The sequence below is a fragment of the Mytilus edulis genome, chromosome 13 (genome assembly GCF_963676685.1).
Source record: "Mytilus edulis chromosome 13, xbMytEdul2.2, whole genome shotgun sequence".
Classification (NCBI taxonomy): domain Eukaryota; kingdom Metazoa; phylum Mollusca; class Bivalvia; order Mytilida; family Mytilidae; genus Mytilus; species Mytilus edulis.
In genome coordinates, this window is record NC_092356.1 from 62,054,629 (window position 1) to 62,116,601 (window position 61,973).

Below are 61,973 nucleotides of genomic sequence, written 5' to 3' on the forward strand. Positions count from 1 at the left end.
GCAAAGTGATTTGGGGACAGTTGAATTATTTGATAATAAAACTTTGCTGACCAGGCGAGCTGTTTCCCATAGATATGTGTTTGAGTTTTTGTTAATAAATACTTTATTTGCGTTTGAGGGCACAAGTAAGAAAATAAATAACTTTGAATTCACAGTAAAACTAGAAATCGCATTTTTAATAACCCCTTACATTGCAATATAAGAAAGAGCAAGTTTTAGAAAATTCTTCACTACTTTATAGTTTGTGGCAACCTATATTCACAGAGTTGTTTTGATTATGTTTATGCATTAATTCGTTCATGTACTAGCCTATATTTTGGACACACAATTACATACATAAATAGATGATGACATGGAAATAAATTATCTGTCGTGCATAATGTACCTTTATGTCTAATTTATTTTGACATTTAAATAACTGATTGGACAATGCTATTAGGTGTAAAATCCACCGTTTGCCTGTCTGGTTTCCTGTTCAAAATTCAGATGGACCTCTTTCTTACAACGTTGCGTTTTTTCATTATTTTGACAATATCAAAAAAACAATTGACAAATTCATGTTGAGCCAATGGTCAGGCAACGATTTGTGATCTGGTCCTCAAAAATTACTATCGTGTTAAAAATTGGTTCCACCTTCTTCCGCTTAACTTAAATGAACGCTTACAAAGACCTAAAATTGAGATGTTTAAACCTAAAGTTTTCAATTGAGTTAGATCGCTGGTGAAATATTCATGTAGAGAACAGAATTCGTCATCAGTGCTAGATCTAGAAAACAACACATATGTAAATGGGCGTTTTTCAATAAAAGCGTTCCTTTCAGACCTAAAAAAAAAGATGGAAAATCAACTAGTCTAAAATTTATTTTCAAGAGTTATTTTGAATACCTCTATTATAGACTTGTTTGTAAACAAAAAGTGCAATCTTAAATACTCTTTAAAATTATATTATTTTCATAATTTGTGTACTGTTTCGTAGGGGACTTTTGTCCCTTACGAAACTGCTTCTAAACACACATATTTTTGCAATTTTAAATGTTTCCTATAGACATTCCAGTTTGTTTACTTTATATACTAGAAAATCTCATTTTTTTTCTGAATTGGAGAACCATTTTTTATCGATAAAGATTAGACAGTACTTCACATATGAAGGTACAACTCATGTTACGTAGTGGACATTTTGATGCGTTTCGTAGTTGACAAAACCGTTTCGTAGTGGACAAAAAGTTTCGTAGTTGACATCAACCCTATTCTATGTTAATAAAAACATAATAAAAATTACATGAAACTAACCTTTGTTATTTGCTTTGCACGAATATAATTGAAAAAAGAGTTAAAAAAAAGACTGCATGGTAGTGGTAGTGTCCACTACGAAACGTTTTTCTCCCCAAACTTGTTTCGTATATAGGGGACCGTTTCGTAGTGGACGTATTCACATGTTTTATTTTTTTCTCACAACCCCAATATTGCAATAGTAACAAGACTGACTGTATTCGTCAAAGCGTTATTAAGCTGTACACTGATATTTTTTTCATTATTTTAAAACCAGTTACTGAAGGAGATTTTACCCGTTTCGTAGTGGACATTTACAAAAATACGGTATCACTCTGGTCCATTTGATGTGCTCAATTTTTCTTACCAACAGTTTAATCGCCGTTATAAAAGCATCACTTGTTTTGTAAGACCCTAATGTTTATATCTCTTGCAAACAAAAAATTACATTGATTTTATTAAACTGTTTATAAGCAAGTTTTAATGACTTCGTATGCAGGTGCTGCTGAAATGTTGCTACTTAGAAATGGAAAGTTCACAATTGAAAAGCTGAAATCATCTCTTTTGTCGTAAAGTTTTGTTTTCAACCGACCCTCATTGTCAATTTCTAGATGTAAGTCAAGATATGAGGCCGACTTAACTGTATCTGTAGTAACTATCCTTTATCTCTAGCTCGATTGGATAGATGCGTTCAACATAGTCACCAAAATTTGAATTGTTTAGTGAAAAAACATCATCCAGATAGCGAAAAGTAGAGTTAAAGGACATTGCTAACTTCTTATCTTTCTTCCTAAGAAGTTCATGCATGAAGTCAGCCTCATAATAATAAAGAAACAAGTCGACAAGTAGAGGGGCACAGTTTGTTCCCATTGGAATGCCGACAGTCTGTTGAAAAACACGTCCTCCGAACGTAACAAACATGTTGTCAATCAAGAAATCAAGCATCTTGATAATATCAGTTTCAGAGAATTTTTTGTTCGAATCAGAGTTATCCTTTACAAAGTAGGATTTATCCCTCCCTAAGACAAGATACTTGTATCTACGTTGGCCATTCTTTTTTACGAAGCAAAGCAATACCAACTCTTTCAATTTGTTTTTAGTTTAGAATGTGGAATACTAGTGTAAAGAGTAGAAAAGTCAAATGTTTTAATACTGTTACAAGATGAAAGAGAGTTAGATTGTATGTACTCTAAAAGATCTTTGGAATTTTTAAGTATCCACATCTGATTCACGCCCCCTCTAGAATAGGCAGTTTCACAATAACTTTGAAGCCCGTCTTTGATTGCTGATAAAATAGATGTTAATAATTTAAAAAGAGGTTTCGTGGAGCACTTGGAAGACCCAGCAATATACCGTTGTTTTTAAGGACACTTATGTAGTTTAGGTATCCAATACAATGATGGCAAATCCAGTTCTTCATCTTTGGTTGAAATTCCAAAGGAATCAACTTTGTTGTAGAAATTTACCTGTGACGTCACTTTTGTGGCGTTTAATTACTGTTTAGTGTGCTGTCCTACCGGGTATGTTGTTTTACGTGTTCGTTTTTATTCAGGGGTTAGCTGATTATATGGTAATTTTTCTAAATTTCCTGTTTACAAAATTATGAATTTTCCGAAACACTAAGGATTGTCTTATTCTAAGCACAATTACCGTAGTCGTATTTGGCACAACTTTTTTTGGAATTTTGGGTCCTAAATTCTCCTTAAATCTGTACTTGTTTAGCTTTATAACTATTTTGATCTGAGCGTCACTGATGAGTCTTATGTAGACGAAACGCGCGTCTGGCGTTTTTAAGCATAAGCCGGGTACCTTTGATAACTATAAGCATATCGAAATGTACTATTGTAATCTATTTTTGTATTCATCTGTCAGGTATGTTTTTGCATTTATTTGTACTGTAATTCCTGTTTTGTAATGGCCTCATTTTAGAGTTATATTTAACATTGCCATATTTGGATAGCCACATAGCTAGGTTCAACCTACTATTTGTTCTTAACATGTCCTGTTAAGAAAAATGACAGTTGTTATCTTATAGTTCGTTTCTGTGTGTGTTGCATTGTTGTTGTTTTTTTGTTCACAGTGATTCTGTATTTTCGTTGTTTTCTTCTTATAGTTGATGTGTTTCCCTCGGTTTTAGTTTGTAACCCGGATTGTTTTCTGTCTCAATCGATTTATGACTTTTGAACAGCGGTATACTACTGTTTCCTTTATTTCTGCAGATTATTTCCTTATGTATTAAGAAAAAGTTTACAAACATGTAGTTGAAATTTCATTACTGAAACAGATTACACTAACGATTTTTTTACAATACGTATGAAAACGTTAGTTTAACATTAAAGATTGAATACTTTCGACTAGCTTTACGATTTAAAAATTGAAAATGTTGCTGTCTTTACTAGTATATCAAATCGATTTCATTCTAAGGCCCACGGTATAAAGAATAAGACCGTCAAAACACTTCAGGAACGTCTCTTTTCATTCTGTGCCATGACAAGTGCCAGTATTTTTCTACTTTTGAGTCTGAATATCCCTGTGGCATCTTGTACCTCTTTCTTTCTTTCTCTTAGCAACGATGACGAACTTTTATGGTTATCAAAGACGAGAACATTTTCCTTAGATTTCCCTTTTATTGTATTTTTTAATGAAATGATAACTTAATTTACGGCATCTAATTTGAAATTGTTATTGTTACTCAAATCATGTTAAATGCACATGACACTTCCAAACAGGCAATCCAGTGTCAGATGTTTTAAACAGGTTGTTAACAGCCACTGAGTTACCTACAAATAACATGCATCTGCTATGTTGTCCCGTTATACAAAACGTAACCAGTTTTTCTGGGTAGACCACAGAACAGCACAGGATAAGACAACGCTATATTCAAGTATCACCTCTTCATTTTATAATGAAACATACAAAATGTTAATAAATCATAATCATAGAATATACAAGAGCAATGTAATACATCCTGTACACTATTTAAATTAACAATACTAGTTTTAAAACATTTTGTCAATGAAGTGTCTTTGCAGACTTTGACAATTTGAAAGTACATATTCATCTGTGAATAATGATATATATGTATCGTCATTGAAAAATAATTGCATAAAATCAAAATTACATAGAGATGCTCGATAATTAAAAAAATACACACAGCAACACAAATCTTCATAGAGGACAATTTAACCGAATGTTTCGCGTTGAAATAAACCATGACTTCTACATCGAAGACCGTACAGTGTTTTCAAAACACGATTATCTTTAAATGATGAGTTCACTGTACCTTTTATAAGTCAATAACAATGTTCCTCTTTGTAATCAATGTACTTACCAATTTAATGTAGTGCAAAACATCATTGCCTTATAGATGTCAATAATTCTTATCTAGAGTTATCTACCCTGCCACACTGAAGAAGAAGAAGAAGAAGAAGAAGAAGAAGAAGAAGAAGAAGAAGAAGAAGAAGAAGAAGAAGAAGAAGAAGAAGAAGAAGAAGAAGAAGAAGAAGAAGAAGAAGAAGAAGAAGAAGAAGAAGAAGAAAGAGGAGAATAAGGATAATTTTGATTTTCAATTGATTGCTAGATGGACAATCATTCACATGACAATGGCGTGTTAATAAGTAACAGACGAGTGATCTAATACTAGCTTAAGTAAATATTGAACAGCTCAAGCTTTTATGATACATAACGCAAACGTCTCTTCCAAATTTGTTTTCGACGGAGGACGATATATTGGTCCCCTTTCAAACATTTGTAAGTGCAATTAAAAAAAACACAGATTTATTTGAATTGGAAGTCCACGATCTAGATTTTCATGTATAATAACAGAGCTCATGATTTTGTTTGACTATATCAAATCGTTATACATTCCATTGTTATATATTGATAATTCATGTTTGAAATAATAACAATGTTAAAAAGTTGCTCCTTTTTTGCTGTTGGAAATGACATTTAAAAATTACAAACGATTCCTGATTGTTTATCTTGCTATCAAAGTATATATTTTTGACAAAAACTGATATATGAAAATAAGACGAAATAAATTCTTTTTAGAAAAAAATATATGAAGATATTACTTTCTTAGTAATTAAGCATCTAAAAAAAAATAGTGCATTTAAAAATATCATTTCATTCCTAAATGAGATTTCACTGAATTTTTGTCTTATTTATGTAGACCCTACATTTTCATTTATTCGTATTTAACGATACTGTAACAGTCACACAACAACAAATCTAAATCAATATCTATAGTCACCTTATTGCAATCTTACTTTGCATGTTAGTTACCAAAAGGAATGTCTTTACACGACTTACCAGTTTATATAACAAAAAAGATTTAGATGTTAGTTTTTTTTATAAACAAATCTACCTCTCTGATCATAGTTTCCATTCAAATTCTTACCTTTCATTTACATTATTTCCATTTAACAAAGTTTGCTGATAATGTTCTGACAGCCTGATACCATCAGGATCGCAGCAAAAAATCATATTCGCCTTATTTACCTTAAGGGAATACAAGTGTCCACCTCCGACTATGATTTTGTTCTTGAGACTGCCAGTCATAATGAGGAAATACACTTTCACTTTGCCACCCAATACTATCATGTCCTTTACAATTGGGACTCCATAGCACTTCCCAGGAACTTCAATTACACTACTTGGTTCCATACTGGTTATTTTAACACATGAACAGAGCATATATCAGGCAATGCAACAACTGCTTCGCTTGTTTCTAGTATCATGGCTATTCTACACGGACTATTCAGTCTTGAATGTGATCTCCAGTATGACCACATCGACAATGGTCGACTCATGCATTCAGAATAACATAACTGTAACAGTAGCCTATTTTCATTCGTTACAACAGTGCTGGATATTCTCCAGTCAGGGCACGGTACTTTAAGTTTTGTTTTAAGGCTGGTGGCTGGGTTTGTGTTTGTTTATAGATTTTGTATGCAATAGAAGATGGTCTAGTTTTTTTTAATTCCACTGATCCAAGAGAAATTAGAGCTGACATTATTTCTGATGCCTTAAAATTAATAAAACCACACTCATAAGACGAGATTGAATTTTGAAAGTCACCCTCTTGGTTCGAAACATTCACTGTAAGTGTATTCAACACTATCAATATATTCTTCAGCTTTACGGATTACTTTATTCCACGTACAGCAACATCAATCGGTAGAGTTATGCCACATGTGCAATGCGTACCCACGGAGCATGTACGACAGCATAAAGTGTCATGAATAAAAGTTAAACTCTAAAACCATATCGGAATGATCACTGCATTTTTATGTTGATGCTGAAGGCCTTATCAACCTGAAATTTTATATTGATCAAATGCCGCGAAGCAAAAGCCTTTGTAGCTTTGTAGGAGGTAACGCAATCTGTGCATATGGATCACAATCAGTGCAAACTTTTACGGCTGAGGAAAAATTGTCCATTCTAGCATATGGTCCACACCTTTGACAAAAAGCCATATTTTCTCTGAAAAATAGAATTGTTTTAATTTCATCTAATGTAGAAAAATCAGTAAATAAGCAAACAATCGAGAGATCCGTCTTTTATTCTCTATATTGTGTTTTGTGTAATATTGTTTTTTTCTGTTGTTTTTCCCCCTTATTAAGCCATCATTTGGCCATAGCGTTGTTAGTTTATTTTCGACTTTTTAGACCTGTGCTTAGAAACCATGACGTTAGGAACCATATGTCGTCTGAGACATCATGTCATGTCATGTCCGCTTGATCTCAGTCAAACACCTGATTACTTAGCGCTAAACTATAGCGTTCGTCAGTGGAATAATTCCTTACCTCGTCGGCTTTAACCAGGTTGTAACATATCGCATAATGTATTGTGACAAATATATGGTATTCCTAATAGATTACCAGTCGTACTGTGTACCGGAAAGGATGATAATTTACTTTCCGTGCCGTCATCACGAATTTGAATTTTATTTTTTAGGCTAAATGTATGTCATTTTTACGATATACTTTCTCAGACAGATAACATGTGTTCATCATTTACCAAAGTAAACATAAAATCCCTGTTGTTAAAAAATTATGAGAACATGAGTAATAAAGGTTGTTTCATTTATATCCCGTTTTCCAAATTTTTGTTTTTTTAATCAGAAATATATATTGAAGGTATAACCATGGAAATATTATATTGACTTACTTTAGGTACCAGTCTTGTTTTACAACTTCAGTTTCCGGTATGGAGGGAAAAATAGTCCATGTTTTTCTGATTTTTTTTCTGGACTCATTTTTTTGTTTGATTATAGGTTTATGCTGCATTGAAACATATAATATATAGATTTAAAACAAATATTGCATATTTTTGAGGATATCAATCCAGGGAAGTAGAAGGATATCATGTTTACTAGAAGTGGTACGGCCTAGTAAAAACAGCAAACAGAAAGTAAAAAAAAAATGTTTTGACACGCAGGGTTACGTGACTTTTTATTCTTCGTGGCATTATCCACTTTTTTTTTTTTTTTTATTAAATCCCAATTTCAAATTAGTAGATACATGATATGAACATGACATTTTTTTTCTTTGTATCATTTTTATTTTTTTATTTTCAATGATCAGCTGTTTTGCATGTAAGCCTATGGAGCAGCCAATTACAAGACGGCAACCTTTAATGGTATACCTTACATAACTTTAGTACTTCATGATCCTTCATAACTTGCTATTTGTATCGGTCCGTTTCCTTTCAAACAATATAGTTATGAAAAATTATTGAGTATGTGTTGTCAATAAAATCTCACCAATGATACGTTATTCTAAATTTATTCACCTTACACAGAACTACGCTTATAAAGTCATGCCTGCATAAATAAATGATGCCGATTAACGTAAGGATGTTGTTTTCCCCGGACAAAACTGTTCAATAATTTCATACCCTGTAGATCATGACTACCAGGTCAGGGGACGACATAACTCTAGTACTTCATGATCCTTCATCACTTTCTATTTGTATCGGTCCGTTTCCTTTCAAACAATATAGTTATGAAAAATTATTGAGTATGTGTTGTCAATAAAATCTCACCAATGATACGTTATTGTAAATTTATTCACCTTACACAGAACTACGCTTATAAAGTCATGCCTGCATAAATAAATGATGCCGATTAACGTAAGGATGTTGTTTTCCCCGGACAAAACTGTTCAATAATTTCATACCCTGTAGATCATGACTACCAGGTCAGGGGACGACATAACTTTAGTACTTCATGATCCTTCATCACTTTCTATTTGTATCGGTCCGTTTCCTTTCAAACAATATAGTTATGAAAAATTATTGAGTATGTGTTGTCAATAAAATCTCACCAATGATACGTCATTCTAAATTTATTCACCTTACAGAGAACTACTTTTATAAAGTCATGCCTGCATAAATAAATGATGCCGATTAACGTAAGAATGTTGTTTTCCCCTGACAAAACTTTTCAATAATTTCATACCCTGTAGATCATGACTACCAGGTCAGGGGACGACAACTGGTTGCCAACGCTTAAATACATTTCCGTATCTAATGTAAAATACATATATACAATAAAAATATAAAATTACAAATGATCAAACGATTAGATATGTGAAGAAAGTGCTTTAACTTTATCAAATAATGCCAAAACGTATGGAAATAGTTATCTATAGTTCAGTGATTGTATCTATTAAAATAAAATTGTATTTTGATGACAAGTTCATTTACTGGAGTTGTAAATGCATAAATCCTGCAAAAATTGATAAAATTGGGAATGGAAATTAGGAATGTGTAAAAGCGACAACAACCCTGACCATAAAGCAGACAACACGATGATATAGGAATATATATTTTAAAAGATAAAAACTCGAAACAAGCAAAGTATTCATTATCAATAACATATTTCTTGTTTATTATGGGGCAAAAAAAGAAATAGTAATGAGCAAACCCGTTTTTATTATGTTAAAAAATAATACAATAGTTACTAATCATATTTTATGAGTTATCATGTGAGTTTATAGGTCAGTTTTCCAAGCCAGTGGTCCCGCGGAAATCGTGTGTAAGCATGCATTTTCTCATGGTAGATAAATACAATCGAAGTGTATGTGATTTGCACTGTGGACCCAGCCATAGACGTGCTATATGTCTTGGGATCATTCAGGCAGTAAACATGCCCCTCCATAAGTTCATGAAATGGAAAACTGTTTTATGATATACACCATCAAAAGAGTTCATTGAAACACAATGTAAAATAAAGAGATTTATAGATTACTTTTAACTTAAGTATACTCTAATTTTCTAGACAATCTAGTTCTTAATAACTTTTTACCAGGATTCAAGTTTGGGTTGGAGCCACTTGTTCAATTGAAAATTGTTTAACAGGCTACATATCAGAGTAAATAGTTAAAACTTTTTACACAATTTTATGCCCCATATATTATGACTACCAGGTCAGAGTGTGGCCACTGGTTGGTACCGCTAATATACAAATATGTATCAAATGTGAAAGACGTATTCTACAAGAAATGTGTCAATGACCAGATATGTACAGAAAGTGGTCTATCTTTAGAAACTTATGCGAAAACTTAAAGGAATTTACGAATGATTAAAATGACAAAAAAACTGAACTCTGAGGAAAATTCAAAAGGGAAAGTTTGCGTATAACATATTCTGTAGGTCTTTAAATACATCTGTAAATATTTACAATATATGTCATATATATATCATGTATCAATTATAATGTTAGTTTCATTTTGATTCAAAGGGTCAAATTTGTTTTACATATTAATTCATGCTGTTGTGTTTTATCTTAGTGTTTTCCAAAGGCTGTAAGTGATGTCTGTATTGGAATTTAATATTAACATTTGTTAGTAATAAATGAAGCAGAATACTATCTTTCAAACCGCCATACTTTTCTATATATCGAATTAAAAATCAATAGATATATCTCATGGTATAACTGGTTATCGTAAAACGATAGGCGAAATATTCCAAAGGGACAACCATTCTCATTAATCGAAAAAGAAAATGACAATGTTTGACAAACAAATACGAAAAACGATTCGAAGACAAAAACCAGGATACAGGCAATTATTTGTAGTTGTCAAACAAATTTTCTACTCAGTTGAACTAAGTGGGGAAATATAGACTGTGTGGTAAATGAAGCAAATGAATTGAGACAGTGATTCCCAAATGAACATTTATTAGATTTAGAGGAAAGTGTAAAACATATACTAAATGAAAGTATAAAACATTTTGTATCTATAAAAAAAGAAGTGGTATGATTGTCAACGAGACAACTCTTCACATGACACCAAATGACACAGAAATTAACAACAATAGGTAACCGTATATGGTCTCCATAAATGAGCAAAGCCCGGTCGGATAGTCAGTTTTAAAGTCCCCGAAATGACAAATGTAAAACAATTTAATAGAGGCAACAGTAGTATACCGCTGTTCCAAAGTCATAAATCGATTGAGAGAAAACAAAGGAGAAAACTAACGGCTTAATTTATTTACAATAATATAAACGAAAGACAAGTAAGAAACACAGCAACATACGACAACAACAAATTTCATGCTTCTGACTTGGGAAAGGAATCAACATATAGAGTGTGACAGAGTTAAACAAGTTAACGGGATTACATCACCCTTAACTTGGGACAGTGGTGTAACAGTACACAATAAGAACGAACTTAGTTATTGCTAGGCCATATACTTAGTTTGTAAATTTTGAATAGCTTTGTACTCGTTTCGGCTTTCAAACTTTTGTATCTGGGCGTCACACGTAGGTCTTGTGTGGACAAAATACACTTCTGGCGTATTAAAATTTTGAACTTGTTGCCTTTTGTTGGCTGTTGTTCGTGTGATTCTTTGTCAATTGTGTTCTCCAATTTATTTATATTGTAGTCCTGTGTTGTCATTTTGATGTTATATTTCACATGGCCATAAAAGTGCTAGGTTTGGCATGCCACAAAACCAGGTTCAACCCACCATTTTTTCCCTTTAAAAATGCCCTGTACCAAGTCAGGAATATGGCCATTGTTATATTATAGTTCGTTCCTGTGTGTATTACATTATAACATTGTGTCGTTTGTTTTCTCTTATTTTTAAGTGTAAATTCACATTGCGATAAGACGTGTCACGGTACTTGTCTATCCCAAATTCATGTATTTGGTTTTGATGTTATATATATATATTATTCTCGTGGGATTTTGTCTATGTGTGTTACATTTTAGTGTTATGTCGTTGTTCTCCTCTTATATTTAATGCGTTTCCCTCGGTTTTAGTTCGTTACCCCGATTTTGTTTTTTGTCCATGGATTTATGAGTTTTGAACAGCGGTATACTACTGTTGCCTTTATTTATGCTTATGAGTTAAGTTGCTGTAAAAATTTAATCCAAGTTTTCATATTATAATTCTCCATCTAGTCAATATCATAGCTACAGTTTAACTAGGAGACTGTTAAATCGCATGTAGAGCATCATTTGAATATACTATCTAAGTCTGTTATATTATTTTTAATATGAAGAAAAGGCGAACGTAGTTTAGTGAGAGACACATCTTCTTTAATGTGGGTTAGAAAAAAAACTTGTTTACAATCAATAAGTTAGAGTAAGAAAGATAATTGGATATATTGTTGGTCAAGAAACTATTATGAATCTCAACAGAAGACGATTGAACTATATTAGGATGGGCAACCAGACAAAGCTAACAGAATATCTCAAAAGGTTTTTCTTTATAACATTAATTGGTTTTTTATATACATCAATCATATGATGCACCTAAATAATAAACAAAACAAATATGGGCGTCTTCAGAATGTTTTTAATTTAATTCAATAAGAGAGAAGGCACCAACGGTTATGGATATAATATTTCTACCATTTAAAAATTATATAGCCATTGATTAATTTTTGTAGCATTAATCTTTTTAAATTTACATATCAATACATTTAATCAGCTGATTATTTTCCTTGGTAGTCAGTCGAGATTTAAAGGGTAACAAGCACAATTAACTGGGTAAAGGAATCTTTTTTTTCAGATGACAATGAAATCTACTATTCAGTTGGACCAAATGTGGGAAATACATTTTATCTACTAAATTTCGATAATGCAGTGACACAGTTATTATCAGGAATTTTCTGATAAATATAGTATGAAATTCAAAACAGTGTAGCTGTGGCCATTGATTGACACATTAAAATCATTCATTGACTGGGACAATTTAGGTGAACGTTTGTATGTAACGACCAATGCTCACTATGTACTTTTTAAAGACACTTAAACTATGGGGTCACCAAAGGTTCTCAACACCTAAATAAAGTAATTCGAAAAATTAATCAGAAATAACACGATATTTTGATTTATATCAATTATATAAATCAAAACACAAAGGTTATTCCTGATTAATTTTTCGAATTATTTTATAATTAAAGGCGTTAAGAAACCTTTGTTGACCCCACAGTTTAAATGTCTATCGTAGGTACGTCATGAACAGTGGTTGTTACAGACAAACGTTCACGTAAATTGTCCCAGTCAATGGATGATTTTGATGGGTCAATCAATGGCCACAGCTACACTGTTTTGAATTTCATACTATATCAAAATTAGAGTAAAGTGATAAACATAAATTGAATGAAAAGAACAGACAATAGTTCATGTTTGTTGGTAAATTAAATTATAAGATTTGCGATACACATAGCTTTTAATTTTTTCTATATGCTAAAACCGAGTTAATTTTCGGTAAAAAAAAATGATTTGTTTTATTTGTTTTATTTGTATGGGTGTCAAGTTTCAAATTTATATTATTTACATTTCTCATTCAAGCAAATATGAAAGCCAATGTTGTATTTGAAGTAATGATAAGACCCCCCAAAAATACCGTTTTCATTTATAATAAAGCTCTTGTCGTTTTTTACACGCATAATAAATCGGAATCAATATACCACATGCATTTGCAATTGGTATTATGACACAATATTGTCAACATGTTAATAAACCTTAGATAAAAACTTCAAATCAGAAACCTGGTAACTTCTGCATAAATTATTTTGAATTAACACCCTATGCAAGAAATAATATTTGGTTGGTTAACTGAACTAACACACATTGTTAATATTTATATAGGTCAATCCATTTAATTAGCTAATTATTTTCCTTGGTAGTCAGTTGAGTGTCACAGGGTGTCAAGTAAGATTTAATGAGTAAAAGTAGTATAATATTATAAGATAATAATTTCAAATGAAAAAGAAATCTACTATTCAGTTGGACAAATAGGGAGAATACAGCCCATCTACTGAATTTGATTATGCAATGTCCTGGTTGTTCCTAGAGGAATCTGATGAACATTTATCAGAATTAGAGAAAAGTGTAAAACACATACTGAATAAAATTAAATTACCCTCATGTATGTTTGTTCTAGAATAACATATGTATTTAGGGATACACATAGCTTACAGCATAATGATAAAAAGAACCCACAGATGCCAACTCAATTTACCATTCAGTGGGACCAAGTAGGAAAATATAGCCTATGCATTGAATTTAGAAAATGCAATGGAAGGTTTATTCCCAGAGGAAATTGATGAACATTTATCAGAATTAGAGTAACGTGTAAAACATCAACTGAATAGATTAAAAGACAATTGTTTATGTTTGTTTGTGAAAACAATATCAATTTTGTGATACACATAGCTTTTAATCTTTCGAAATTCTGATTCCGAGTAAAGTTTCGCTTAAATTTTTATCTTAAAAATTGGTTTTAAAATTTAAATTTCTTTATTTGTTTCATATGTATTAGTGTCAAGTTTCAAATTTATATTATTTACATTTATCCGTCAAGTGAATATGATAGCTACAGTTTTACTGGAAGAATGGCAAAATCCCCACAAAACCACTATTAAAAAATATAGTGTAGGTCTTATCGTAATGTTTCTGTACACGTATACTTCATAGGATTTTCATATTATTATTCTGAAAAACATGAATTGAATAAAAATTAGAGAAACATTAATCTTGACTTCATTCATTTTCTTGTGAAGTGTTTACCAAATATCGATAGATACCTAGAGTGCTAAAAAGAAGACGCTTTACTATATATAAAAAAGAAGATGTGGTATGATTGCCAATGAGACAACTGTCCACAAGAGACCAAAATGTCACAGACATTAACAACTATAGGTCACCGTACGGCGTCAACAATGAGAACATCCAATACCGCATAGTCAGCTATAAAAGGCCCCGATAAAACAATGTAAAACAATTCAAACTAGAATACAAACGGCCTTATTTTAAATTAAAAAATGAACGAAAAACAAATATGTAAAACAAAAACAAACGACAACCACTGAATTACAGGCTCCTGACTTGGGACAGGCACATACATAAATAATGTGGCGGGGTTAAACATGTTAGCGGGATCCCAACCCTTCCCCTAACCTGGGACAGTGGTATAACAGTACAACATAAGAACGAACTATAAAAATCAGTTGAAAAAGGCTTAACTCACTAGATGGACAAAAACACAAATGGATGTGGCCGGGTACTTGTACATCCCGACAACAAAAAGACACTAGGAACAGATCTGAGAGTACTCGCAGTTATCTGACAGCTAGTTCAAAGCCACTAACAACTAATAAAAAAGTCATGCAGCTAAGACTAAACTATCAATCAGTTCACATCCAAGATCCAATGGATTTAGTATAAAGACGTCATAAACAGTCAGAGAAAAACATGACCTGTGCAATGCCAGTTACAGGTATCGTCAGATTGTAGATAACTTGAATGTGTAAATGCATATAACTATACTAGTAATGTTTAGTTTGCTTTTAATTTACTGATAACAAAATCAATATTTAATCCAATAAAAACAATATTCAATGAACTTATTACAGTGTTAAATGGTAACCTTTTAGAATAAGTTTATTTAAAGGAGCAATATGTTTACAAGGATCATTTCTAAATTTCCTGGCACGGTTAACAATATTTCCATAAAAATCAGGATGTGATATCCCGTTTGAAATAAGTTTTCTACAGGTACAGCGGACTTCAAAACCAAATCTTTATATTTATGGAAAAATTTAGTAAAGGTTTTAAGTAATTTATGGTAACGATATCCGTGGTATAATGATTTACCAGTCAAACATAGATTGCGTTCGTTAAAATCAAAAACGTCACAACAGACACGGGCGCAGCGAACGAGCAGTGAAATATAAACCCCATAAGATGGTGCTAAAGGAACATCACCATCTAAAAATACAAAATTAACAATAGGGAACGCAAAATCGTCACTTTTGTCGTAAATGTTAATTTGGAGTTTCCCGTTTAAAACCGAAATATCTAAATCTAGGAAAGGACAGTTATTATCGTATAAATTTGATTTATTTAAAGTAAGTTCCTTTGGGTAAATTTCAGCAGCATATTGAGACAATTCTTGATTATTTAACGAAAAAATGTCATCATAACGGTAAGTGTTGTTGAATTTATAAATTGAATGCAATTTCGACGGGTCTTTACTGAGTTTAGTCATAAACTTGTAACAGTTCAAAAAACAAGTCTGCTTTTAAAGGAGCACAACTAGTGCCCATGAGGATACCTACAACCTGTCGATAAACTTTGTTGCCGAAACGTACATAAATATTAGGTACGGAAATCAGACAACTTAAAAAGAAACGAAAAAGAATTTTATTAACAACAATATTTTTTTTCTATATATAAGCCATATTATTTATCTCAGTAGAAAAGAAAAAAAAATGGATGTTTACAGAATATTTGTAATTTAATTTTAGAATCGAGTAAGCAACGACAGTTATGGACATTATGTTACTAACAATTAAAAAGAATATGATCATTGACTTATTTTAATAACTGTTATTATGTTTTTCCTAAAACGTATATGTCAGTACATTAATCATTTTTTATCAGCTAATTATTTTTCCTTCATTGTCAGTTGAGTGAAATAGGGTGACTAGCAAGTTTGGTGAATACAAATAATACAATGATATTTGTTTTTATTTCAGATATTCAGGAATTCTACTATTTAGTTGGACTCAATAGGGAAATATAGCATATCTACTGAATTTTGATAATGCAGTGACATGGCTATTCCCAGAGCAATCTGATGAACAGTTATCAGAATTAGATATAAGTATAAAACATATACTCAATGAAAGTATATGACGCTAATGTATGTTTAATCTTGGATAATATATTAATTTAGGGATACACATAGCATACAGCATAATGATAAAAAGAAACAACAGATGCCAATGCAATTTACCATTCAGAGGAACAAGTAGGAAAATATAGCATATACATTGAATTTAGAAAATGCAATGGCAGGTTTATTCCCAGAGGAAATTGATGAATATTCATCAGAATTAGAGAAAAGTGTAAAACATAAACTGAATAGAGTATTGACAATGATGTATTCACGTTGATGAATAAAATTTGGCGACCGACATAGCTATAAATCTTTGAAAATGCTAATATTGAGTTTAGTTTGGCTCAAAAATAAATCTTAGATTTTTTTTTTTTTTTTTTTATTCATATGTATTAATGTCAAATTTAAAATTTGTAATATTTACTTTTCTGCTTCAAGTAAATATGATGGCAACAGTTTCATCGGAAGAAATGCTAAGACCCCATAAAAACTATATTAACATACTAGTATATTAAAGAAGTCTCGTATTGTTTCTGTACTCGTATAATTAATCGGATTTCCATATAACTATTCTAAAAACTATAAATTGAGTAAAAATTAGAGAAATATTATTTTTGGCTTTATTTAACTTCTTGTGAAGTGTTTGCCAAACCAACGACAGATACCTAAAAAGATGAATATAAAAAAGCTTTAACTATGCTAGAATGTGAAACCAGACAAGGTAAAAAGATATTTAAAAATAGGTCCATATGAAAAAGAATATGAGAATTGACTTATTTAAAGTGTTTTTATGTTTTTCCTAAAATGTATATGTCAATACATTTAATCAGCTAATTATTTTCCTTCATAGTCAGTTACGTGTTATAGGGTGTCTAGCAAGTTGATGAATAAAATTAGTATTATGATAATTTCTTTTATTTCATATGCTTAAGAAATCTGCTATTCAGTTGCACCAAAATGGAAAAATATAGCCTATCTACAGACTTTCGATAATGCAGTGACACTGTTTTTTTTTGCAGAGGCATCTGATGAACATTCATCAGAATTAGAGAAAATTGTAAAACATAAACTGAATGCAAATATACCAACAATAACGAATGTGTGTTGGTGAATAAAATATTAATTTGGGGATACACATAGCTTTTAAATTAATCTTAAAAAATGAATTTCTTTATTTGTTTCATATACATTAGTGTCAGTTTTCAAATATATATTTTTTTTCATTTCTCCTGTGAGTAAATATGAAAGCTACAGTTTTACTTGAAGAATTGATAGACCCCTAAAAACGCCAGTAACATATATGATATAGGTCTAGTCGTATTTTTCTATACACGCATAACTAATTGGATTTCCATATCGCATATACATCTACAATTGGAAGAATTGCATATTCCTATTAGTATGTTGATAAACCATTTACCATTATTTTATTTAAAATGGGACAAACCAAACTCTCTTAGAATATTATGAAAAATATCTGTAATAACCTATTGACCACCAGGAATATATTTCTTATTATTATTTTAGGTTCGGACAGCGTTCAATGCAGAGAAGAATTGATACCAGAAAAATTATTTTAGGGAAACACGCTATGCAATAATATCTTTTTGATTGGTCTGTTTGACAAAAACATTTTGGGGAAAATTATTATTATTATTATTATTATTATTATTATTATTATTATTATTATTATTATTATTATTATTATTATTATTATTATTATTATTATTATTATTATTGTGCAATGGAGTAAGGATATAATTTTCCCCTGAGTGATATTAAAAAAAATATGAAAGAGCAAGGTTACAAAATAAAACTGAAGAAGACAGAAATATCATATATCATGAGAATGAAGATAACGAAAATTTCTAAATGTGAAAAAATACAAAGCTTATTGAAAAAAAAAACGGAGAGCTTATCAACCAAAAATGGCAGACAAAAAGAAATAACCAAAATGGGACAATGTAAGTTTGATCAGTTACTCCAGCCAGTGGTACCGTGGGAATCGTGAAAATGAACTATCCCACGGAAGATAAAGACCATGGTAGTGTGGGTTAATTGCACTCAGGACCAAAACATGGATATGTTTTCTGACTGGTGATTAGTCAGGCAGAAAACACGCCCCTGCCTAACTCCCGACATACAAAAACTGTTTCATGATATACCCCTACACCCCAAACAAATGCAAAATTGTACAAGACTATAAATCAATAGATAACAAATAAATAAAGCTATTATTACAAATTAATGTTATAAAATACGGGATATTCTAGTTCTAATTGAATTAACCAGGATTCCAGTTTGAATTATACTACCATGTCTACCCAATACAGTCGATGTACTTTACACTGACGTTACTGTTTAACAAGGTTGGTGCAAGACAAACTGGATAAACTTTTACATAATTTCATACCCTGTATATCATGACTACCATGCCCGGAGCGAGGAACGACCACTGGACGGCACCTTCAATGTAAATGTCTGTTTCTAATGTGAACGACTTATTTTGAATCGACATAATGATTTCATAGGTAAAGAATGGCAACTAATTTTTAAAATGTGTGGAACTACAAATGGTTTCCTAAATGTGTGTAAAAGGAAATTGCTTAACATTAGGCTAATGGAATATCTGAGAATAATTTAATTACGTTAAAGTACGTTGAATTTAAATGATGTTTATGTAAAATTGATAGTGGAGAGTTTTCATCCATATCTTAGACAAAAAGTTCTAGTGATATTTGTTTGGAGTAACATAAGCCTATTATTGTCAAGTAAATGCAGCTGTTATGTAAAACTGATGCACCAGGATAATTAAATGATAAAAGGTCTTTAACAAGTAGCAGTATTCTTAAAAAAAATATAAGATTTTTTTTCGAAGGATAAAACATAAATTCTTCATAACATAGGCAAGCCTGCTTTTCTTAGTACTTAGTATATTTTAAGGAAAAAGAATTATATCCTTTTATCAAACCTATTGAGTATAAAATTGGTACGGTAACGTTAAGCTTTTTTAGTCTGTCGAAAAAACCTCATTTTTGAATTAAACAATTTACATTTTTAAAATGTATTTAGCGTGCTACCTTTTTGAATCTGATTGTAGTTTTGCAAGGATAGAAGTATGTGATATAATTTTAACAAGATGCATAGTCCAATATATCCTGTCCTCAGTTTGAAAATTACCTTTTTTGTCCCTAGATAAAATGTGAAATAGTAATTCAAAAGTTGACCTTATTATTCATTTTGATAGCCCGAGTTTTCTTCTATTGGCTACCCAATCTTTGAAGGCAATGAAAAATTACCAATTTATCATTCGGAATAGCGACGACAGTATCCTCAGCTAACAGCTGATTATTTCTCCTACCATGTAGGCTCCAGTCAAAATCCTTGATGCGTGACATTTTTTTTTATCAAAAAAGTGACCTAGCTGGTCTTGAAGAGGTGGAGAGCATGTTATACTAGAATTTTATTTATAAGGCAGCAGTCCTATTGCGCCAATAACTGTTTTTCAGGGGTATCATTTACGCCAAATTTGATTTTCCAAATGTATCAATTGCGCCAATATTCGGAACTCATTTGCGCCAATTTACCTAAAAACCTATCTATCATAAATATTAATGATTAATATTTATTCTTATTTTTGGCTTAAAAAGTATCATATGTTCAGAGATATGTCACTATTAAGATGAGTATCTGGAGGGAAATGACTTGAAATGCATGAGACAATCCATGTACATAGAGAGAAGAAAACTGATTGCGTTGCTGAATATTTAATACAATATATGCCAAAAGAGAAGAACATGGAAGCTTTTGCTGATTATGTTTTAGCCACATAGTTTGATGACACAGTGCGTTGTTCCAACCATCCATATAAGCTAACACTCTATCTACCGCAAGACGTACCAGTATTGGAGCAGATGAATTCCACAGGAATTATTATGAACTGTTTTATGCATTTCATCTTAATTTTTTTGTCTTTTTGAACAATAAAGTGAATGTTTACGCTACTACATACATTGAATTGGGAAGTACTTATGCAGCAGCAGAAAAACGAAAGTACGTTTCAGAAAAGGAAACATTTGCCGTGAAAACTATTGGTTCCAAGTCCGAATAAAGGAGGAGAGAAGTAAATTTTCCTCTAATTGGCGCAATTGTAGGTTTGATTTTTGGCGCAAATGATACTTTAACTTTAAAACGGAGGTATTTTCCCGCAAACGGATCTCTCCTATAACATACAACAATATCAATATACATTTAAAATATAGATATGTTTGATGTATTTGATGTATTATACCTTTGCATGGGAGGATTAGCCTAAAAGAGGGGCAAAAGATACCAGAGGAACAGATAAACTCATAAATGGAATACAAACTGACAACACCATGGATAAAACTGAAAAAGACAATCAGACAAATAATATAACACAAGAAACAACATAGAAAACTAACGACTGAGTGGAATTCTTGAACATTGAAAGCCAAACAAATACCAAATTATCATTTTACATCATTAGAACAAAAATTTAAGAATTAAATACATATAATTTATGAAGGAAAATATATTAGTTACAATTGGAGATTTGACTATTAAAGTCAAAGATAGTAACATTATACGCCGATTTTATGTTCTTTCTATACCTATGTTCAACTTATTTGAAAGGAAAAAAACAACAATCAAATATGTTTCTGAAAATAAAAAAGATAAATGCATTATCTTTTAATTTTGTGTTATAGTTCAACAAGCACAAAATGTATTTAAATTTTACCAAAATCTGAGACATTAATTACTAGTAACCCATTTGATGTAGCTTGGCCTTAAAGGGCTACTGGATACGAAATATATATATAAAAAAAAATTGAATTTATTTTCGTTCAATCATCAATGAAAGTGAAATTGTAAAATGATAATTCGCTTTTACATGTAGCAGTTAGTATGATTCAATTTTGTCAAAATATGCTAAGAGACATCGATGATGAATTTTTCATTTGGAAGTGAATATTTCTATCTCATTGAATCCGTTTTCATATGACCTTCAATTTAACTCCTTAGCTAGAGATGGATTACTCATGAATTATGCGTGTTCAGTTATTAAAAGGAAACTAAAGTTAACATTGAAAGTGTTACAAGGGTAAATCATTTCGATTCTCAAAAACTCATTCTTATACAGGTAAAAACGATGATTAACATATATTTTTAACCTGCAATAAAATCAAACCGTCTTAGAAAAATCTTATTGCATGCGTTCACTATCTGTGTATATCTATATTTATGTTTATATCGAAAAGATCTTCGACAGTCTTCCTGCGTGAACTCGATATTTAATTAGACGGCGTCTAGACTGAAAAACAAACGAAACTATGATACAAATTATCGAGCTCATGCCTTGTGAATTGTTAATTTAAGACTTTTAGTAATTAGGATATACGTTTAGGTATGTTATATATTAAATATGAGAATTTGAGTCAAATCGGTGAGCATGAATTTGACAGCCAATTGCCCTCTAAGTGTTCAAATTTCAATAATAAAAATAAAAATTAATCAATTACTTTGAATTATAAACATAGATATCAGGTTTAATAACCTTTGAAGCGAAACGCTCGTAACTTCCACAAAAAGACTCAGTCATCCAAATTGACAGCTGAATGTTGAAATTTGTATAAATTGTAAACTAACAAAGATGATACTGGATACTAGACCTTGGTAACTCCAGACATTGAATATCCATTGTAAATATTCGAACCTTTCGGATGTCCATCTGTACAATACGGAGACACTATTATAAAAAAATAATATTAAAAAGTTAGCCATAGCTAATAATATATCTATGTTTTAATACGACATACAAGAAAGGGGTGTAAATGTAATCTGTCATCGATAAATATGACGTATAATCCTGCATTGTATTAGCTACATTTTTTATTGGATGGATTGAATGTTTGGTGTTCAAAGCCACTTTCAGCACTAATGTGCTATTTCGTGCAGGTCAGTTTTTGTCGTGGTGGAAACCGGAATGCCAGTAAAGATCCACATAGCATTGATAGGAAAACTTAAAATCCTAGTCAAAATGGCAGGCGCAGGATTCATTATTATGAGGAAAAAAAGTGGCTTATTTAAGTACAATTTTTTTTTTTTTTTTTTTAACAACATAAATAAATATTTATTTCAAATATTGGCTTGTTACAATATCATTCAGGAGTGCAAGCTCCTCCTGATGTTCCCTGTTACAATCCATTAATCACTCAGGGTAGTGAATAGTTGTAAAATACATATTACATTTTTTACATCATATATATATATTAAATAATATCACTTAATGTGACTATTCATATGTTTTCTAATAGTTGCTAAAACATTACTTTTAATTTTCAAACATACTCTTCTATTGAACTCATTGAGAAAAATTGAGAAAACGTTGACATTTTCTTTTCTTTTGATCAGATATGTAGTAGGCTTTGTAAATTGAAAAACCCACAATTGTTAAAAAATAGTTTAAGTCAAAATATTCTTCCTGAGAAGTTTTATATCCAAATACTAAGTGTCTTAGTTTTATCTTAAAAGTTATTTTACTGTTCTTTAAAACTTCATTTATTTTATTCCAAAAAAGTTTTAAATACGGACACAGTATAAAGAAGTGATCATAATCTTCTTCTTGTGTACAAAAATAACAAGAACTATTGTTTACAATTTTCCACCTGCATAAAAGTTTCTTTGTAGGTAGAATATGTTGTAGTAATTTCAATCTAAAAATTCTAAGTTTATTTTCTTTTAAATATCTGAATAAAAGTTTATATAGATAGTTTTGATATAACACATCGTCTATATCAAATATACGCAGCCATTTTTTGGGTCCAATAGCTGGTTAAAATTTGTTATTTATCAGAGACTTATACATGTATAAAAGTTTATTTGTTAGTGCTTCTAATTTTATAGGTAAACCATCCAATATAAATTGGTTTCTTTTTATATTAACAATACTTTTTATAGAGTTTTCCGATTTTAAAATTGCTGCCCAGTCTTTTGGTAAAGATTTCTTTACTAAATTAATTTCAGCTATCCAGTTTGATTTATTTTTTAGTTTATTTAAAATGATGTCTTGAGAAATACAGCCCTTTTCATCTATGATATCATTTACATAAATAAGATCGCTTTTAATCCATTTTTTTTTTAAATATAGCTTTATTTTCAAATTTGATAAATTTATTGTTCCATAATATTTGTTTTCTTATATCTGTAAATGTTTCTGGGTTTTTTGTTAGACCTCCACCAGTTAATTTCCAACATTGAATAATATCTTTATAAAAATCTGGGATATTTTCAATGCTTTCGTCTGTCTTATCCCCACTGTTTGTTTGAAACACTAACCAGTGTGACCCAAAATTATTAAAATAGTATTGAGGTATAATTGTCCACCCGCCCTCACAATCGTTTACTAGTCTTTTTACCCACATAGCTTTTAAAGCAGTGAAATAACTTCTGATATCTATCATATTCAATCTCCCCTTTTCAAGTACAATTCTTAAAATCCAGATAAAGCTTAAAGAATGCAACAATATAATCCAAGTTTATTGAGTTCATTAAGTTTGATCGTCCCTCTTCTTATAGTTTAATCAACTAAGAATTCCGGGGAAAAAATGTCCTCAGTGTTTGTATACACCAACATCAGATTGTAACGAATTATTGGAATTGTTTATCTTATGTCCAGAATAGAAATAATAAAGGTCGTCAGATACTTATGGTACATATGAAATATTTCTTATTTTATGTAGTTAATATCATTGGATTAGAGGCTTATGAAATTACATCGAAAACAAAATAAAATACTTACTTATTTAAACCAGCTTCTTGATCAAAGTTTGCTAACTTCTTCCAAACTAAATCGATTTTCTATTGTCACACCGAATATTTTGTTAAAAAAGGTATAAATATTCTCTTCTCCTATACAATTTTAAGTTTGAATCGGGGATTACTTTAATTTACCCTATGACTTCTTAAAATATAAATTGTAAGACAGGGTTCAAAATTGAAAATAAATATTCAATAGAGTTGTTGAGTTCTTTCATTATTAAAATCAGTTTACCGTATAAAATGTAAAATATCTGAGATCTTCATTTGTCAACTAATTGAATTGTGTTATGGTTCGCAGGCTGTTCACGTTAAGACTCGCATTACTACGGAATATTAAAGAAAGTTAGAATGAATAGATGGTATGATAAGGCCAACGTTTCGGTCCATTTAATTCGAACTTTGTGCTATGTATGATCCAATGGTAAAAACTGGGTAATGTTATAAGGTAAATTGTCTCTGTTCAGATCGTGCTGATGAGAGATTGTCTCTGCAAAGTACGAAATTTATTTTTGCAAAATTTTGTGCATAAAGACGATGCTTTAAATGTGTGTGTAAAAGCATTCAAATATTATTTAATGTTACTTTGAGGCAAAATCTTCACAGAATGTACAACATGGAAAGCATTTTACTTAATATATTATTTTACCCATGATTCAATATTATGCAAACCCCATCCAGACTCGGAAAACTTTAATTTGTAATTTGTGTTATCATTGGTGGTTTGAAATTCTTCAGCCCAATGAATTCATTTTTTATATATATGTGTGTTCGTAAATTAAAACGTCACCACCACGTATTCAATACGTAGAAATAAGCATGAGTCATACCACTGTTATTTTGATATTTAAAAAAATCTGTTATAAAAGCTTTACAGGTAGACTAAGAAAAAAAGGTATGATTATTCACGAGATAACTCTCATCCAGAGACTTCTTGATTTAAAAGTTAGTTCATTAAAAAAAACGGACATCACAATCCTAAATTTTGTGGCTAATCGCCAATATCTATTTAAAAATAACTTTCAAAAATACCGTCATAGTAGAGGGACGTATCTCATTTTTTTCCTTGACTATGAAAACATTATATAAAAAAAAAATATTGAAGAAATAGTTTCTATTCTATTAGTTATTATTGGTATACACAGTTTATTTTAAGAAGTACTAACAGCAAAAAATGTCTTCGCTTGATGTGTAGTTTTTCTTTTCCTATTTCTACTGTTTCCTTTTCAACTTTACCCTGAATGTTTTCGCTACCTCTTTTCAAATCTGGTGATATATAATATCTTTTGTGTGTCGTTGTGTTTGTCGCATAACAGCGTCTTCATTTTCAGACATATCAACTTCATCGCCAGTGCCAGTCTTGAAAATGAAAGATCATACAGATTCAATATTCTATTAAAGTCTCACCACTCGTATAACCTTATACATTCCAATATACATATGAAACATTGCGTATAACATGAAATATTGGATAACATATATAAAACATAGTGTATATCAAAACTAACAGTAAAATATCATTAGCTTAGAAATACTAAAACGTATACAAGTGCCATTCTATTAAGAACTATGACTATGAGAGACTAATTCTAAAGGATTACTATTATATACAATATTTTACATAATTTTAAAACTAAATATATGTAAGATTTTAAATACATAATCAGCTATATACAAATAAAAACTTATTCTTCTACATAAAATGTTATAGCAGGTTTTAGCAACTACCTGACATAGTTCTTCATTACTGAATAATAATATAATTATTTCGTCAATAGACAAGTTATAAAATTCATCGTTCTGTTTTACTGCTTCATTATACAATATATTTCGAAGGTCTGCATATAAAGGACACAATGAAACTACATGTTTCTCATCTTCAATTTCGTTTTTACATCAGAAATATTTCCTGTAAACTATTAACATTAAAATAAGTATTATGGTAAATAACTTTATAAATAATGAATTGGATAATTTTAAACATTTTTAACATTTTATTATGTTTTTCAATTTGTATTTGTTAAATAGATATATATTTGGAATTTTGGATCGCAATGCTCTTCAACTTTGTACTTTATTTGACTTTTTAAAACTTTTCTGGATTCGAGCGTCACTGATGAGTCTTTTGTAGACGTAACGCGCGTCTGGCGTGTATATAAAATTTAGTCCTGGTATCTATGATGAGTTTATTTACAACCACTGGGTCGATGCCACTGCTGGTGGAGATTTATTTCTCCGAGGGTATCACAAGCCCAGTAGTTAGCACTTTTTTGTGCTGACATGAATTATCATTAATATTGTTATCTTTATAAATTAACTGTTTAAAAAAATTTGAATTTTTTGAAATACTATGGCTTTTTTACCTTAGGCATAGATTACCTTAGCTGTATTTGGCAAGGAATTTTGGATCTCAAAGCTCTTCAACTTTGTACTTTATGAGTCTTTTTTAAAACTGTTTTGGATTTGAGCGTCACTGATGAGTCTTTTGTAGACGAAACGCGCGTCTGGCGTATATATAAAATTTAGTCCTAGTCTATATTATGAGTTTATTTTCAACCACTGGGTCGATACCACTGCTGGTGGAGATTTATTTCACAGAGGGTATCACAAGCCCAGTAGTTAGCACTTTTTTTGTGCTGACATGAATTGTCATTGATATTGTTAAATTTATAAATTAACTGTTTACAAAATGTTGAATTTTTTTAAATACTATGGCTTTTCTACCTCAGGCATAAATTATCTTAGCTGTATTTGGCAACACTTTTAGGAATTTTATATCTCGATGCTCTTCAACTTTGTACTTTATTTGGCTTTTTTAAACTTTTTTGGATTCGAGCGTCATTGATGAGTCTTTTGTAGACGAAACGCGCGTCTGGCGTATAAATAAAATTTAGTCCTGGTTTCTATGATGAGTTTATTTACAACCACTGGGTCGATGCCACTGCTGGTGGAGATTTATTTCTCATAGGGTATCACAAGCCCAGTAGTCAGCACTTTTTTGTGCTGACATGAATTATCATTGATATTGTTTTATTTATAAATTAACTGTTTACAAAATTTTGAATTTTTTGAAATACTATGGCTTTTCTACCTCAGGCATAGATTACCTTAGCTGTATTTGGCAACACTTTTAGGAATTTTGTATCTCAATGCTCATCAACTTTGTACGTTATTTGGCTTTTTTAAACTTTTTTGGATTCGAGCGTCAATGATGAGTCTTTTGTAGACGAAACGCGCGTCTGGCGTATATATAAAATTTAGTCCTGGTATCTATGATGAGTTTATTTGTATATATAGTGTCTCATAAGCCTATTTAGGCTGGGTATCTGCCTTATTTTATCATTGTGCAATGTATATTATATAATTTGTATAAAAATCTGTAGACAAGTATGTGACACTTTAATAAAATGAATGATTATTATTATAAAATTGATTTTAGGCTTCAACCCCAAGCTCATTTCCGGAATATATTTGACTATCGATCATTTGTTTCTCGATACGGCTACGGATGAACTCTGTGTTAGTCCTTGAGCGTATGATCAACTCAGGAGTCAGTGTTTTTTTTGAAATTTTCCAATGGCCATGCTCTACGATAGCCGCATAACCTCGTGTGGGAGAAAATCCGGCACGGAGAGAGTCTAGGGGATTGAAATATTTTAGTTATGAAATTAGTGGGTATTTACTCCCTCACTCAGATAAAGTTGTCAATGACATTTGATGAATAAGGCTAAACTTAAAGATCCATTTTGTTCAGATAGTTTTGCATGCTTTTTATGTATCTTATCATCCTTGACTTTATAATTTTGTGGGTTTGAGCGTTCTTTGTGTTTGAAAATACAGGAAAGTGTTCTGATCGCACGAAAGTGTTTTTTGTGTCTTCTTTGCTGCCATGTCGAATCTTGATTTCAACATTCAATGAACAAGGTATCGTAACATGTACAGGGGAGGGCATTCCTTTCCTTAAATTTTCAACTCACGCTTGAATAAAACTAAGAAGATGTGGTATGATTACCAATGAGCAAGGGACAACTATCCATCAGAAACAAAAGGACGAGGATGTATCTTGTATATTTAAATTTGATTTATGAGCTTTAAACATGGGTAAAGCATTGTTGACTTAAACATGTAATTAAAATTAATTATCAAACTGTTTTAATGTCTATTCTATTCAGGTTAATTGTTTTAAAACAAGAATGAACATTTTTAATAAATGCAAATTGACACAAGACATACATGTAAAGTAAAGAAACGTATAACATAAATTGTATTCATATTTTTTTATTAAACAAAAATTATTTCATTCTATTGAGGTTAATTGTTTTAAAACAAGGTTGAAGGTTTTTAATAAATGTAAATTGACAAGCCATACATGTAAAGTAAAGAAAGGTATATCATTAAGTATATTCATATTTTTTATGAAACGGAAATTATTTCAGTGTAGCTTTACAAAATGAACAGATACAACACATCAAATGAATTTATATATTTACATATCAGGTCAATTTCATTCTGTCATTATTATTAGGAAAAAAATGAAGAAAATCACATAAAACAGAGACATCTGACAAGCATTGAATTCAACGATCCGTGCGAATATAACATGACATAGAGCTGTGTCCGATATATGTATGGTCAGGATTTTAGACAGAACGTCTCTTGTGACCACGTTGGGTTTTGGTGATTTTTCATTTTATGTTGGATTTATCTAAAAAGTAAGTAAATGATGAAATAAGGATAAAAGTCCAATCGTTAAACAATTTTAAAGAACTTTAAGAAATATACCATATACAACAGTACTAAACAGATTTATAATTAGTATACAAAATTGACATACCCTGGTTCAAGGATGCATAGATTTTTTTGTGGTAAGGCACCAGTCAATCATCTCTTGTGATGTGTGTTTTGAATATATATAAATTTTGTGATTTCAAGTTTTAGAAAATCTCATGGTTTAAGTATGTTATTTATACTGATGAGTCTTATATAGACGAAACGCGCGTCTGAAGTATCAAATTATAATCATGGTACCTTTGATACCTTATTTCCTTTGGAAATAAATGGGGGGCGTAGAGATTCAATATTGAGTTTCAAAAAACGTCTTCATCATATGGAAAAAAATATATTACCCTTTAGTAATAAGAGGATGTGGTTCAACTCTACATATAGTACGTGTATTTACTTCATTAAGGTTCAGTACAATGGCTATTTGTATAAGATGATTATCAGTGGCGGTTTTAGGTGGGGCGTGGAGGACGTACACCTCCCATTTTAGAAAAAAAATCACCTTCCCCCGAAAAAAGTTTAAACATATCTTCCTTTCTGAAACAATGTTTTTCATCCGTTTTTTTATTGGTCGAACAATCAATTAAGCTCAAAAGCCACTATTCAGGTTGTATATTCCCAGAATGATAATGCATCTGAATCAAAACTCGTTTACAGAAAGACATATGGTCGTTATGTTGAACTAAAATTTTTAATATATGAAAATTGAAATGTAAAATAAATCTATAAACAGGTGATAAATCATATATGAATAAGTAGCATCAACTCTTAGAAATATATAATTGCATATTAAACTCCTTGAAAAAAAGGTATAAACTGTTTTGTATTCTGTGACATCTCTAAAGCTTTCGACAAAGTTTGGCATAGGGGTCTTATATGTAAAATAAAAGCTTATGGTGTTGACGGAAACGTATTAAATTGGTTTCAGGATTATCTACACGACAGACAACAGAGAGTAGTATTAAATAACTCGTCTTCTTCTTTCTGTCATGTCTCAGCTGGTGTTCACCAGGGATCGGTTCTGGGTCCTCTTCTCTTTATCTTATATATTAATGATATTGCTGATAAGCTTACTTCACTGTGTCGGCTATTTGCTGACGACACATCATTCAATAGACAACTTTCGAGTTCGATGCATTTCCGTCAAAAATTCTGGTTTTAGTGAACGTCATTTGTGCGTTTAGGGGCGTCGTCACTTCCATTCCAATGTTGAGCGAGTGGTTGGAAAACTATAAATCTATATTGTACGAATTATTCGGCAAATTGAATTCTCAAAATTGACAATCAGCATTGCTGTCGTTAGGGAATTGTCATTAAGTACCTACAGAACATCCATTATTTCTAGTTTATCCTGCACAATGACGATCACTAAGACGCTTGATGAACGTAAATAGTGCAGGGATACAGGCGACCCCCTCTATCTGGTAAATGACGTCATAAAGGCGCGTATAATTGACGAGTTTTTTTCCGGTGACGGATGAACTCGAAAGTGGTCTAATAACGACGGAGAACAGATTAAATCTGTTATCGATCGCGACTTGAAAGAGTTGGATGTTAGGTCTTCTAAATGGCTTATGTCATTTAACCCAGATAAAACCGAAATTATGATTTTTTCAAATATTGAGACTCCAGACCTTAGCTTTTCCTTAAATGGTAGAAATATACCTGTAAGTAAATCTCATAAGCACCTGGGAGTTAATTTCAGTAGTGACGCAAAATGGAACAATCATATTGAAAGTATAATTCTAAGTGTAAAGAAACACTTAAATGTTTGACGTAAACTTAATTACCGATTGTCTCGAAATAATTTAGAAAAACTATACTTAGTTTTTATTCGACCCATTTTTGAATATGCCACGGAAATGTGGGATAATTGTGGAATAGACTACTCACATAAATTAGAAAATTTGCAATTAGAGGCCGCAAGAATAGTAACAGATTGATCACCAATAATTACAAAAACTGAAACTTTATATTCTGAGGTTGGCTGGGAATCTCTTTTTGAAAGAAGAAGGAGAAGAAAATTACAAATGTTTTATAACATGAACCAAAAGCATGCACCAGAATATCTATGTAATCTTGTACCTCCTTGTGTACAAAATACAACGAACTACCCGTTGCGAAATGGTCATGATATTATTGTTCCATTTTGCAGACTTTCCCTTACTACTGAATCGTTTATTCCCTCTATGATTATACGTGAATGGAATAAACTTGATCCAAAAATTCGCTGTGTCGACTCTATTTCTAAATTTAAGAAAGAATTAATAAACGATAGTCTATTATGTAAAATTGAAACGTTTTATTTGTACGGCCCAAAGAAATTAAATATTATCTTAACGCAATTGCGATGTTCCGCTTCATTCTTAAACAATGACCTATATGGGCGTTTTTCAATAAAAACGTATTTTCTTGTCCTAGCCACTTTAAAAAAAATGTGTTTGATCTTTGCAGTCAGTACATTGAATTAGATTTAACATTTTTAAGCAAAGAAACAGTTTATTTTTTAGAGGGATTGATAAGATATTGACTCCTGAATGGTCCAAAACAACCAAAATGGCATGTCCTTTGACCGCCTGTCCAACATTCATACTCTAAAATATCGTAAAAAAATGAAGAAATTAATGGTTTTTTTACTTTACATAAGTTCTTTAATAATTCAAAAGTATGTTCAGAGCCAACATATTCTAATAAACAGCTTTCAATATAGGTTTTTTAATTTCAGAAGGTGTGTCCCTCACAAATTGTCCACTACGAAACGAAGTCATTAAAATTTGCCAATAAACAGTTTTATAAAATCAATGTAATTTTTCTTTGCAAGAGATATAAACATTAGGGTCTTACAAAAGAAGTGATGCTTTTATAACGGCAATTAAATTGTTGGTAAGAAAAACTGAGCACATCAAATGGACCAGAGTGATACCGTATTTTTGATAATATCCCCTACGAAACGGGTCAAATCTCCTTCAGTATCTGGTTTTAAAATTATGAAAAAAATATCAGTGTACAGCTTGATAAATGCTTTGATGAATACAATCAGTCTTGTTACTATTACAATATAGGGATTGTGGGGAAAAAATAAAGCATGCGAATACGTCCCTTACGAAACGGTCCCCTACGAAACAAGTATGGGAGAAAAACGTTTCGTAGTGGACACTACCACTACGATGGAGTCTTTTTTTAATCTTTTTTCAATTATATTCGTGCAAAACAAATAACAAGGGTTAGTTTCATGTAATTTTTATTATGTTTTTATTAACATATAATAGGGTTGATGTCAACTACAAAACTTTTTGTCCACTACGAAACGGTTTTGTCCACTACGAAACGCATCAAAATGTCCACTACGTAACATGAGTTGAACCTTCATATGTGAAGTACTGTCTAATCTTTATCGATAAAAATGATTTTCTAATTCAGAAAAAAAATGATATTTTTCTAGTATTTAAAGGAAACAAACTGGAATGTCTATAGGAGACATTTAAAATTGCAAAACATATGTGTGTTTAGAAGAAGTTTCGTAGGGGACAAAAGTCCCCTACGAAACAGTACACAAATTATGAAAATAATATCATTTTAAAGAATATTTAATATTGCACTTTTTGTTTACAAACAGGTCTATTATAGAGGTATTTCAAATAACTCTTGAAATTAAATTTTAGACAAGTTGAATTTACATTTTTTTTAGGTCTGAAATGTACGCTTTTATTGAAAACGCCCATTTAGAGCTAATATTATAGATGATCCTTCTTGCCATTGTGGGTCCGACATTGAGGATGTCTACCATCACTTCTTCGTTTGCCCAAAATACACATTGTGTAGAAAAACCTTATTCCATAACCTTAACTGGCTATCTGAAAACTTTGTTTTAGATACAAAACTATTAATTTGCGAACATTTGGAACTTTCGAACGAGCAAAATATTCTAATTTTCAAACATGTTCAAAATTTTATAAAAAGGTCAAACAGATTTCTTATGCCTTGATATAGCGTTATTATTACTGACACGGAACGTCATCGTTGTCATCAATTCACAAGTCATCGTCACAGAATTATACGACTTTTCAAACTTTCTTTTTCTCTTTTTACTTTCCTCTTTGTTCACATATGAAAGCTAGTATTGTATTGAATAAACTGTTTGTTTTATATACATGTCCATTATATTATACTATTATTGTAACTTTATATTGTATTATGGAGAAGACTTCAAAAGTATGATTTATTTGTGTCAAATCCATTTTGCTTTAATTCAGCAAATAAAATATGTTCAAACTAAACTAGAATCTAATAAATTTGAAAAGGCCAAATAAAATATGAAGTTGAAGAGCCTTTAGGACCAAAAAATTACTAAAAATTTTGCCAAATACAGCCAAGGTTGTCTTTTCCTGAGTTAGAAAGGCCTTAGCTTGGGATGTTGTATTTTCTCTTTCTTTGAATTATTATAACAATCTTTTAGTTTAAACATATTTATTTAAAGTGGATTGGGAAACAAGTTTTGCAACTTATATTAATCCGTTTCAACTTTGCGGGTGCGAGTGCTGCCTTGTAGCGGCATAAGCCTACCCTTTTTTGAAATCTACAAGGGTGTCTTTTACGTGCAAGAGATATGGCTCTCTCTTAAGACGGGTCAGCTATTTACCGTCCCCTCTCAACAGACTATTGTCGTTTCCTCAAGACCATACTCGAAAATGGTGTCAAGGGAGAGCCGAAATTCAGTCCCTGAAATTTTCATCCCGGAACGGGAATCGAACCAGGAACCTTTATGTTAGTAGTCTGATGTACTTTTTCTCTTGATAAAATTATCTTGCACATATATATTTATAATCTGCATCAATTTATATCTTCAATATATCAAAAACATTAAGTCCTTATACTATCAGGCACCTCACTCTTATCTCACATGCAGCTGACCTATTCAACTTACTTCCGAAACCTACATAGACTACAAAATAAAAGGTAAAGATTTCTGATAAATGTCTGTTTTCAGTGAAAAGACGAAACGCACTAACAATCTTTTGTATCTTCTTACCACATTTAGGACAATAAACTTCATCATGACTGGATTCACTTGATTAATAATTTATTTTATGTCAAATTTATTTATCTACGCTTTATTTATTGTCAATCATTTAGTAAACTACATTCCATCAATATAAAAATGCATAAGGTTAATCGTAAAAGTCAACATGAAATTTACATAATTGACACCAATTATTAACTTTTTTCAAAACTTGACTTTTCGTTGGATAGTTTTTAAGGAAATGGGTAAAAAATATTCAAAGACGTAAAAAAAATATTCAAATTTCTGAATTTATTAAAGAATTGCTATAACAATGATTTTTCTGTCGTTATTTACATATTTAGGCTAATTTTCAATATTAATTTTTGTAACTTTTTTAGTACTGATTTTGAGTTCATCGTCGTTAGAAGGTAAGACATTTCCCCAATTCTATTAATTTATGGAATGACTGTATGTACATGTATTGTGTACACTGAATAATCCGTATAGCGGGTTATTAAAAAAGTGTGCATCACATTTTTAAGGTTATTTCGATTTGACAGAAAAAAAATATTGCCGTCAGTCCTTATAATTCAAAATCCAAATTCCATTTTTAAGGAGTAAAATCATGAAAATAACGTTAATGATAACTTCCATTAAATTTGTTTCAATTTTTTTCTAAACTTGGAATGATTTAATACTTTGAATGATACAACTTATCACGTCTTCTTTTAGCTGGCTTACATAATAAAGAAAAAAGTACTAGTATCTTGCAGCTTAAATCGAAAAATTCAATTCCATCTATGATTTAGGCAGATTTTTCTTTTAAACATATTCTAAATATCGTCTGCTCCACACAAAAGAATATTTTATTTCGATTCGGTCATTATGTCTAATTTTTTTCTATTTTTGTGAATAACGGTAAAGAGTTAAACATGTTTTAGAAGAAAAAACATTAAAAAAAAAGCTTTTACTCTCTTTGAAAAGTTTTACATCAGCATTTTTTTTCTCGTTGCGTTTTGTTCTAGGTCATATCGTCATAAATACATTATAGACCAAAAATTGTTTGATAGCTATAGTAATAAGACTACTGTTCTTATCAAATGTCTGATCATAAGAAAGCAATTTATTAGATGTGTTGCCTATACATACTCGGCAAGAACAGATTTATGATTTGAATGTATTCCGTTTTTATGGATTTGAATGCGGTACATATATTTTTAATTCGTCATTTTAGTATAAACAAAGTTATTTTATCTTAGGTTTTTATTTCTTGATTTTAAGCAGACAAGTTATATACATGTTATGATTGACAATTCATAACATATGCACAACTGGCTAACGAAAGAGTTCTTTAATGATAAATGAAAATAACATTACTTGGATGGAGAGTTGTCTCATTGGCACTCATACCACATCTTCTTATATCATTTCACCTGTAATTTACCTGTTATTTACCTGTAAAAAAAATCGGCGCAAATGAAAAAAAAATCGGCGCAAATGAAAGAAAAAATCGGCGCAAATGAAATGCAGATCGGCGCAAATGCAAAACGCCGTGTTAAGCCTGTCAACAAACGGTTGTCAACAATGTTAATATACAAATTCCAAATACGGTAAATTAGAATTATTTTATGACAAAACAACAAAAATAGATAGTTTTACTACAAAACACGACTTGTCTAGGTATACCTAGGTTAACTAACACGCGTGTTACAACTAGCCTGTTAAAAGTTCATGAGGTACCGGTAACTGTTTTGAGTCCAGTACGGACCAGTATGTGGCATGTGCGTTCGACTGCCATATTCATTGAATAGAAATGTCCGTTTTCCTATACGGAAGGTCGATGTGTCTCTTAGTGCAATCAGGCTCCTTCCGTCAATAAAATCTAACAACTACGAATCAACACAATAGTGCTTTTAAAAAGTGGCTCTAGACACAAATTAATAAATCAATATAAAACGTGATCAAGATATACACCTTGAAGTCCTAAATGTATAAATGCTTACAAATATTAAGAACCCCGTAATTAGCAATGCTTTCGAAAGTAGATTTTCAGAATTGTATTCCCTCGTGTTCTGACATTTAAATTCAATTCATTTAAATAAATGCAAAAAAAGAAACAACTCAGTGTATAAATCTTTATTTATTGTAAAGTTAAGATAGCTATCCACCAGAATTCAAATAACGTAGATGCTAATAACTATAGGTCGCCATATGATCTTCAACAGAGAGCAAACCAATACCGTATAGATAGCTATATAAACGTCCCTGTTGACCTTGCCAGACGCTTAGTTTGTATTCAAGGTCGGAATGTACACCCGTAGTAGAACCATGCAAGTGTGAAACGATTCAAATAAAAAAAACCAGCAACAACTTATTGAATCAGCAACAGAAATGTCGAGGGAGGGATACAACTTAACTTTACTGCAATTAGTCTTTAAATCAAACTATAATAATACATGTATAAATTAACTTATCACATATTCCAGGATTACAATTTTGTATTTGCGTCAGACGCGCGTTTCGTCTACAAACTTTAAAGACTCATCAGTGACGCTCGAATAAAAAAATGTTAAAAAGGCCATTAAAAGTACGAAGTTGAATAGCATTGAGGACCAAAAATTCGTTAAATTTATATAACCGTATAGAACAGTTATGTCAAATCCTATAGAACATAAGCTATGGTTTCTTGTTTCCTTTTAAGGTGACTTACGTGTCAAATGTCAATGACATTATCAATTACAAACAAACACTTGTCACTTGTGGTTCATTTTTTACTATTACTGTGGACAAGTAACTAATTAATACAATAATAAAATGGTGTTGCTTGTAGCAGGAATATGTATATATATATATATAGACTTACTTATATATATACATTTTGAGAGAGGAAGAAAATTGACACTGACGAAGAACATTTGGTGTGTCGAAATAGTTCGCCGATGAGATATTATCTTATGTTTTCCCCATAATTTTTTTTTATCAAAATAGTTGCAAAAAATGTACATAGTTTCCAATTTGGTCATGGCTAGTGGCCATGGTACATTTTAACTTGTCCATTCGTCTAATATGGTCAGAGACATATATGGTCAGAGACGTCTCTGATAGATATGGTTCAGCTTTTGCTATTGCTATTTGAACTTTCCAATTTGAATTGTCCTTGAAATTCGGTTAAATACTAAATGTATTACAATAAGTTCACTTTGATGACTAAAAATAATTGTTAAGTACAATGTATGTAGATACAATGAATTTCCCGCCACCTTGAATTTCTTATCACATTTTTGTTGACCAGTCATATCAATTTTATTGTTATTGGAAATATGCAAATATACACTGATATATATATGTCAAGATCAGAGAAGATGACTTTGCAAAAGTATATGGTCTACAGTATTAATACAGGAAATTACGGGAAAAAAATCTAAACTGTTTTCTAAAAGATTATTTCACTATTACACTTTCATTAATGATTGAACCAAAAAAAAATTATATATCTATTTTTGTATATAAGTGTCTAAGAATGTAACTTTAACACACTAATGAGTGTTATAAAATTAGTTGTTATATTTTATATATTATTCACGCAATATTTCGCTAAACAAATTAGCTTCATCGGGCGTGTGCATCTATCTAGGTGAAATCGGATGCATGACAAAAAATATCTTTGTAGCTTGAGCTACACAAAAGTTTAACATATTGATTGATGGTCTTTATAAAATATATTTTTGCCGTTTATTTTACATACCAATTTTTAAATCTAAACACATAGTTGTTTTCGTTAAATAGAACTAAGTTCATGATTTATTCCTTTGGTTTTGGGTAGAACTGTTTTTCATCTCTCTCATTAAGTCTATCAGGTTCAAGAGTACGAAGCTGATGCATCCAGAACCTTTCTCTCTGTTTTCTTCTTTCGGTATCCCAATTTTGGTTTACCTCAATTATTTGAAAAGTGATATTATCAAAAGTATGTCCTGTTCTTAAGAGGTGTCTCGTAATTGGACAGTTTCTTCCTTTTGTATAGAACGACCGGTGAGTGTTAAGTCTGATGTTGAATTTAGTTTCTGTTTCACCAACATACTGCAGCTTGCAAGTTCCACAAGTAAGAATATAAATACTATTTTCCGTTTTGCAATTAGATGTGACATAGATCTTTTTTTATATATATATATATATATATATATATATATATATATACGTCTGAGTCAGTGACAACCCTACAACAGATGTATCCATCGGATCGCCATCAATGATGGTGATACATGGCTGTGTACATAATGTATATACAACTCGTCTAAACATCAACCCAACAAAGTTAGATCTGTAAATTTGCTTTCGCAAATTTTTGGTTCTTCCCTCGCCGGGATTCGAACCCATGCTACTGTGATATCGTGACACCAAATCGCCTGCACTGCAGCCGTCCCGCTAGACCACACGACCACCTGGGCTCTCAAAAACAGAGCTTTCGCTGGCCATGTGTTACCTTTCCACGTCAGTTTTAATCTAGCGGCGTACTACAGTACATGATATATAAGGCATGAAGATGTTATTGTTACAGATCAGCTAAATTATCTATAGTAAAGGATCCTACAAATTAATGTAAGATACAGTCACATAAAATAATTATATTCATAAGTACGTCTGAGTCAGTGACAACCCTACAACAGATGTATCCATCGGACCACCTGGGCTCTCGAAAGGTAACACATGGCCAGCGAAAGCTCTTTTTTTGAGAGCCCAGGTGGTCGTGTGGTCTAGCGGGACGGCTGCAGTGCAGGCGATTTGGTGTCACGATATCACAGTAGCATGGGTTCGAATCCCGGCGAGGGAAGAACCAAAAATTTGCGAAAGCAAATTTACAGATCTAACATTGTTGGGTTGATGTTTAGACGAGTTGTATATACATTATGTACACAGCCATGTATCACCATCATTGATGGCGATCCGATGGATACATCTGTTGTAGGGTTGTCACTGACTCAGACGTACTTATATATATATATATATATATCGTAGCTAATGCCCCTTAAAAATGGTTTGTTATTTTGAAACTGTGGAGCGAACATCTTTTATTAATTATTAATTTATTAATAGATATAACACATGAATTTAGATGGGATGCAGTAATAAGACAAAAGAAAATGTGGTATGAGTGCAAATGAGACAACTCTACGTCTGTTTTTTTTTCAATTATGCATTATACTTGTGTATTGGCATGGTTTTCAGCCACTAACAGTAAATCAATCTATTAATGGACACAATCTTGAGATAATATATCTATTAATGTAGGCGTAAACATGTAAAATAAGTTGATGGACTAATGTCCGTTGACCAATACCAGATACATCTTTATTGCCTTAAAACACATTTTGTGTAAACATAATTACCTTTTGTGATAGTCATTTATTTGGTTTATACTTTTCTACAATTATTTACATCTTAAGGGCAAAAATTAACACTGTAAGTGCATATATCGTACTCAATACATTAATGTTAAAACTTAGCTTTATATACATTTAATTAGCTGTTATTGATTAAAATATATCCAGAAAAAAAGTTTTTCATTTTCTTTCAGACCGACTATCCGATTGTTTGGATTTTACAATAATAACTCTCTTATAATATCTTAATTTACAGACATAACCAGTAATGGATTTCATACAGAAAGATGGATAGACAAATTCCAGGAATTCAGATGATTCGTGAATTTTCCAAAATATGAAACCCGTTTCCATTTCAAAGACATAGAAATATGAAAGAAATTATTTTCATATGGATATTTTGTGTTGGAAACGTTATTGGACATGGAAAACTATGGGAACCCCCGGCCAGATCGACTATGTGGAGACGAGGATTTAAAACAATTGTTAATCCAAATGATAATGAATTAAACTGTGGGGGATTTCAGGTAAGTCAAATATGAATACACAGTTACAAGCTTCATTGGCTTTGCTCATTATTGAAGGCTGATAATGAATTATAATGTACAATTTCTGTGTCATTTGGTCTCTTGTGGAGAGACGTCTAATAGGCAATCATACCACATTTTCTTTTTTTTTATATTCAACTGGGACACTTTGTTCATCAAAGTTAAATCTGTTGCAAAATTCCGTCAATAATAAAAGTAATTTCATGTGTTCTAATTAAAAAAACAAATTTCATTGAAGAACATCAATAAACAAGGTAAGCTTGTTTCTATCTTATTAACAAGCTTTAATTATGGTACAATTTTGGTATATTTTCTAAGGTACTACCGATTTCATGTAATTATTTAAATCTTTATAAAATCTATTAAAATTTCACTTTTAAGACAAGTTTCGGCATTTTAAAATTTGGTCACAAATTCAAATATCTTTTTTATTCTATGATATTAATATAAGAATACTAAAACAAACAAATGGAGATAAACTGCTGTTCGCGCTTCATACAAAATGTACTTCGGTCAACGCTTTTACACCCCAATAAATTTACAAAAAGAAGCATTCAATTCTTAATTAAAGGATGTCCCAAGCCTGGATCCGCCGATGGTATTCGTAGAAGGACGTAAATTAACAAACAATTATTATTGAGACTTTTCGTAATTTAGTTCGATGCAATATATATATTTCCATTTTCAGAATCATTGGATAAAATATGGCGGTCGTTGTGGCGTGTGTGGTGATCCATATCAAACAAGTCCGAGACCAAACGAAGCAGGTGGAAAATATGCCGCCGGAGTAATCACACGACAATATAAAAGTGGCCAAATTATTGATTTAGCAGTCGACATTACGGCCAATCATGTTGGATATTTTGAATTCCGACTTTGTCCAAATAATGACGTCACACAACCGATAACACAAAAATGTTTGAATAGATACCCTATATTTGTTGTTGGGTCAAAAGATGGTCGATATCATGTAGGTGGTCATCAGAATGGTATAGTTGTGTTTAAAGGCAAACTTCCTAAGGGATTGGTATGCTCACAGTGCGTCATGCAATGGCGTTATAGAACCGGTAAGTATTTCCTCTCTGTGGTTATATTACAATAATGTGGTATGATATTTGGGAGAACAACTTCCACAAGAGACCAAATTTTCTTTGTGATAATATAACAATGAGATGTGTTATGATTGGCAACAAGACAACTCTCCACCATTGACCAAATGACATAGAATTTAAAACAACTATAGTTCACCCTATTGCCGCTAACAATGAGCAAAGCCCATACCACATAGTCAGCTATAAAAGGGCCTAAAATGACAAATGTAAAACAATGTAAACGAGAAAACTAACGACATGATTTATGTACAAAACAATGCAAGAAAAACAGATATGACAAAAAACAACAAACTGCAACCACTAAATAACAAGCTCCTGGTGCATATTTTATAGTACGTATAAAAAGAAGAAAATGAGGTATGGTTGCCAATGAGACAACTCTCCACCACAGACCAAATGGTATAGACGTTAACAACATTAGGTCAACATACATGTACACTTTCTAATGTTTGTGAATATATGTGTTCTGTCTCCTTTCAGTTTTATTATTAAATGCAATCTTATTCATTCAGAACTTTACAAACTATAAAAGTTACAAGTAAACCACAAGGTCAAGGTAAATAAAACTATGACTACTAAGTACCACTTTTGTCGAAGTTTGCGGTTTGACGTCTGGCACACTTTAATTACGGATGTATAGATGCTTAAGTTTTATTTTTGAGAATAAAATCATTGCGCCAGATGAAGGTTTACTGACATATAGACATCAACAACAAAAACACTGAAACCATCTAGATTTGAACTCTAAATGTCTTCAGAACTAAAATGTTCTATAGATTTGTACCCCAAATTACTAACTGGTCTATTTTTGTACCCCACATAATTTACTATAGCTTCGCTAGCCAAGAGTGGATACGGTAACCCTTGGCTAACAAAGATGAACTTACTGGACTATTCTCGGTACCCTACATACATTACGGGACTATGTGTGTACTCAAAATTACTCACTGGTATATTTTTGTACCCCAAATTACTTACTGGACTATCTGATGTACAGTACGTAGTTGTCGTTTGTTTATGTAATCTACACGTGTTTCTCGTTTCTCGTTTTTTTATTTATTTTTATTTTATATAGATTAGACTGTTGGTTTCCCCGTTTGAATGGTTTTACACTAGTAATTTTGGGGCCCCTTATAGCTTGTTGTTCGGTGTGGGCCAAGGCTCCGTGTTGAAGGCCGTACATTGACCTATAATGGTTTACTTTTTTAAAATTGTTATTTGGATGGAGAGTTGTCTCATTGGCACTCACACCACATCTTCCTATATCTAGTATTCCAAATCCTTGTATCATAAATTCTTTACAGGATAATTCTCTGGTTGTGTACCTTACATTTCTGACTGCCAAACTGCACTATTCTTCGTAACCGTAACTATTGACTTACTGAGCTATTCAACGGATTTTTATATTTTCCTATGTTTCAATTTTCATCTCAGAGTATTTCTCTTGCTTTAGATTTATTTGCTTATAAACATGTATGCAACCAAATCGACAGCATAACATATCAAGTGCTAAGAAAGGGAATGATCACAGCTATATTCTGGAAACCAAATTCAAATACATAGAAGGGAATTGTATCAACAAATATTGTCTTTCTTTGCTTAAACACATGAATAAATGTTGCAGGGTATAGGTCAATAAGACAGCAAACCTACGAAGTATACAAAAATTGAGGTAACATTATGTCTTCAATGATTGGAAGATATCTTTACATTATGTGAGGCTCCATGTCGTTTAGTGTCATAAACGGTTTTGAAAACATTTAACAAAAAGGAATCAAACCAAATTCAACAAATGGCAAAACACATACTGGTATGATAGGACATAGGAAAACCACGAACGATGTTCCTTGGAAGGAGAGATGAATATCTGGCGGAATTGCACTTTTTTCATATAGATCGATTAGATCTCAGTTTAATCGATGATAGTATTCTCAGAACAGGTAGACAAACTTTTCACTTAAAAATTAAAGAACAGCAAAAAATGTACAGAAAATTTCAATCATAAGAAAGAATTGCTTCCGTGGTTTACATAAATTAAGAACATTTTTAACTGTAGAATTATTTGGTTTTGTATGATATAATATACAAATACGCCATGCTTACAAGGAGTATTTGCCAAAAATTTCAAGAGCTGACAAAGAAAAGAAAATCTCATAACATAGAAATTGGTGAATAATACGATATTACCACGTCTCTCATCCAATCAAAATACAGCTTTATTACATAAGGTAAAATTATTACTACTATATTTCAGGTAACAGATGGGGTTGCAATAAAAAGACTGGAAAGTGTGGGAAAGGATATGGTCCTCAGGAGGAATTCTATGGATGTTCAGATGTCACAATAACAACAAACACTGTGGGAAAAAGTTTGACAATGAGAAAACCTGTTAACATCAGACACAATGAAGCCTTTAAATCAAATTTCAAACTGCTTTCAAATCCTTCTGATTTAATTAGTACTATTGGTAAGAAAACTGGAGCATCTCCGGTTTTTGATAAATTAACTAGTATTCTTTGGACTTTATTGCAAACTATAATTTCGACAAATCGTGGATCCCGGGTAGCTCTTGTTCAATGGAATCCTATTGGACACGACATTGTTGAACTTGGGAAAGCCAATCAGCTTTCAGTATTAGACACCAATCAGAAACATACATACAAAAGACCGTCCAATCATTGGCCTTCTTCCAAACCTACGGTTATTGAAGCTGATATCGGAGAGGAAGAAGACGGTCCCATGATGCTTAGCGAAATTGTTGTTGATGAGGATTGGCGGACACCTACTGTGATAAAAAAATATACAGATGGACCAAAAGGCTTTGTAGCCAGCGAATCAAAATGTCGTGCAACTAAAGAATTCGAACACGTTGAAGGAACAAATCGTTGGTGTGGTGTAAATTGTAACGCGGGAAACTGCCCGAAAGTCATGTGCACGTGCGAAACCAAAGCAATAAATAGTATTGCCACACATAAATATAAACATTCAAGGCCTTCTAAAATTCATACTATTAAAACTAGTGCTCCTAATCAGGGTTCAATTAAAACTGTGAAACATAATTTAGTTCCAAATTCGAAAAACAGACTATTTCGTCTACTTTCGCATAAAAAGAACGTTGTTCCGAATAAAATTCAAAGTTCAAATTCCAAAAGAACACTTTCAAAACCTATTCGAACTATGCACTGTCAAGGAGCAGGAAAATTTGCATCTCACCGTAAAATGGTTGGATGGTGTTTAGAAAATTGTTCTAAGGGATTTTGTCCTAAATCTATATGTGAATGTTCTAAAATTATTTAAATACTTTTATTATATATAGTTCATTTGTACATATTTCTTGTCTATTATTTACATCATGTTGACTCTAGAAAATCATGTGTTTATTGAAATCTTTTCGTCTTTATGGGGTTAGAATATCAATTCTACTTAACAATACTCAAAGGCTTGGTTACTTAATTGTAAATGATCATCAAATTTGTTCTAGTAAATGTTTCTATTAAAATATATTTGATATAGTTGATCATTGCTTCATGCTTTATTTCTTGAAAACAATTAATAGTACTTCTTTGCTAAAGCGTTCCAAAACAATATTTAATTCGACCATTTGGTCAGTATATTCAGAGATGTACAATGTAATACCCATGGGTAGTACATCTATGGTTTCCTTCTTACTCGTCTACTTCCCCGGACAACATTTTTCTTTATATAAATCTACTTTGATAAATGGAATTGTACTACTTTCTTATGATAAACCTCTAGTAGATGACCATTTGGAAAGAAAGGACATTAATTTTAGTCAAACTGTATTATATAAATGGTAAATAAATTTGTTATAGTGACAGTTATATGACCTAGTGATCTCATTGATAGTGACCTTGTGTAAAATCGTATTCTTATTGTTCAGTTTTTGGTGGCCTTTAGCCTATTCCTCTTTGTTATTCGGGGATGTCAGGGATGAAGTGGTAAGGGGATGTGTGGCTTGGTCATGTCAATTTTTCTATAAGATATGGTTCTTTCCGGAAGGGTAAACATATTCATATTTTAGTTTAATATTTTATCATTACTTTGACAAGTTGAATTTATCAACCTCGATTAAGGAACAACAGACCTATGGTTGGGGCCAGTTGCAGTATGCCTTTGGGTGCTGAATTTTCTCGCTATCTTGAAGACCTATTTGTGGCCTTCGGTTGTTTTTTACTCTTTGGTCTGGTTGTTGTCTCTTTGACACATTCCCCATTTCCATTCTCAAATTTTTCTCATTTTATTACATTATGTAGATTTGTTTTCAAATTTGGTAACCGGCGCATTAATATCAAAGGTGTAAATCTGTATGGTCTAATGTAAAAAAGAAAGGGAAGACAATTAATTCTCACTGTTCAGGGATAGATCAAAGATTTTTTTTTAAAAGGGGCTAGCTATTGAAGATAAAGCGCCTAGCGAAGCGAGGAAAAACGTTTGTTGGATGATTTTATACTAGAAATGTATATAATATCGTGAAAAAATATTCAAAACATTTGGCGATTACTGTCTACGCCTTTCCTACTAGAGGTTAAAGCGGTTTTCATTCTATTTAATGGCACCTTAGTGTTATAGCTATAGTCTTCTCTTGTCAACTTATTGTTGTGTGGCGTCAACTTATTGTTGTGTGGCGTCAACTTATTGTTGTGTGGCGTCAACTTATTGATATGTCACAGTGGCTATCTCATATAAGTACTTTCATCAATTATTTCATTGTAAGATACATCAATATGATGAAATTTGATGCAGAGCAGAATCAACGAAAATGATTTACAGTTCTGTGGACGAACGGATTCAGGTTAACCAATATAGTAAGTATACATGTATTAACAAGGGAACCGAAATTTAGCATCAACCTGAACGTGTTGCTTTTAAAAGGAATGATCGTTTAACTTCAAGGTGGATTATGTTTTTTTCCTAAAAAAATTATTTTTGATTCCAAAATTGATAAAAAAAAAAAAACCTAAAGGCTCTCAAGAGCCTGTGTCGCTCACCTTGGTCTATGTGCATATTAAACAATGGACACAGATAAATTCATAACAAAATTGTGTTTTGATGATCTTACTTTACCGAACATTCTTGTTGCTACAATTATCTGTATCTATAATAAACTTGGCCCAGTAATTACAGTGGAAAATATTTTCTAAAAATCTACAAAAATTTATGAAAAATGTAAAAAATTTACTATAAAGGGCAATAACTCCTAAAGGGGTCAACTGACCATATCGGTCGTGTTGACTTATTTGTAAATCTTACTTTGCTGAACATTATTGCTGATCACTGTTAATCTCTATCTATAATATTATTCAAGATTATAACCAAAATCAGCAAAATTTCCTTAAAATTACCAATTCAGAGGCAGCAACCCAACAACTGGTTGTTCGATTCATCTCAAATTTTCAGGGCAGATAGATCTTGATCTGATTAACAATTAAACCCCATTTCAGATTTTCTCTAAATGCTTTATTTTTTTAGTTATAAGCCAAAAACTGCAATTTACCCCTTTTATCTATTTTTAGCCACGGCGGCCATCTTGGTTGGTTGACCGGGTCACTGGACACAATTTTCAAACTAGAGACCCCAATGATGATTGTGGCTAAGTGTGGTTTAATTTGGCCCAGTAGTTTCAGAGGAGAAGATTTTTGTAAAGGATTACTCAGATTTACAAAAAATGGTTAAAAATTGACTATAAAGGGCAATAACTCCTAAAGGGGTCAACTGACCATTTCGGTAGCTAGACTTATTTGTAAATCTTATTTTGCTGAACATTATTGCTGTTTACAGTTTATCTCTATCTATAATGTTATTCAAGATAATAACCAAAAACAGCAAAATTTCCTTATAATAAAATTACCAATTCAGGGGCAGCAACCCAACAATGGGTTGACCGATTAATCTGAAATTTTCAGGGCAGACAGATCTTGACCTGACAAACAATTTAACCCCCATGTCAGATTTGCTTTAAATGCTTTGGTTTCTGAGTTATAAGCCAAAAACTGCATGTTACCCCTATGTTCTATTTTTAGCCATGGCTGCCATCTTGGATGGTTGACCGGGTCACCGGACACAATTTTTAAACTAGATAAAAGTTAACGACGGACGACGACGACGACGGACGACGGACGACGGACGCCAAGTGATGAGAAAAGCTCACTTGGCCCTGTGGGCCAGGTGAGCTAAAAATAGATATATACTAAACACAATATGGATCCTTTAGCCTTAGTTTGGCTCAAATTGGTTTATAAGTTTCAGAGGAGAATATTTTAAAAGTTAAACAACATGATGAACTAATTGTGTAAAGTTGAGTTAAAAGGCCAATATTCTAAGGGGTCAACAGCCAAATTGGTTATTATGCTTTGCTAATTGTTGAAGGCTGTACAGTAACCTATAGTTGTTAATTTCTTTGTCAGCTGATGGATCTTGACATAATAAACATTTTCACACCTGTCAAATTTGCTATAAAAGCTTTAGTTTTTGAGATATAAGCCCAAAACTGCATTTTACCCCTATGCTCTATTTTTAGCTATCGCAACCATATTTTTTGACAAAACAGAAAATAAAACACAAACTTTATTCTAGACACCTTAATGATAATTCAGCTTAAGTTTGGTGGAAATTGGTTCAGTAGTTTCAGAGGAGAAGATTTTTTAAAGTTAGCAAATATGATGAACAAATTGTGTAAAATTGTCATTAAAATACAATAACTCCTTAAGGGGTCAATTGACAATTTTGGTCATATGAACTTATTTGTAGATCTTACTTGAACATTTTTGCTGTTTACAGTTTCTCTTTATCTATAATAATATTCAAGATAATGACCAAAAACTGCAAAATTTCCTCAAATTACCAATTAAGTGGCAGCAACCCAACAATGGGTTGTTTGATTCTTCTGAAAATTTCAGGGATGATAGACCTTAACCTATTGAACATTTTTACCCCTGTCAGATTTGCTCTAAATGCTTTAGTTTTTGAGATATTAGCCAAAAACTGCATTTTACACCTATGTTCTATTTTTAGCCATGGCGGCCATGTTTTTTTATGAAATGGGAATTAAAACACAAACTTTATTCTACATACCCTAGGAATCAATCAGATGAAGTTTGGTTTGGAATTGGTTCAGTAGTTTCAGAGGAGAAGATCTTTGAAATAGTTTACGACGACGACGACGACGGACGCCAAGTGATGGCAAAAGCTCACATTTCCTTTTAGGAAAGGTGAGCTAAAAAGTCTGCTATGGTTGACGAGAAGCTGCAACCCTATCGTCACTTGTCTTGACCAGTGCAGGGCATTATAAATAAACAATCATAATGTACAGTACTTCTACTCTTTTTCGTCCTCTTAACAAGCATTGTTAAACCACTTCATTTAGTCAAACAATATTCCTGCACCTTTTGGGAAATGTAAACGACTTGTAATTTGACATTTTCGGTGATGAAATATTTATACAATTGTTCTATGACATCTTAGACAAAAGCACAAGGGATAATAAACAACGAAGTGGTTTCTATTGAGCACTATTTCTTATGTGCAACTTCAAATATTTTATATCGTTCGACGATCATTTAAGATTTTCTAATCATACTTTTTGTATTCCAGAATTAAAGTAGGCACTGGCTACGGTTACATGGAAATGTAACAATAATAAAAATATTATTGTTACATTGGAGACTAATTGGCGGAATGCAAAGTTGGTTAAGGAACCGATTAATTACGAATGTAACAATAATTATTGAGGCTACGGTTACATTGCGTTATTGTTACATGAAAAACTGCAATATACGCTGGATTTATTACATTAAAATCTTCTATAGTTTTGTTGCTTAATTCTTTCATGGGTACCAAATAATGACAAATAATAAATATTATTATTCAACAAATTGTGTTTAAATAGTTTTACGTTTAAATGGTTTTGATGTTCTTTTTGATACTGTCCCAAATCAGGAGTCTCTTGCCTTTGTTAGTCTTGTATGATTTTTAATTTTAGTTTCTTTTGTATAATTCGGAGTTTAGTGTAGCGTCCATTATCACTGAACTGGTATACATATTTGTTAAGGGGCTTGCCGAAGGACGTCTCCGGGTGCGGGAGTTCAGTTCTCGCTACATTGAAGACGCATTGTGCCTTCGGCTGTTGAATGCTCTATGGTCGGGTTGTTGTCGCTTTTAAGTTGACCCATTCCCCATTTCCATTCTCAATTTTACTTCAGATAAGTAGTGTCAAAGGCAAAAATTACAGTTCAATGGTTTGTTGTTGGGAACTGAGTCAGGCTGAGAAAAGCGTCCTTTTCTCAGTATTTAACTGCACACCTACTCTCATAACTGTCATTATACTTTGAATAAAGGATGAAGAGATTCCTATTACCAATTTAGTTCTAGGTGAAACATTTAAAACTTTAGATTGGTTTGAAACGAAACTGATTTAATAACCAGACACACATTTCATACAACTATACAAACGTAGTTCTGAAAAATATGATATATCAAAAGCAAAGTTAGTTAACTGTGAACATCTGTATACATGTATTCATGGAGGACGTAATTTCGTTTCAAAATCAGATGGAGCCTAAACCAAAGGTAACTTTTCCCCCTTATTTTAAATCTATATCCTATATACAAATATTGTTTGGAGAGGTTTTATAAAAAAAAATGTGGATATGTAGAAACTGTCATTGTAAATAAAAATAAATAAAAAACGTGTATGTAATAATTGTATGTATTGTAAATATATATAAAATAAATGTTTTCAACTTTTATTATTTAGTACATATTACTAGTCCCATCGTACATAGCCGTTTTTTCATGTAACAATAACGTAATATAACCGTAGCCTCAAGAATTATTGTTACACTCGTAATTAATCAGTTCCTTACCCAACTTTGCATTCCGCCAATTAGTCTCCAATGTAACAATAATATTTTTATTATTGTTACATTTCCATGTAACCGTAGCCAGTGCCATATATCAATGGGGTGTAATTTTACCGAGGAAATATATCAATAGGTAGTAATTGACCGATTGTGATATATCAATGGGTCATAAATATATGAATGGGTTATGATTTCGCTGTGAAATATATGTATAGGTAGGGATTTCACAATTATTCAATATATGAATGGGGGGTGTTTTTAAAATCCCAGCTGCACACCTGTACCCAAAATCCCATGTTGAGACCCCCCCCCCCCCCCCCGTGAGTAGCAATATCAAACAGTGTCAACTTGACCCACTTGCCCAACAGCCCATACTATATCGCCACTTTACAAAAAAAAAAAATCGCCCCATTATTGTTTAACTCGTCTCACTTTTGAAAAAGGGTAAAATCAAATTGAAATCAAATCAAATCAGTCTGACAACTCACTTCTTAACGAAATTTTTTAAAACCCCTACTAATAAAGGTCTGCCAACTCGACCCATTTTACTAAAAAAAATATTGCTTCCTTAAGTATGTTAAATAACTGTTAGTTCATATCCAGTCGTCCTGGTACCATGTAGTGGGATATGCCAAAGGTCTTGCATGAGCTGGAATCCCAGCATATAGTCCATATACACTGGATTTTTTCTACGTCAATTTTGATAGATGGCCTCTGTCATGTCTATATAATTATAGAATTAAGTTTGATAGTGGATTTGACATTCCCGCCAAATTGTTACAGAACAAAGGAAAGCATGCACAATAAAGAAATTCAAACTGGGGTGATCCGGCTCAGATCCGGCTCAGATAACCCCTGTTAGAACAAAGGAGCTGGGATGTAATCTTTTGGTATGACATAACACTTGTATGCAATATTTCTGCAGATACAGATGGATTTTTTTAGAATCAGATTGCCTCATATTGTAACATTTGTGGGTCATCGTAAATTCCCCTTTTCTATTTTTAGATACTATATATAACTATAGTTGTCCGGTCACTTTTTCGCGGGGATCGTTTTTCTCGTGCTTGAGACTCAATGTCCCGACTTGGATATTTAAACCTCGTCAGGACAGTATTTCTTTAGATTGGGGAAAACTTTCGTACTGGTAAGTTGTACTTTAAATTTCAATTTATCTTGTATTTCGATGTTTGACTTAAATATTTATTATTTAACATTTGATATATTTCTTTTCGATCTCATAGTCAAACAGTTCTAAAATGTTACGTTTCCGTTCCAGATTAAATAGAGAGAATTGTACACTAGCTAGATATTTTATTATTTCGGGTTTATGAAGAGATGGGTTTCATTTTGATAGCGATATTCAGACAGATGGTTAATCCGAGGGATATTTTGGAGTAACGGTCGTCAATGCAATCTACGGGATTGTTCGTGCCTAATTACTCTGAAATAGAATTTTGTATTATCGCATGTTTTGGTTTTGGATCTTGAACTGGTCAATTTTACTGAAAAACGTTTTTCAGACATTGTTCTGGTTGGATTGAAAACTAAACGGGAAATGCGATGGGTTTTTTTACTGGATCGATTTTTGTTCCCTAGTCATAGAATAATGAGATTCATGATCTAGTCTAACAAAGTCGGTGGGAACAAGTGGGTATATTTATTTTGTCTCGGAAGGTTGACGTCACAACTTGATTGAATGGGAAATATTTTAGTTAAAAACGATAGTGTACAGCTCTCAATATTTTAAGTAAACGGACACCTCAAAATTCTAGTATCATTTTGTTTTATTCAATTAGATAATTTAGCACTAAGGCCAAACGCTTCTTTGAAATGGTTAACTTGTATGGGTATTTTTCACCGCATTGTTTGTCCAAAAAGGGGAAGTTCGAAAGTGTATTGAAATTCTAAATTGATATTTTTGCCCTGGAGATACCGCGATATGATTTATGTATTTATGTTGTCTTTGTCTATTAAATATGAAAATGTTTTATGAATTTTTGTCATTTGTTCTATGAGCAAATACATTGCTTGGCAAATCGTCATCACTGGTCATTTCTAGGTTTCTTATTCCTGTCATTATTGAATTTACTGTTTCGTTGTATTGTCAGTTTGCTGTCAGAAGTCCTGGAGCGAAAGCACAGGCCGAACCCTCTCTACCAGTAACGTAAATGGCTGAGCTAGCAGGGTATAATGTCATGAGACAGATTATGAAAGAAAAACACGTATACACACGAAAACCCAATTACGTTGCATTTGGTAGCAGAGCGTGGTTTAAATATCCAAGTCGGGACATTGAGTCTCAAGCACGAGAAAAACGATCCCCGCGAAAAAGTGACCGGACAACTATAGTGTTATATAGTATCTAAAAATAGAAAAGGGGAATTTACGATGACCCACAAACGTTTAAAACAATATTACATGAAACTTGCAAAACTTCCAGTGAATAAACTTATAGGCAGACTAGCTGAGTTAAACGATTATTAATTCTTTTAATAACAATATTCTATTAAAATAGTATATCTGATGAGTTAATATTTTTAATTCTAAGTTGCTTAGTGAGTAGTTTCAAGTCATGCACTAGTGATTATCTTCATGGACCAATGAGTATATAGGTTAATGTTGTAACCGTTTAGGTTTTACAAGTTTGGGGTATGACAACTCTCTTCTTTATAGTGATTGGTTCATCAAGTCTCATGGTTTTTTTTTGAGGGAAATTCTATTGTCTTGGTTAGAATTTGCTTATATCTTGAACTGAGGGGTGCTGATATAGTTTGTACTCATATTTAATGGACATCTTTGATTTTATAAAAAAAAAAAAGTAAGTTTTCTATAACATGTTAAACATTTGTAATATCTCTTATTTCAACATATAACTGATATGATTTTATTGCATAAATGGTCAAAATGAAAGATTCTAGATATTTTATTAAGGTTCAACATGTCAGGAATAACTATCAATATGCCACGTTTTGTGAATCAATTACATCAATTGTGGAGAAATGTGTGAAGGTATGTTCCAATATTTCTGGTATCCTGAGGTCCATTCACCCTGAGTTCGTTTGCCCATAGAGTCCATTCGCCCTGGTTTTGTTCAACATTTCTTTTCTTCTTTTCTTTTGGTGGTGGGGGGGGAGGATAAGACTGTATATATCATAATCAGTAAAAAATATTAGAACAATAAAAACAATCATTCTGTTAGCCAAATTACATAATTTATCTCAGTTAGGTGTATAAACAAATTTAACTTTTAGCAGCAACAGTTATTATGTTTTTATTGCAGATATTGAACCAGACTAAGATTGTACATGATGTAGTACCACAAGGGTTCCAGAGTTTTGTTTATACAGGACATTTGTACCTCATACAAGGTAGGTTTGCATTATGTTTATTGTCTCGACTTAAAAATTATATAAATCAATAGTACTGACGCTATGTTTCTTTTAATTCATATATTGATGGTCAATATGAAAATATTATGACGCCACACATAACAACCACAATGCTTCAGTGCTTACCTATATAATCAACTAGATATTTCCCACAACACGGGGATTTTCAAATTAAATAAGATATCGCATTAATATACAACATATATTTTGAATTGATAGGATATCTTAAAAATTGAAAGATATGAAAATGACTTCCAATGCACAGGACAGGGATTTAACCTGTCTTCATAATGACATTTATCTGGCACATCGCATACCTACTATTCTGATTGCAATGTAATAAACTTTTGTCCAGGCCTGTGACTTTTTACTCAAAAGGTAGACATAGTGTTCCTACGTTGTGTCATCAGCCTTGTCCACAAATGTTTTTATCCAAATTTTAATTGGGGGTATTTTACTGTTTTTACTGGTACAAACTGAGTGTGAGGGGGCTCAGTCTGCATGTGAAGCTCTGTAACATGCTTTTATGGGAAAAAAAGGGTATTTTATTTGTTTTTATCAAATTTGAATTGGGAGTATTTTACTGTTTTTTATGGAACGCCATAGCTGTCTTATGTGTCTTTTTTATTGCTTTTCTATTATAAGATGGTGCTTTTCTATTATAAGATGGTGGTTTTCTATTATAAGATGATGGTTTTTTATTATAAGATGGTGCTTTTCTATTATAAGATGATGGTTTTCTATTATAAGATGGTGCTTTTCTATTATAAGATGATGGTTTTCTATTATAAGATGGTGCTTTTCTATTATAAGATGTTGGTTTTCTATTATAAGGTGCTTTTCTATTATAAGGTGCTTTTCTATTATAAGGTGCTTTTTTATTATAAGGTGGTTTTCTATTATAAGGTGCTTTTCTATTATAAGGTGCTTTTCTATTATAAGGTGCTTTTTTATTATAAGGTGCTTTTCTATTATAAGGTGCTTTTCTATTATAAGGTGCTTTTTTATTAACCGCCAGGAGTATAAATGTGCATTTCATTAATAAATAAATAAATAAATAAATAAAATAAATTAATAAAAACTTTGAGCTCAAAATATTGACTTGAGTAAGTTCACCAGCACACTAGAAGACCTGATATATAAAATATTTATTACATGTATTTAATTAGATTACTATCTAATTTTGACACCTGTCGTAATCACTAATCAAGCAAATAATCATGTCATTTAAGTTTTCACACCTGAGACATCAAATACATTTAATTGAATTAACTTATATAATCAGATGGCAATCAGAATCCAAACAAAGATTACAGTGAATTGAACTTTTTATTAAAGAATGCCAAAACTGGCTCTCTCTTTTTTTTTAAAGATAAAACTAGATAGCTGACATGGATTAAATTAAAGTGAGACCACCAATCTGCCGGTATCAAATCATTTGAAAAAACAACAACAATGTATTCCAATATGACCTTTAACATCGAAGAAGTAAACTTGCATTCAGTCGTGTTCAGACACTTTACAATAGAAAATAAAGGACGGGCATCGAACACAAAGTTACTTTTGTATAATACTGCACTGTCACTAACTAGTCTGTTACTATATTTAAATTTAAAATTGAGGCAAAATATATTCACCATTCGGTGAGGGGTCTGGCGGTCGCTCAAGACCCCCAGAAGCCTTGAAAAAAAATACGCAAAATCGTGCATCCCGAGAGCTTCTCGGACTCTCAGGAGGCACATTATTTGAGTGTCCTTTCCCTTGGAACCTCAGTCTCCAAAAACAACAAAACACCAGTCAAGTTAAAGACATCAGCCAAGTTGAAAACACCAGCCAAGTTAAAAAATACCTCAGTCAAAACAGAAAGGTTGTATAAACACCGAAATCTACTAAGATTGAGGTATGCTGACAATGGCAGTCAAGATCATCAGATACTTCTTACTGACAGTCAACATTCTGTGAAGAAAGAAAATCCTGTTAATATATTTAAAACCAAAGACCTAAAATACAATTATAGATGTGCGAATCTCTTCATGTATCATATATGTCTCTGTTATACACATCGGCGAATGTGAAATTTAGTCCGGTCAACTTTTTTAGCAGAAACATATTTGTTTTTACTATAAATTTATATTTTCGTATAATTTTTTTTTTAAATCTCACAGATTCCTGAATTACTTGGACAATTATTGTCAAAGATATTAACACTTGTTGTCGACAAGTTGAATATATGTACAGCGTATAACGACGAGTGTGAATACCGTCCGGTCAACTTTATTTGCTCAAAAATATTTTTTTTCACTTATTTTGTTTGATTTCATAAAATATATTTTAATATCTTTAAGGTCTACAAATATTAAACCAATCTACCGAATAACAAAAAAGTTATGACTATTTATATCTCGTCCGGTAAACCGTCTTGTCACTATCCGGACAATCGTCTTGTCATTAGTGGTTCCCCACACTCCCGGTTAATCACGGGAACCACCATCACACAATAAAGAAGCACCTTATAATAGAAAAGCACCTTATAGAAAAGCACCTTATAATAAAAAAGCACCTTATAATAGAAAAGCACCTTATAATAGAAAACCACCTTATAATAGAAAAGCACCTTATAATAGAAAAGCACCTTATAATAAAGAAGCACCTTATAATAGAAAAGCACCTTATAATAGAAAAGCACCTTATAATAGAAAAGCACCTTATAATAAAAAAGCACCTTATAATAGAAAAGCACCTTATAATAGAAAAGCACCTTATAATAGAAAACCACAATCTTATAATAGAAAAGCACCATCTTATAATAGAAAACCATCATCTTATAATAGAAAAGCACCATCTTATAATAGAAAAGCACCATCTTATAATAGAAAAGCACCATCTTATAATAGAAAAGCACCATCTTATAATAGAAAAGCACCATCTTATAATAGAAAACCATCATCTTATAATAGAAAAGCACCATCTTATAATAGAAAAGCACCATCTTATAATAGAAAAGCAATAAAAAAGACACATAAGACAGCTATGGCGTTCCATAGTTTTTACTAGAACAAACTGAGTGAGGGGGCTCAGTCTGCATGTGAAGCTCTGTAACATGCTTTTATGGGAAAAAAAGGGTATTTTATTTGTTTTTATCAAATTTTAATTGGGGGTATTTTACTAGAACAAACTGAGAGTGAGGGGGCTCAGTCTGCATGTGAAGCTCTGTAACATGCTTTTATGGGAAATGGGTATTTTATTTGTTTTTATCAAATTTTATTGGGGACATTTTACTGTTTTTATCCAAATTTTAATTGGGGGTATTTTACTGTTTTTACTGGTACAAACTGAGAGTGAGGGGGCTCAGTCTGCATGTGAAGCTCTGTAACATGCTTTTATGGGAAAAAAAGGGTATTTTATTTGTTTTTATCAAATTTCATTTGGGACATTTTACTGTTTTTATCCAAATTTAAATTGGAGATATTTTACTGTTTTTATCTAAATTTTAATTGGAAATATCTTATTGTTTGAAAAGGGACTGGGTATTTTATTTTCTGTTTTGTCTCATGTAGTTTCTATTTTCTTCATCAATTCTATAAGTTTAAATACTGAAATTGCTGCCGTCTAAAATTTAACAGGGTTAACAGCCTTTCTTGTTACTGTTTATGTGCTGCTCATTTATAACTTTTGTAGCACTTCTCAGTTACTAGATAGAGTTGTAGCTTTTCATCAGTTTTAGAAGCAGCTCAGTGTATCCTGTCTATTTCGGATTGACACAAGAATGACCAGGTTTTGAGACTCCAAAGTTTTTTTGATGAGTGTTTTCTCTTGTGATGGCAGGTGTCATCTGACCTTGACCTCATTTTCATGGTTCATTGGTCAATGTTTAGTTTTCTTGGTTACTGTTAGCTTTATTACAACTCATAAAGCTATGTATTAAAACTAGTATATTTTTGTGCAGGGACCAGCTGTAAAAAGGACGCCTTCGGGTGCAGAAGTCTTGCTACATTGAAGACCTTTTGGTGACCTTCTGCTGTTGTTTTTTCTATGGTTGGGTTGTTGTCTCTTTGACACATTCCCCATTTCCATACTCAATTTTATTATATTTAGGACTATCAAAATGAAATCAAATAAAAATTATTTTCAGTGACTGAAAATGGTGGCTCAGTCTGACTGATATGCGGAGGTTCAGTCAAAACATTTTTGCTTTTACGGTACTCAAACTGAGAGTGAGGGGGCTCAGTCTGCATGTGAAGCTCTGTAACATGTTTTTACGATACAAACTGAGAGTGAGGGGGCTCAGTCTGCATGTGAATCTGTAACATGCTTTTAAGGAGAAATGGGTATTTTAATTGTTTTTATCAAATTTTATTGGGGACATTTTACTGTTTTTTATCCAAATTTTAATTGGGGGTATTTTACTGTTTTTACTGGTACAAACTGAGAGTGAGTGGGCTCAGTCTGCATGTGAAGCTCTGTAACATGCTTTTATGGGGAAAAAAAGGGTATTTTATTTGTTTTTATCAAATTTTAATTGGGGGTACTTTACTGTTTTTACTAGAACAAACTGAGTGAGGGGGCTCAGTCTGCATGTGAAGCTCTGTAACATGCTTTTATGGGAAATGGGTATTTTATTTGTTTTTATCAAATTTTATTGGGGACATTTTACTGTTTTTATCCAAATTTTAATTGGGGGTATTTTACTGTTTTTACTGGTACAAACTGAGAGTGAGTGGGCTCAGTCTGCATGTGAAGCTCTGTAACATGCTTTTATGGGGAAAAAAAGGGTATTTTATTTGTTTTTATCAAATTTTAATTGGGGGTACTTTACTGTTTTTACTAGAACAAACTGAGTGAGGGGGCTCAGTCTGCATGTGAAGCTCTGTAACATGCTTTTATGGGAAATGGGTATTTTATTTGTTTTTATCAAATTTTATTGGGGACATTTTACTGTTTTTATCCAAATTTTAATTGGGGGTATTTTACTGTTTTTACTGGTACAAACTGAGAGTGAGGGGGCTCAGTCTGCATGTGAAGCTCTGTAACATGCTTTCATTTCATTCATTTTCTACTTACCACCTGAGAAATATACATACGGATATTACTTTCCTTACCAGTCCAGACTTCGCAATTAAAATAAAACATCTAGATGACGGAGATACTTCCAACCGGAACTACGTCACCTACATGCTTTACTCTACCTGTACCCCAGTTTTATTTTTTGCGCCGAAGAGTTCAGACGTTAAAAAATATTTTCAAAGTTATTTAATTTTATAAGTTTAAGATAATGAGAAGTGAAGGCTCGGATGCCTATGTCGAGGAAGACACTTCTTCTGTGTTAGAGGATAATAGGCGAGTGATATGAGAGCCAAATTTACATTTTTAATGCACCTACCTAACACACGGCTAAATTATATATCATTGGAAAGCTAAGAATGTGTACTTTCTAAATATCCCGGTCGTCAAAAGAAATTATGGTGCATTTTTTTTTAAATCGAGGTCAAAGGTCATGGGTGCAATTTCAATTCTCGGATACTTCCAGTGGAAAAATCGAGTCAAAACAAATGCAAAAACAAAACAATTTTATGGAAATGCTGTATTACTGTTGGGAAAATATATTTCTATCATAATATTTATTAATTTTGGTTGATTTTAACGGTAACGCATTTACGTAACGTTTTCTCTCGGAGTCTTTGAAAATCAATCATTAAGTAACACAAATGTATCAATAGTCACCCTTGCATCATCTAAATCTTATAATTCCTCCATATCATTAGATTACACGTATTTACAAACATATATCTTTAAATTTGATATAAATATTCCGAAATAAAATATTTAAAGCAAGGGGAAAATATAACATATGACGTATTTTTAATTGGTTAGAAAAGTCCCATGATATTCTGTACAATAAAATTGAGGAAGCGAATGGTCTCCTGTTAGTTTGAAAGCCTGCCAACTGCTTCAAGATGAGACAACAATAGGGCAGATTTCTTTTTTATTATTGTAGTGCAATATGTTGAGTCTGGATCATACCGCAATTCCATTTACATCACTAACTCAGATATGATAAGAGTACTAACTATAATATATAAAATTGATTAACATTACTAAAATGAGCAAAGTGCTACTAGTATATTTATATCAACAAATTGACAATTTTAATATAAAATATCACAAGGAAATATGATTACTCATTGTACGTCAAGCTGTGTTTGATTTTACTTTAGTCGGCCGCCGTGTATCTTGAGATATCTAATTAATCAAACAACACTTGACAAAGTAGTTTGTACTTTTTTTAAATTACGCTAGTGATGACGTTCGGCTACTTTGGCACTAAGTATTACTTTTTTATATCTTGTTTCACCGCTTCAAAAGGGAGGACAAGGTTATCCTAATACTGAACCTTTTATTTGGCTTTCTTGTGTTAAAATTCCGTTAGCGTGTAACCTAAATGATCGAAACGTCGGACCAATGAGATGTTCGACCATTTAGGTGTATGGAATATTGCGATATCGGAATATTATAGCTTCATTTTATCTTGTAATCTCATCATTCTTATCGGTCAACATGTCCGTACAAAGACAACTTCCTTGGCATGGCAGTGATATTGTTTGCCTTTATTAGTGGAGAATAAAGGCTTTTTCCCCTGAATAAGAATCCCAATTTGGAAAAAAAATGACTTAAAATTATTCCCAAAAAGACAACTTTTTTCCCAAACAGAGCAGTCTCAGTAGTTATTGTCACGAATTCAAACTGAAAAACACTCATTTATACATTTTTCATGCCTAAAATGACTGTATGTGCAGATATGAGGGTCTAACTATGTATCATTACTGACAAAAAGGAGTTTCATTCCAAAGCAGGACTTGACTCTTGAAAGGGGGTCTGTAAATCGAAGTTTCAGTCAAATTCATGGTTTATTCTAAATTTCACAATTTGATGAAAATTGCGCATATTTTCCCAAAAAAAAGGGTAGAGGTAGTTTTGAAAAAAGTCAACAATATCTTTGTATGGGTATATATCAGCAGAGGTTTTGCTCAAAGCGGACATAAGATCTACTATATACAAATTGAAATAAAAATTGGGAAATGGACATGAAGGATTTGGCAAAGAGACACCAACCCGTTCAAAAAGCAGGCAACGACCGAAGACCACCAAATGGGTCATCAATGCAGCAAGAAACTTCAAAACCTGGAGGAGTTCTTTAGCTGGCCCCTAAACAAAAATGTACTAGTTTGAAATGATAATGAACGTCATACTAAGCTTTGAAATATACTCAAGAAGTTAAAATAAAAAATCATACAAAACTAAGAAAGGCCAGAGGCTTCTGACTTGGGACAGGCGCAAAATTGTGTCGGGGTTAAACATGTTTTGGGAAATCTCAACCCTCCCCCTATACCTATACCAATGCGTGAACAGATCAAATCTTGTAGAAAGTTGGATGACATCATACCGGACCGATGTTGCCTTTTAGCCAACCAAAGTCATATATGGAGAACTTATTGTTTCTGTTGTTAGGTCGACATTGTCTTGGATAAAATTTGTACCCCAGAAGAAAAACAATGCCATGTAGAATGTATGCCCCATTTTCAATTTTTCTAATCTCCTGATCACTCAAACTTGTTTAATAATTATCAAAGGTGTGTCCATAAATACGGTGCATTTGTAATGATAAACATAAATGAACTAGAGTAAAAAAATAAATAAAGATAATATACATTCTACTAAAGCCATACATCTAAGAACTTTGTCAATAGGAATATGGTACGCTTTATTGACTGCCGCAGATGTGCCATCATCCAAAAAACAATACAGAAATATTTTTAAAGCAGTCTGGTGCCATAATTTCAATTGAATAGTCCAGTGAAATGTTTTTAGATAATGGATATTCATCTGATTGAATTACAACTTTACCCTCTATCTGCTTCTGTAAAATACTAGTAGCTGCATAAAGTGCTTACAACCAGTTTCGCAGTCACTGCTCAGATCTTTAAAATTGACAGACTATATATCACAGTCATTTTAAACGGGTAGTTTTCCGTCATTACGGCATAAGACAACATTATAGAGATACTGTATACAATATCGGATTTACCTTGGTCTTGTTGAGGCTGTTTACATATAACTTTAAATTAACATTTTATAGTTTTTGTTGAAGCTGATAATATGTTGTGTAGTTTTCTCGGCGGCGATCCTCGAGCAGAAATTAAGCCCGGTTAACTGATCAAGTAATCAGTAAAGTTGTTAATCAGAATACTTCCTTGTATACATGCACGTCGTCTTTAATCGTCGAAATGTTAGCAAAAGCTGTTTTATGCTCAGAATTAAATAGCTCTTTACTTTCTGATTTCAAATTGTGTAGCAAATATTTAGCGATGCAAGCTCGATGGTATAAAGATTTAATCTTAAAATTATCACTGAGTTATTTTGTAAGTCAGATCATTGTAGGAGATATATGTAGCAACACTCAATACAAGTTTGCTCCTCAGAGGATACCTTATGAAGTTGTGTAACTTGCTTATAGGCTTTATACAATTGCAAAATATACAGTCAAACAGAAAAATCAGAATAAGTTGTAGATCTACTGCCCTCGTTGGTATATGAGAAGAGACTGGTCGTTAGAATTGGTACATGTAGTACA

The 61,973-nt window shown here is 32.0% G+C and overlaps 1 protein-coding gene across 1 annotated transcript; it reads left to right on the forward strand.

Annotated features, from left to right (window-relative positions):
* Positions 1 to 28,798: 28,798 nt before the first annotated feature.
* Positions 28,799 to 44,587, forward strand: LOC139501704 (uncharacterized). The gene is made up of 4 exons (XM_071290853.1): positions 28,799 to 28,963; positions 39,670 to 39,940; positions 40,650 to 41,028; positions 43,328 to 44,587. The coding sequence occupies exons 2-4, from the start codon at positions 39,785 to 39,787 to the stop codon at positions 44,368 to 44,370; spliced, it is 1,578 nt and encodes a 525-aa protein (XP_071146954.1). The 5' UTR covers positions 28,799 to 28,963; positions 39,670 to 39,784; the 3' UTR covers positions 44,371 to 44,587.
* Positions 44,588 to 61,973: the final 17,386 nt, after the last annotated feature.

What these genes read in the sequence shown, in the direction of transcription:
- LOC139501704 (XM_071290853.1), top strand. Translation starts at nt 39,785, where the DNA reads ATGAAAGAAATTATTTTCATATGGATATTTTGTGTTGGAAACGTTATT. An exon ending in TAAACTGTGGGGGATTTCAG is followed by an intron (nt 39,941 to 40,649) that starts GTAAGTCAAATA and finishes TTCCATTTTCAG; the next exon opens with AATCATTGGATAAAATATGG. An exon ending in GCAATGGCGTTATAGAACCG is followed by an intron (nt 41,029 to 43,327) that starts GTAAGTATTTCC and finishes ACTATATTTCAG; the next exon opens with GTAACAGATGGGGTTGCAAT.